The sequence below is a fragment of the Malaclemys terrapin genome, chromosome 13 (assembly GCF_027887155.1).
Source record: "Malaclemys terrapin pileata isolate rMalTer1 chromosome 13, rMalTer1.hap1, whole genome shotgun sequence".
Lineage (NCBI taxonomy): Eukaryota > Metazoa > Chordata > Testudines > Emydidae > Malaclemys > Malaclemys terrapin.
The window spans coordinates 33,466,552-33,538,421 of NC_071517.1; the positions used below are offsets into that span (position 1 = coordinate 33,466,552).

The 71,870-nt window shown below is 44.6% G+C and overlaps 4 protein-coding genes and 1 pseudogene across 4 annotated transcripts; 2 read left to right on the forward strand and 3 right to left on the reverse strand.

Annotated features, from left to right (window-relative positions):
• Positions 1–8,607: 8,607 nt before the first annotated feature.
• Positions 8,608–9,555, forward strand: LOC128847949 (olfactory receptor 14I1-like). The gene has a single exon (XM_054047673.1). The coding sequence runs from the start codon at positions 8,617–8,619 to the stop codon at positions 9,553–9,555; it is 939 nt and encodes a 312-aa protein (XP_053903648.1). The 5' UTR covers positions 8,608–8,616.
• Positions 9,556–23,637: 14,082 nt separating this feature from the next.
• Positions 23,638–26,242, reverse strand: LOC128848177 (olfactory receptor 14A16-like; annotated as a pseudogene).
• Positions 26,243–36,790: 10,548 nt separating this feature from the next.
• LOC128847950 (olfactory receptor 14I1-like) lies at positions 36,791–38,365 on the forward strand. Its single transcript, XM_054047674.1, has 2 exons — positions 36,791–37,712; positions 38,331–38,365. Exons 1-2 carry the CDS (start codon positions 36,791–36,793, stop codon positions 38,363–38,365), a joined length of 957 nt encoding a protein of 318 aa, XP_053903649.1.
• Positions 38,366–60,534: 22,169 nt separating this feature from the next.
• Positions 60,535–61,086, reverse strand: LOC128847952 (olfactory receptor 14A16-like). The gene has a single exon (XM_054047677.1). It carries the CDS (start codon positions 61,084–61,086, stop codon positions 60,535–60,537), a length of 552 nt encoding a protein of 183 aa, XP_053903652.1.
• Positions 61,087–69,540: 8,454 nt separating this feature from the next.
• On the reverse strand, positions 69,541–70,503 carry LOC128848179 (olfactory receptor 14A16-like). The gene has a single exon (XM_054047991.1). It carries the CDS (start codon positions 70,495–70,497, stop codon positions 69,541–69,543), a length of 957 nt encoding a protein of 318 aa, XP_053903966.1. The 5' UTR covers positions 70,498–70,503.
• Between the last annotated feature and the right edge of the window lie 1,367 nt (positions 70,504–71,870).

Sequence of the window (71,870 nt, forward strand, 5' to 3'; positions counted from 1 at the left end):
GATGTGGATAATATACTGTGATGCATAAATGCAATGGTTATATAGACTATGTCAGAATATGTACATTAATTGATGTGTGTACACACACAAATGTGCATGTGTATCCTTCTGCACAAACCACTGTTCTCTTCTGCCTGGTTTCAGACATTCTGAAATTTGCTCCTTTTTACACTTTGTAGAACAGGTTTTCTTCAGCTCACGCAATAACCAGTACTTCCAAAGCCACAATAGTGTTGGCACCTGACAATCAGAAAGTCTGGGATTTCCAGAGGAAGCAAAGGGAAATAAGCCCCCAAATCACAGTTGGATGTGGGTGGGTGCCTAACTCCCTTAATCTCCTTTGAAAATCTCAGCCAGACTTCATATTTGGTCAAGGATTAGTTCCAATATTAGAGCCTCAGCTATGCAGTGTAATGATATTTCAGACTGAGAAGAGGGACTCAGTTCAAACACGTCTTCACAGCTGCTTTATCCTCCCTCCAACCTTGAATACTTGGTTATGCACAATTTTTTTTCTGAGTGTTCTGCTTTTTCGGGAGGGGCTCTCTGCAGATAAAGTTGGGGGAACTATGGGAGAGGAGCATTTTATTTTGGAACCATGCCAAAAGTCTTCAAACACAGTTGGACAATAAGGGCCCCAATGATAGAAGTCCCTTCTCAAACTTCCTGCCTCTAACTTCACAGGAATTTTTTCAGGCTCAGTGTTGTGAAATCCTGAGTGACGCTGGGGAAGAAGAAAGGCCCAGTCAATGAGATCGTTAATAAATCCAGTTAAGATTGCAGGCGATCTTCATCATTCTGTTGAGATCTGTTGAAGTTATTCAAAGTGACCTAAAGAAATTAGGCACTGATCTGCCAATGGGAGTTGGGTGCCAAACTTCCGTAGATTGTTCTGAAAATGGCAGCCTAAATCATGCCTACATTCTGCAGCACAACTTTTCTGAAGACCCCCTTCACCTCTTTGTTCCTCTGATTGTAGATGATAGGGTTGAAAGTTTATGCTAGGCCCCCTTTTCCCTGTGTTCATATTGTTAAGGACTCAGCTCCTTCCCAGGGGTACATTTGCTGGGCTCAGATGCCCCAAATGCCCTAGCAAAAGTCCCTGTGTCCATTGCAATCACTTGGGCTTCTCTGATTTGTTAGAAGAAATGCTGGCCAGACCATATGGATCATGAGTTCTAGGGTTAATTCTTGGGTCTGCTGCAGACCCACTAGATGAAATTGGCCCCATTCACTTCTCTCAGAGTGCTTCACTCTGTGCATTGTCCTGTTATAAGAAGTACTGATGAGAGAAATCTGGGACACCAAACCTTCCACCTCCTAAGCCTACATCACCAGTCGATCCTCTACTTTCCAGACATTTCCTAGCTGAACAGTGCTTAAAGCAATTGCTCAGGCGCCCGATCTCCTCCCTTTGAAGTCAAGGGGTATTAGGTCACATCTCATCTTTCATGACTTGAAATTGTTCCCAGGATACTTGTTGTTAGGACCTTCAGTAGTTTCCTGATAGGTGACACTGTCATATGGCCGTGCCAACAGTAGAGCTGGTTATGGGCTAGAGACACCTCTGCCTACTCTCTGGTCTCTCTGAAAGCACCCACCTCAGGTGTTGAGCCGCTTGCCCTCATCAGTCTCAGGGAAGAATCTCACACTCCTTCCACTCTCAGACCAGGACCTAGGTACTCTATCCCGCATATATCCCACATACGAACTGTTTATCACCCTGCAGGTCCAATTGGGCTTCAGGCACCAGTGACTAGTGACATTGACCAATACTCACCTGAAAAAAAGTATGTTTTAAGCAATTGGAATGAACATTTAAAAATAGATTTCAAAGCAACAAACAACCCACACAAATCTAATCAAAGGGCTTCAGCTGGTTGCCTGCAGGTGTCAGGTAGGACTTTTTTCCCCAATGCACAGTTGGTTTGATGGATTCTGTTTCTCTCCTCCCCTTCATTTGAAGCATCAGATTTTGGCCTCAGCAGGAGCTGGGGCACTGGATGGGGTGGGCCACTGCTTTGAGGTGGCCCACAGAATCCTTTTTTCTAGATGCCTGGCTGGTGCGTCTGGCTCACATGCTCCAAGCACTATTTATCACCTAATTTGGGGTGGAGAAGGAATCTCCCTAGCTCGTATTCTCAGGGATCTTGGGGATTTTGCAGACAGTCCTGTTGCTTTTCCTCTTACCTCTTTAATGCAGTTGTGATTTCTAGTCCCTTCTCCAGAAATTAGCCCCTTCCAATTGTCATCAATGCACTGCTCTTTGTGGCGTTGCAAGAGCTACTAATGTGGCCACGCCAGTGCATTTGCTGCTAACAGTATAAACACGGGGCAGCGTTTTCCCTGCTGCGGTCTCTGAGGGCTGGTTTAACTCCCAGCACTCTACATCTGCAAGTGTAGCCATGCCTTTAATTGCTGCAACCACCTGTGTTTGCTCTTCCCCACACAGATGCCTTTGTCCCAGGTAGCTCCTAGTTAACAATAAGAAAGATCTAACCCACAACACTAAGATTGTAGCGCAAGGATTTTTTTTTCTTGAAAAATATCCTCCCTACCACTTACCCCAGGGAACAATTTATATCCTTGGCCCTCAGGCTCTAATAATTGTGGAACCACAGCATAGAACAAGGCAGCCAGCAGGTCCGGATACAATGAGACTATTGAGCTGGGCCCCATGTGGGTGTACATCATGGGGCTCATAGGAGTAGGGCCCAAACTGGGATGTTGGGGTCAAGAGTCAGTCGTGGCTCAAAGTCCCATCTTCCTCACAGTTCTAGAGAGGGATAATGGAGTCCTGGGTTCTAGGTCCATAACCTGTCTCCATGGAAGAGAAGACCAATTTCTAAGCTCTTCCCCATTGACAATTCTGTGGCTCCCCAGTTCCCACCACTGCAAATTTCTGAAAGGAGCCATAGACAGACAAGACCTTCATTGCAAGTGAAACCCACTTGCCAGTGTGTGTAGAGCATCCCCCTCTGTGCTCCATCTGTGCAGAATATGAACCTGGTACAAGGAGTACTAAAAGGCGTTGTCCCTTCAGCTTAAGCTGGAACAGCTCATGTTAAAAACTAACAGAGACACTTTCAGTGTCAAGGAAACACACAGATCCTCTGCACATGGCGATCCTGGCTCCCAGCCCTGAGCTCAGCCCATGAAGTCCCCCTGCCTCTCAGTCTTTGGTCTCACTTGAGTTTCATGAAACAGCAGAAACTCCCAGAGAAGTTAACTTTTGCCTTTGAGCCTCTGCTTCTGAGCATGAACAGGGCTCTGGGGAGTGACTCACCAACCATCCTTAGAGAACAGACATGGATAAATCTTCTAGCCACAGCACCAGCTCTTTTCTGCCAGAGACACCCAGAGTCAGCCATGCAGCTCATAGGCAGCGAGCAAGAGGTCTGCATTTATTGATATTCAGTCTCAGTGAGAACAATAAAAGGGCTCTTCAGTAACTGAGCATTTGGCATCCAGATACTACAGTGATTGTGGCATTAGCTGTAGACAGACAGAGAGATTAGACAGAAGTTTCAATGATGTAATTCCTTCTGCGACCAGCAGTATTCTGAACTTGGAAAACAAACACAACATCAGCTGGGCAAAAGCCACACTTCTCAGCACAGTAAGTTGACTGCTGTCATTAAATCCCTGAGGTTTTTAAGGGGTTGAATTTTCCATAAACATGTGAAAGAAAATGTCACATTTTACTGTGAATTAAATCAGCCTGGTATAACTAATTTCATTGTACCCAGGGGCAAACTCATTTTGATAATTTGTATCTATTTTACATAATGGGAAAGGTGGGATCTGAATGAAGAGCTTGGTCCCAGTTTCTGCACTGCCAGTGTCTTGCTCTGTGACTTTGGGCAAGTGACTTAACTTCCATGTCCCTCCATTCCCCAGTTTGTAGAATGGGTGTAAATCACGAACAAGCACAGGGAGTTCAGTGGGATTGGGCTGGTGTCAGTGAGGTCAGATTCAGGCCTTTAGTCTCTCTCAGACATTTGGGGCCAGATTTTTAAAAGTATTTAGGCACCTAGTGGGATTGTGATACCTAAAACCCATTGAAATCATTGGATGTTAGGCACCTCTATGCTTTTTAAAATCCCATTCTTCACCTTATACCTTTAAAAACCTGGCCTTCATTTTTAATCCACTGCATGGTCCAGTGGAAGGAAGAACTTAGCTCCAGTTAGAGCTGGTCAGGAATTTGTCAGTGAAATGTTTTTTGGTCAGAAAATGCAGATTGTCAAAACCAAAGAGTTTTTCCAAAATGTATCAGTTCCAATGCAACTTTCATCGGGAAATTTTTCAGGTCCATGGTGGAATTTCTGCTCAGAATAAGAGAGCAATCCACCCCAGAATTGCCCAGTGGTTAAAGCTCTCACCTAGGATGTGAGAGAACCAACTTCACGTCTCTCCTCTCAATCAGGCAGATCAGGAACACAAAGGCTATGTTTCCACAGCTATAAAAGCCCCATGGAATGGCCGTGGCTGGCAGCTGCAGGTTTTTTATCGCTGTGTAGACATATCCAAACTGCCCACATCCCAGGTGAGTGCTGCAGCCATCAGTGATTGGCTGTTTCCCAGCAAGTGGGTAAATGGGTCTCTCTCTTTTCTTTTTTTGTGAAAAAAACAAAAGGTATCATTTTCATTGCACATCAAAACAAAATCAAATGTTTGGAATTCTCTTTTTCCAGCCAGCCCTAGCTCTGCCATGTCAAGATGTTGTCTAACTACAGGCACATCACTTCATGTCTTTGTGCCTCACTATCCACAGAGTCATAGATTCCAAGGCCAGAAGGGAACATTGTGATTATCTAGGGTGACCTCTTGTATAACACAGGCAATAGAACTTCCCTAAAATAATTCCTAGAGCAGATTTTTTTAAAACAGCCAATCTTGATTTAAAAATTGTCAGTGACGGGGAATCCACCACGACCCTTGATAAATTGTTCCAATAGTTAATTACTTTCACTCTCTAAAATGTTCACCTTATTTCCAGTCTGAATTTTTCTGTCTTCAGCTTCCAGACATTGAATTGTGTTATACCTTTCTCTGCTAGATTGCAGAGCCCATTATTAAATATTTGTTCCCCATGTAGATACTTAGAGACTGTAATCAAGTCAACCCTTAAGCTTCTCTTTGTTTAGATAAATAGATTGAGCTCTTTGAATTTATCTCTGTAAGGCATGTTTTCTAATCCTATAATCATTCTTGTGGGCCTTCCAGAACCTTCTTCAATTTATCAACATTCTCCTTTAATTGTGGCACCAAAACCTGATACAGTATTCTAGCACTAGTCACACCAGTGCCAAGAGTCACTCAAGAGTTCTAAAGGAACACAAATATGAAATTCCAGAACTACTAACCATGGTATATATCCTATTGCATAAATCAGCCTCTGTACAAGATAACCGGGGGATGGTTAATGTAATGCCATTTTTTAAAAAAAGGCTCCAGAGGTGATCCTAGCAATAAAAGGCCAGTGAGCCTTACCTCAGTACCAGGAAATTTGGTTGAAATTGTGGTAAAGAACAGAATGATCAGACACATAAATGAACACATTACATTGGGGAAGAGTCAACATGGCTTTTGTAAAGGGAAATCATGTCTGATCAATCTATTATATTTCTTTGAGTGTGTCAACAAATATGTGGACAAGGGTGATCCAGTCCATATAGTGTACTTGGACTTTCAGAAAGTCTTTGACAAGGTCCCTCACCAAAGGCTATTAAGCTACATAGGCAGACATGGTATAAGAAGGAAGGTCCTCTCATGGATCAGTTAAAAGATAGGAAATAAAGGGTAGGAATAAAAGGTCAGATTTCACAGTAGAGTGAGGTAAATAGAGGGGTCACCCCAATGATTTGTACTGGGAGCAGTGCTGTTCAACATATTCATAGATGATCCAAAAAAAGGCATAAGCAGTTATGTGGCAAAGTTTGCAGATAGTCCAAAATTACTCAAGATCGTTAAATCCAAAGCAGACTCTGAAGAGTTACAAAGGGAACTCACAAAACTTGGTGACCAGTCAGCTTAACTTCAGTATCAGAAAATATAATGAAGCAGATAATAAAGCAATCAATTTGCAAACATCTAGACGATAATAAGGTAATAAGTAACAGTCAGCATGAATTTGTCAAGAACAAATAGTGTCGAACCAACCCGATAGCTTTCTTTGATAGGGTAACAAGCCTTATGGATGGGGGTAAGTGGTAGATGTTCTATATCTTGACTTTAGTTAGGCTTTTGATACTATCTCCCATGATTGTCTCATAAACAAACTATGGAAATTCAACCTAGATGGAGCAACTATAAGGTGGGTGCATAATTGGTTGGAAAACTGTTCCCAGAGAGTAATTATCAGTGGTTCACAGTCATGGTGGAAGGGGATATCGGGTGGGGTCCACTGGGATCAGTTCTGGGTCCCGTTCTGTTCAATATCTTCATCAATGATTTAGATAATGGCATAGAGAGTACACATAAAGTTTGCAGATGATACCACACTGGGAGGGGTTGCAAGTGCTTTGGGGGATAGGATTATAATTTAAAATGATCTGGACAAACTGGAAAAATGGTCTGAAGTAAATAGGATGAAATTCAATAAGGACAAATGCAAAGTATTCCTCTTGGGAAAGAACAATCACTTGCACACATACAAAATGGGAAATGACTGCTTAGGAAGTAGTACTGCGGAAAGGGATCTGTGAGTCATAGTGGATCATAAGCTAAATATGAGTCAACGGTGTAACATTGTTGCAAAAAATGCAAACCTCATTCTGGGATGTATTAGCAGGAGTTCTGCAAGCAAGACACGAAAAGTAATTTTTCCGCTCTACTCCGCGCTGATTAGGCCTCAGCTGGCATTTTGTGTCCAGTTCTAGGCGCCACATTTCAGGAAAGATGTGGAAAAATTGGAGAAAGTCCAGCAAATAGCAACAAATATTATTAAAGGTCTAGAAATCATGACCTGTAAATATTGATTGAAAATATTGGGTTTGTTTAGTCTGGAGAAGAGAAGATTGAGAGGGGACATGATAGTTTTCAAGTACATAAAAGGTTGTTACAAGTAGGAGGGAGAAAATTTTTTGTTCTTAACCTCTGATGATAGGACAAGAAGCAATGGGCTTAAATTGCAGCAAGGGCGGTTTAGTTTGGATATTAGGAAAAACTTCCTAACTCTCAGGGTAATTAAGCACTGGAATAAATTGCCTAGAGAGGTTGTGGAATCTCCATCATTGGAGATTTTTAAGAGCAGGTTAGACAAACACCTGTCAGGGATGGTCTAGATAACACATAAATGCAGGTGACAGGACTGGATGACCTCTCAAGGTCCCCTCCAATCCTATGATTCTATGATTTTGGCAAGAAAATGGCAGATTAAATTAAAGGTTAACAAATGCAAAGTAATGCACACTGGAAAACATAATCCCAACTATTCATACAAAATGAGGTCTAAATTAGCTGTTACCATTCAAAAAAAAAAAAAAAAATCTTAAAGTCATTGTGGAGAGTTCTCTGAAAACATTTCCTCAATGTGCAGCAGGAGACAAAAACACAAACAGAATGTTAGGAACCATTAGGAAAGGGATGGATAATAGTGTGGAGAAGGGAGTATTGAACCCAGGCTTTCTAGATTTTGAGGGAGATCTTTAACCACTGAGCTAAACATTATGTGGGGAACCCTATCTACCTTTGTACTGGGTGGGTTCAGGTATGCCATGAGAGCACCTACTGGATTGGGCACTGTAGGTGAGATAGGCATAGGAACACCTATTTTGAGGTCCTACTGGGTCTGAGGCATAAACCTGGATGCCAAGACTGAGGCAACTTCTCGGCCTGCTCACCAGCAGGTTTTTAGATGCCCAGAGAACTTTACCAGTGGAAAGTAGGGCACCTAGGCCCAGATGTTTAAAGGTATTTAGGTGCCTAATGGGATTTTCAAATGCACCTGGTAGCCTAACACCCATTGAAATCAATGAATTTTACACACCTAGAGACTTTTGAAAATCCGACCCGGTGCCTAAATTCATTTAACAATCTGGCCCCTGGCCCCGATGGACTGTAGTCATCTACGGGGTAAGGTAGCAGATGAGTGCGGGTTTTGTGATTTCCAGTGGGGCACAAATACTGGACTGAACTGCCTAAAATGGCATTTAGGGGCCTAAGACTCTTTGTGAGTCAAGGCCTTAAGAACATAAGACTGGCCATACTAGGTCAGACCAATTGTCCATCTTGCTCAGTCTCCTGTCGTCCGATTGTGGCCTATGCCGGGTGCTTCAAAGGGAATGAACAGAACAGCAATCATCAGATGATCCATCCCCTGTCATCCACTCCCAGCTTCTTAGTCAGTAAAATAACCAGAGAGGGCTTAAAATAAACACAAGCAGTAGGTCTGTTGAATAAGAAGCTGCCAATAAGTAGAGCCCCATGAACCTGCATTGTAAACATTGTAATTACATGGTGATGGTGAAGAAAGGGAAGGATCTTGTTATTTTCCTGAGCTGCCATATGTGTCCTGCAGAGTAATAAAACCATTCTCCATCTATCTTTTGATTCTCCTTCTATTACCATTGCCCATTTGTCTTCCCTCTGCAGTGTACATCTACAGAAGAAATGTCCAACCAAACCATCGTGACTGAGTTCCTTCTCCTGGGATTCTCTGATGTGTGGGAACAGCAGATTTTACACTTCCTGGGGTTTCTAGTGATTTACCTGGCAGCCCTGGTTGGGAATCTTCTCATCATCACCGTCATAGCCCTCGACCAGCACCTTCACACCCCCATGTACTTTTTCCTGGGCAACTTATCCTTCCTAGACCTCTGCTATATCTCAGTCACGGTCCCCAAGTCCATGGCTGACTCCCTAACCAACAACAGACTCATCTCTTTCTCTGGATGTGTCACCCAAGTCTTTCTAGTTATAACTTTTACAGCAGCAGAGCTGGCCTTTCTCACGGTGATGGCGTATGACCGCTACATTGCAATCTGCCGCCCTCTGCATTACAAGGTGACTATGAACAGAGGTGCTTGTGCCCAGTTGGCAGCTGGTTCATGGATCAGCAGCATGATGTGCTCTCTATTACACACTGCTAATACCTTTAGGTTACATTTCTGCAGGTCCAATGTTATCGCTCAGTTTTTCTGTGATATCCCACAGTTGCTAAAGATCTCTTGCTCTGATACACACGCTAATGCAATAGTCATGATTGGTCTTGGATCACTTCTAGATGTGGTCTGCTTTGTATTGATAATTGTGTCCTACATTCACATCTTCTCCACGGTGATGAGAATCCCCTCTGAGCAGGGCAGGTACAAAGCCTTCTCCACCTGCATCCCACACCTGGTTGTTTTTTGTTTATTTATGAGTACAGCATCATTTACGTACATGAGGCCCAGATCGATGTCTTCAACATCTCTAGATCTGATGGCTGCTGTGTTCTATTGTGTGGTGCCACCACTAATGAATCCCATCATTTACAGTCTAAGAAACAAAGAGATAAAAGAGTCTCTATGGAAAATAATAGGCAGGATATTTTTTTCTCAAAAGAAATGAACTCCTCATACTGAACTCTTACTGTCCACCTGGAATAAAGTATTCCCACCCTCCACCTTATGTAATGGTTCAGGCTGACTTTGTTTGAGGACCAGCTTATGTTCATGTTAGGATCAGAACCTCATAGACTCATAGACTCATAGACTTTAAGGTCAGAAGGGACCATTATGATCATCTAGTCTGACCTCCCGCATGATGCAGGCCACAAAAACTGACCCACCCACTCCTGGAATAATTCTCTCCCTTGACTCAGCTGTTGATGTCCCCAAATCATGATTTAGGGACTTCAAGTCACAGAGAATCCTCCAGCAAGCGACCCCTGCCCCAGGCTGCAGAGGAAGGTGAAAAACCTACAGGGCCTCTGCCAATCTACCCTGGAGGAAAATTCCTTCCCGACCCCAAATATGGCGATCAGCTGAACCCCGAGCATGCGAGAAAGATTCTCCAGCCAGACCCTCCGGAAAAAAGTTCTCTGTAGTAACTTTTAATATCCCATCATTGACCATTATTACTAATTACTAGCGATGGCACGTTATTAACCTATTGACTAAAATCACGTTATCCCATCAAACCATCCCCTTCATAAACTTATCAAGCTTAATCTTAAAGCCAGAGAGGTCTTTCACCCCCACTGTTTCCCTCGGAAGGCTGTTCCAGAACTTCACCCCTCTGATGGTTAGAAACCTTCGTCTAATTTCAAGCCTAAACTTCCCGACGGCCAGTTTATATCCATTTGTTCTCGTGTACACATTAGTACTGAGCTGAAATAATTCCTCTCCCTCCCTGGTATTTATCCCTCTGATTTATTTAAAGAGAGCAATCATATTCCCCCTCAGCCTTCTTTTGGAAAAGGTAAACAAACCGAGCTCCTCGAGTCACCTTTCATACGACAGATTTTCCATTCCTCGGATCATCCTAGTGGCTCTTCTCTGTACCCGTTCCAGTTTGTATTCATCCTTTTTAAACGTGGGAGACCAGAACTGCACACAGTACTCCAAATGAGCTCTCACCAGTGCCTTGTATAACGGAACCAGCACCTCCTTATCCCTACTAGATATACCTCACCTAATGCATCCCAGGACCGCATTAGCTTTTTTCATGGCCACGTCACATTGCCGACTCATAGTCATCCTGCGATCAACCAGGACTCCGAGGTCCTTCTCCTCTTCCGTTACTTCCAACCGATGTATCCCCAGCTTATAACTAAAATTCTTGTTAGTCATCCCTAAATGCATAACCTTATACTTCTCACTATTAAATTTCATCCTATTACTATTACTCCAGTTTACAAGGTCATCCAAATCTCCCTGAAGGATATCCCGATCCTTCTCCGAATTGGCAATACTTCCCAACTTTGTATCATCCGCAAACTTTATCGGCCCACTCCTACATTTGGTTCCAAGGTCAGTAATAAATAGATTAAATAAAATCAGACCCAAAACTGAACCCTGAGGAACTCCACTGGTAACCTCCCTCCAACCTGACAGTTCACCTTTCAGTATGACCTGCTGCAGTCTCCCCTTTAACCGGTTCTTTATCCACCTCTGGATTTTCATATCGATCCCCATTTTTTCCAATTTAACCAATAATTCCTCATGCGGTACTGTATCAAACGCTTTACTGAAATCTAGGTATATTAGATCCACCGCATTTCCTTTATCTAAAAAATCTGTTACTTTCTCAAAGAAGGAGATCGGGTTGGTTTGGCATGATCTACCTTTTGTAAAACCGTGTTGTAATTTGTCCCAATTGCCATTGACCTTAAGGTCCTTAACTACTTTCTCCTTCAAAATTTTTTCCAAGACCTTGCATATTACAGATGTTATACTAACAGGCCTGTAGTTACCCGGGTCACTTTTTTTCCCCTTCTTGAAAATAGGAACCACATTAGCTATTCTCCAGTCCAACGGTACCACCCCCGAGTTTACAGATTCATTAAAAATTATCGCTAACAGGCTTGCAATTTCTCGCGCCAGTTCCTTTAATATTCTCGGATGAAGATCATCCGGTCCGCCCGATTTAGTCCCGTTAAGCTGTTCAAGTTTGGCTTCTACCTCGGATACAGTAATGTCAACCCCCCATCCTTTATTCCCATCCGTCTCGCTGCCACTATTCCTGAGTCCTTCATTAGCCTCATTAAAGACTGATGCAAAATATTCATTTAGATATTGTGCCATGCCTAGATTATCCTTATTCTCCACTTCATCTACAGTCTTAAGTGGTCCCACTTCTTTTTCCTTTGTTTTCTTCCTATTTATATGGCTATAAAACCTCTTACTATTGGTTTTAATTCCACTCGCAAGGTCCAACTCTACACGGCTTTTGGCCTTTCTCACTCCATCTCTACATGCTCTGACCTCAATAAGGTAGGTTTCTTTGCTGATCCCTCCCATCTTCCACTCCTTGTACGCTTTCTGTTTTTTCTTAATCACCCGTCTGAGACTCTCGCTCATCCAGCTCGATCTAAATCTAATTTCCCTTCCTCGGGATACAGGCCTCCGACAGCTCCTGCAACTTCAACTTGAAATAATCCCAGGCGCCTTCCGCCTTTAGATCCATAAATATGTTAGTCCAATCTACTTCCCTAACTAGTTGCCTTAATTTATTAAACTTAGCCCTTTTGAAATCGTAAACTTTAGTCTCCGATTTAATTTTGTTAATCTTTCCATTTAGTTTAAACCGAATTAGCTCATGATCACTCGAGCCAAGGTTGTCCCCTACAACCATTTCCTCAACGAGGTCCTCACTACTCACCAAAACCAAATCTAAAATGGCATCCCCACTCGTCGGTTCATCAACTACTTGATGAAGGAATTCATCAGCTATCACGTCTAGGAAAATCTGAGCCCTATTATTGTTACTAGCTTTTGTTCCCCAATCTATATCCGGGAAGTTAAAGTCTCCCATTATTACACAGTTCCTATTAGTATTTACTTCCCTAAAAACGTTAAAGAGTTCTCTGTCCATATCCAGGCTAGATCCTGGCAGTCTATAGCACACTCCTAGCACTATCCCAGGGGAGGCTTTAGTAGTTCTTTTACCCAGTGTGAGTATTCCCAGACAGACTCTGTCTTATCCATTCCATCACTTATTATTTCTTTACAGTTTCCTCTCACTGTTGACATACAATGCTACTCCCCCCACCTTTACCTTTGTTCCCCTGACATTTTGCATTTTCTGATTTTGGCTGGGATTTTTTAAAATCTGAGAGAAATTTGGTGAAAAAATTTAAAGCATCTAAATTCCTCAGGAGCCAAAGTCCAATTTTCAAACAAGACTCAGGCACTTCTGAAAATTTTACTCTTAGGTGCTCAAATCCCAATGAGTTTTCAGTAGAATGTGTGAATCTAATTATCTTTTGGCCCCTTTGAAAATCCTAGGAAGAGCTAATTGCAAATTTTCCATTTTCTAGTTTGAAATATCCACTTAAAATGAACTTTTTTATTTCAAAATGTCATTTCCAAATTTAAAAAAAATGTGGTTTTTTAATTTTAAAATGCTAATTCCAAACTTTTTAAAAATTGAAATATTTTGAATGGGCATTTTGATTTAAAATGCCATTTTAATGTTATTTTAAGTCAAACCGGCAATTCATAATGATTATTTTCATTGTTGTTTTGTTGGTCCCAGGATAAGAAAGAGAGAAGGTGGATGAAGTAATATCTTTTATTGGATCAACTTCTTTGGTGGAAGAGACAAGTTTCCAGGCTATCTGAAAAAGAACTGTGTAGCTCGAAAGTTTGTCTCTTCCAGCAACACAAGTAGGTCTAATTCATAATGACATTTTTTCATTTTCAGTTGACATTTCTAAATGAAAGAATTTTTATTGGAACGTCAAAGCATTTCATTTTGGTAAAAAAGAAAAAGAAAAAGAAAAAGAAAACAAATTAGTATTTTTGGTTTTGACATTTCCCAATCAAATTTTTAAGAACTTTTCATTCAGTGAATATTTTTGATGTTTCTATTTTCACCCCATCTAAGACGAAAACAAACATCAAAATACCAGAATTTCTCACAGAATTTTCTGCTTTACAATGAGCTGTAAACCCCAGGCTTTTACTCTAACAACATTTTCACTTTGATTTTACAAGGAGCGGGCTACTGACCTCTCCACACCCCAGGGGAAAGGACTGAGTAGGGAAAAGGGGCCAGTGGGGAGAACCTGGCTGAGGCCTGCACCTCGCCTAATTGATACCCCAGCTCCAGCTCCTCCTCACTGCCCCCCACAGGGGAGGTAGGTGCTTGTTTACCGAGCTCCCCAGCCTATCCATTGAGCAATGAGTCCCTTTTGACTAGGGCTGGGCAGAAAATGTGTTTGTTTTCATAGAAAATTTTGACTTTATGACAAACAACCCTCCCTCTCCAAACTTTCAGCTGAAAATGTAAATTTCTAGTAGGAAATACCACTGCCGTGTCTCATGGGAGTTGCAGTTTGTGTGCCTCAAACTCCCGTTCTCTATGGGACAGGTTCCTTGGCTGGACAACATTTGCACCATGGGATTCCTTCTTCCTAAGTTGCTTTGGTGTATCATGGGAGTCTTCCAGCTGCAATGCCTCATGGGGCGGATGTAGTCTGGCTAGAGATTCCAGCCCATAAAGGAGAATGTGACCACAAGGCAACCAAACTACAGCTCCCATGAGACACTGAAGTGGCATTTTCAAGTAGAGAGATTCACTTTTCACCTGAAAGTTTTCAAACAATGTTGGGCTCTGGGGTGGTGTTTTTCCAGAGATAAGAAACATTTTTTGCAAAAAGATCCATGTGGTTGAAAACTGAATTTTCCATTGAAAAACAGATTTGACAAAAAAATTTCAACCAGTTTTACTTGTGACAGCAGCACAGAGAGACATTGACCAGAAGGTTTGGTGCTCCATTTTCTGCCCTCATCCAGAATAACCATGGGAAGGCATTAGTCCTCTCCCTCTTCCATGCAGCCAGAGGAGATTGTGGATTGTGCAAATAAAACTCACTAGTTTCTTCTCTTGCTGGCGATCAGACAGGAGCCATGGACATTGGAGAATGGATTCTCCTGTCACCCACAAAAGGGGTTCCTGCAGGGCAGGACTGGCACACATTGGCAAGGAACAGGAGGATGTGGAGGAAGTGTATCTAGCCACTATCTCTGCTTCTACGTGTTCTTTTGAAAAATAGACTTCAGGCTGAGGTTTTCAAAGGAGCCTAAGGGATTTAGCCTAGGGATTTAGGCACCCAAAACCGAAAACTCCCACAGTGTTTCAGTGGATTGTGCACTCCTGACTCCTTTAGGCACCTTTGAACATTACAGCTCTCTGCCTCTTGGGCTGCTGATCTGGCTGTTTGACGAAGAAAGAAAACAGAACAGGCAGGGGTGGGGCATGGAAGAAAGCCCTTTGTCCTCAAAAGCAGATCATTCAGTGTTATCAGTGTATAGTCTGCAGCCAATAAAACATCTTGTTTCAGCCCTGAGTGTACAACATGCTGCAAACAATTTCCTCCATAAGCCCACAGAGCCAAATCCATTCCTGGTGTAACTCCCTGGAATTCAGTGGCCTCACACCAGATGAATTTGGCCCAATCTCAAGTGTTTTTCTACTGAATCCTCTGCAATGCCGACTGAGGATAATCACAGCTCTGTGCTCCCAGTGGGCGTTGTGCCCGGGGAATTCTCCACATGGCCTGCGTACTCTACTTCCTATTTACACCTGAATCCCTGGGCTGACGTTACAGCCTTTACACACTCTGCAGAATTTAAACACAGGGACATGAATGGGAAGAGATTGTGCCTGATAAAGTGTCCTGAGGAACGATGACACGTCCTGATATAAACCTCCACTGGATAATGCAGGAGATGAGGAGTCAAATGTGGAAAAGTGTCTAAAGTTTTAGGTATTTAGACACCTAAATATTCAGCTAGGTTCCTACTGGGGTCCTCAGGTGTGCCTAACTCCCATTGATTTCATGATTTCCACTCATCTGAGCTGTCACTAATTATCTTCAACTGGGCAGTCTTCTGAAGGACCAGTCAGACAGCTCGGACCTGTGATGCCCATCTGGACAGTGCAAAGGTGAGTTCAGTCCCCAGAACACATTCATGACCTGCATCTCCACAGAGATTGTGCCAACCAGCAATGGGGACCTTGTCTGCCCATTCAGCTAGTGGTGGGTTTTGTAGTGACAGGGCAGATCCATGACCTCAGACCCTAAAGCTCTTCTTTTGAATGTTGAGGAATTTGGGATCCAGCATGGATTAGAGTCTTGGTTTGGGCCCATCTCTGATTTTCTGTCATGTGGATGCATTCCTGCTCAGGGGAATGTTTCTTCTCTCAGCCCGAGTAAGCCTAGATGTTATACCCCAGCTATACCCCAATCTTCTTCCCACTGGAGTCCATAGGCTCTCCATGAGTTCTGGGTACAGCTGGTTGGGAATTCTCCACTGGAATGATTTTCTAATATCAAATTTCCTTTCACAAAATCAAAATTTTCCATGAGAATATTGAGTTTTTCACTGATCCCTCTGTGCTGAAGGAGACTGCAAGAACTCTGCTTCATTCTGTGTCCAGTTCCAGCTGTCTGAGCATAACAACAAGAGCTTCTTAATGTGCCCCTTCTCTCCAGATTCTCCATGTGGGAAGCTCAGCCCTTAAAGGCACAGTCCCCAATACCCTCAAAAATTTCAAAATTGAAAACTACAATTGATTTTCCATCAGGAAAATTGCAATGATGGCTCCCTGCCAGCCTGGAAGGTGCTTGCCAATGTTCATGTTTACCCTGTAGCCAGAAAGTGAAATTGGCAAGAACCTTCCAGGTGGGCTGCTGGAGGCTGAGCTCCTTGGCTCTCTGCCTACACCCAGCCAGGCAGCCGGGGAGTGTGTGTTTCTGTTACTGAATGGCTGCGTGGCCGTGTGTGTGGGAGTGAGGAGGGCCAACGGGGCTGTATAAAGAACAGGCCACAATGCAGTGTATTCAGCTGTTCTGCTGCAGATGTTCCAGTCCCTGTTGTGGGTCAGGCAGATGACTTCAGCTCAGCTAACAGGGACTGCCCCTGCCCGAGGCAGGTGTGAGCGGTCACAGGGATCAGCACAAGGCAAGAGAAGAGGAGCAGCATAGGGAATGCAAGGGTCCCTGATCCTATATTAACAGGAGGTTTCGGCCCCATAGCTATTCCTGCACAGCAGCAAGAGTGAGATAGAAGAACTAAGAGCCTTCAAAGCATGGTCCAAGCCAGGATCAGGTTTAAGCCCCTGTCTCCTCAGACAACTCCATTCCCTGCCTTTACCCCTCTCTGTTATGTTGCACACTTGTGGGTGAGGCGGCCTGTGGGACTGGTGCTTGCTGTGTGGCAGATACACCAGGGATCGTGAATATGGAGTACAGGCCACATGCACAGGGGAGATCTACAGAAAACGACAGGGACACTCGCTCAATGTGTAGGAAAAATGTGTGTCTTCTCCCCAAGCCTGAGGTTAGCACCTAGGGATCCTGCCTCCAACCACTGAGTTCAGCCCACTTGGCCTTCCTGCTTCTGCGTCTTTTCTCTCCCTTTAATTTTCCAACACTGCAGAAAGGCACAGGGCAAGGAAGCCTGGGTCTGAGCTGGGCAGGGCTCCAGGGGGTGAGTCCTGGAAGCCCTCAGAGAACGGACTTGGATACATCTTCTTCTCCCTGGCAATGAAATGCAAAACCAGCTGCATACAGACCAGCTGCAGAGACCAATGTGTCAGAGTAGCCCCTTGTCCTGTGGTTAAGCCCCCCAGCTGAGGGTGGCTAAAGGTGAAAAGGAGGCTTCCCCTGGCCTGATTCCTTCTGGCAGGAAATGGCTTAAGTTGCCAAAGCCAGCTGACTCCAGGAGAGGGGCATCCCTGCAGCCTGGACTTAGGTGCTGAGCAGCCTGACGACATGGACGCTGACACTACATCCTTTCTCAATGTTGTCACTGCTGATCTTTCCCTCCGCTCCATTCTCAGTGGGGGGTCTAAAGTATCTGACACACCAGGTCCCAGAATCCCAGCTGCAATCCACAAGCTGAAATTGCCCTAGAGCCACGGACCCTGGGAGCTCATCCCAGGAATCCCAGGCTCCCAGCTTTAAGTAGGGAGCTTGGAAGCCCTGACAGCCCTGCCTCGAACCAGGGTTCTGAGGACTCTCAGGCTGCAGACCTGAGAGCTGAGCCCGGGTTAGAAACAGGGCTCCCAGGGCTTTCAGTCTCCCGGCTTCATGGCAGGGAGCCTGGAAGCTCTGACAAGGTAGGCTGCCCCAGAGCCACGTACTCTGGGATACCTGGGTCCCCAGCAGCCCATCTTCATTGCCAGCCTGCCTTTCCTTCACTGAAAGTTCATGGAACCCGAGATGTTTCCATGAATCTCTGGGTTCTATGAATCGGCAATATTGGACAAAAGTCTGTGTCATCAGAAAATTTCTAATCAGCTCTACTTGTTCTTTATCTCTGCCGGAAGCTGGAGTAAGCTCCAGCCTGCATCATTGGAACAGCTGAGCGAATACAGCAAAGTCGTCCCTGTGTGAATAGTAACAGACTATTCATCCTTTCTTTTTCTTACTGCAGACAACACTAAAAAAAAGGCTCATTTGGTGCAGATGCAATGCTGCCTAATGTTTTTAAAATCTTTATTTCACACTGGTTGCTGGCATGTCAGGGAGATTGAATAACCATGAAATGTCAGTTCCCAGCTGGTGTAAATCAATATCGCTCCATAGGAGTCAATGGGCCAGATCTCCAACTGATGTAATTCATCGTCTCTCCATTGGTGTAAATGGGCCAAATTCCTATCTGGTATAAATACGCATCGCTCCTTTGGAGTCAATGTGGTAGATCCCCCAGTTGGGGGGAATCATCCATAGCTCCATTGGAATCAATGGGGCCAGATCCCCATTTGGTGTAAATGAGCTGTAGACCCATTTCAGTCAATGGCACCAGATAAGAACGTAAGAACATAAGAACGGCCGTACTGGGTCAGACCAAAGGGCCATCCTGCCCAGTATCCTGTCTACCGACAGTGGCCAATGCCAGGTGCCCCAGAGGGAGTGAACCTAACAGGTAATGATCAAGTGATCTCTCTCCTGCCATCCATCACCACCCTGTGACAAACAGAGGTTAAGGACACCATTCTTTACCCATCCTGGCTAATAGCCATTAATGGACTTAACCACCATGAATTTATCCAGTTCTCTTTTAAACGCTGTTATAGTCCTCGTCTTCACAACCTCCTCAGGTAAGGAGTTCCACAAGCTGACTGTGCGCTGAGTGAAGAAGAACTTCCTTTTATTTGGTTTAAACCTGCTGCCTATTAATTTCATTCGGTGACCCCTAGTGCTTGTATTATGGGAATAAGTAAATAACTTTTTGTTATCTACTTTCTCCACATCACTCATGACTTTATATACCTCTATCACAGTGGTTCCCAAACTTTAACAGCCCGCGAACCCCTTTCACTAAATTGTGAAATCTTGTGAACCCCCTCCTAAAAATGAATATTTTCAGGGATTTAAGTTTAAATTTCCTCAGTGTGATGGATACCCCAACTGCCGGGCCCCGGAATCTATGAACCTCTGAAAAATATTTTTAATTGAAACTTTTTTTAATGAACATAGAAAAACCAGAAACCAAAAAAGTTTCTGTAAAATGTTTTTTTGGCTTTTGTTTAAAAAAAAATGGTTTGGAATAAAAATAAATTCATTTTTGGTTTTCAAAAATCAGAAAATGTTTCATGAAAACAGTTTTTGAAAATGGACCATTTTTCCATTTCAGTGTTTTGTAAATTTTTCTTGGGGAATTTTGAAAAATGTGAAAAAAATTCAAAACTTTCTGTAAAAAATGCTTGGTATTTTTCACCCACCTCTAATTTCGGGTGAGGTTGTGGCTGGTGGTAACAAGGAGGGCTGTGGTTCTGGCTTTAGATGAGATTTGGCAAATTCCTGGGGCTCGGGCTGGGGTTCAGGCTACCGGCTCCCCCGCTGACGGGGGCAGGGCTCGGGCTGCCAACCCCAACTGCCCGCCCCCGCTCTCCCTGGGGCTCGGGCTGCCAGCCCCGCGCGGAGTGCTGGGGTTCGGGCTACCAGCTCCCCTGCTGACGATGGCAGGGCTCGGGCTGCCAGCCCCAACTGCCCGGCCCCGCTCTCCCTGGGACTCGGGCTGCCAGCCTCACGCAGAGCGCTGTGGTTTGAACTGCCGGTCCCCCGCTGACCTGGGCAGGGCTCTGGGTGCTGGCTGCAACTGCCCACCCCCGCTCTCCCTGGGATTCGGGCTGCCGGCTCCCCCACTGATGGGGGCAGGGCTCGGGCTGCCAACCCCAACTGCCCGGCCCCGCTCTCCCTGGGGCTCAGGCTGCCAGCCCCATGCGGAGTGCTGTGGTTTGAGCTGCCGGCTCCCCCGCTGACGGGGGCAGGGCTTGGACTGCCAGCCCCAACTGCCCGGCCCCGCTCTCCCTGGGGCTCGGGCTGCCAGCCCCGCGCAGAGCGCTGGGGTTCGGGCTGCCAGCTCCCCTGCTGACGGGGTCAGGGCTTGGGCTGCCAGCCCCAACTGCCCAGCCCCACTCTCCCTGGGGCTCAGGGTGTCTGCCCTGCAACCGGGTCCCACCTGCTGTCTCCAATGCCCGGGGTCCTCTGTCCACCATTAGTGAAATTTTTCTGGCGAACCCCCTGTAACGTTCTGCGAACACCCAGGGGTTTGCGAACCCCAGTTGGGGAACCACTGCTCTATCATATCCCCCCTTAGTCTCCTCTTTTCCAAGCTGAAAAGTCCCAGCCTCTTTAATCTCTCCTCATATGAGACCCGTTCCAAACCCCTAATCATTTTAGTTGCCCTTCTCTGAACCTTTTCTAGTGCCAATATATCTTTTTTGATATGAGGAGACCACATCTGTATGCAGTATTCAAGATGTAGGCGTACCATCGATTTATATAAGGGCAATAATATATTCTCCGTCTTATTCTCTATCCCCTTTTTAATTAGTCCTAACATCCTGTTTCCTTTTTTGACCGCCTATGCACACTGCGTGGACGACTTCAGAGAACTATCCACGATGACATCAAGATCTTTTGCCTGATTTGTTATAGCTAAATTAGCCCCCATCATATTGTATGTATAGTTGGAGTTATTTTTTCCAATGTGCATTACTTTACATTTATCCACATTACATTTCATTTGCCATTTTGTTGCCCAATCACTTAGCTTTGTGAGATCTTTATGCAGTTCTTCACAGTCTACTTTGGTCTTAACTATCTTGAGCAGTTTAGTATCATCTGCAAACTTTGCCACCTCACTTTTTACCCTTTTCTCCAGATCGTTTATGAATAAATTGAATAGGATTGGTCCTAGGACTGACCCTTGGGGAACACCACTAGTTACCCCTCTCCATTCTGCGAATTTACCATTAATTCCTACTCTTTGTTCCCTGTCTTTTAACCAGTTCTCAGTCCATGAAAGGACCTTCCCTTTTATCCCATGACAACTTAATTTACGTTAATTCCCCAGCTGGTGTAAATTAGCATAATGCTATGGAGCTATGGCAGTTTACACGAGCTGAATATCTGTACCATGATGCCTAGTTTTATTTTTGTTCCTGAATTTGAGTTTCTCATTGCTTAACCCCATCCCATTCACATAACAATGGAAGAGTCTAAGATCACAAAATCATAGTTCAATAGTCAGAAATCTGAGACCTGTGCACCCAGCTGGTAAACTGGCCGGTGAATGAGGGCATGGTCCTGGAGCTGCAGCCTGCACCTCTGTCCTATGGAGTTAACTTTGTGATTGGCTCAGTCTCTCTGAAGAATCAGGCAGGTGTTGCTGTGTCAGTTTCACTCAAAGCAGTTTAATCCTCAGAGTAATTGGCTCAGACTCTCTGCAGACTCAGGCAGATGTTGCTTTGGGGGTTACACTTGGTTATTGTCTCAGGCTTGGGTTATATTTTCAAACTTTCCATCCCATGGGGATTAGAAAATTACTTCCGTTTACAAAATCAAAGTTGAGATTCTGCTGTAACACCATGACTTCTTGAGCTGGGGCCCTGGACACTGGACAATAGTACTGAAGCGTTAATCTAACCCCAATTGCTTTCCTAATATCACATTTCCATATACACAATTGCTGTAACTTGTGCAGCGATGTTCTGTGAAGTTGAATGGGCAAGGGAGGAGGTCCCCTAAATTGTGTCTGGATGGATAGGTAGTTGGTGTGATCAGGAATGAGAGGGGAAGTTTCCACAAGACACTTTTTCTACTGACATATGGTCCATGATCTGAAAAAAAAAAAGAGTTTGAGAATTTCTGGACAGAAAAGTCTGTCCAAGTGAGTCACTTTTCAAGATTGGAACCAAATAAAAGCAACATTTGCAAAAGTGACTCAAAATAATTATTACAAATATTGTCTTTAATATTAAAGAGACAACAAATACTAACACTCAATGTGCAGTGGCAGTCAAAACGGCTAACAGGATTTTAGGAACCATTAGGAAAGGGAGAGAGAATAAAACAGCAAATATCATAATGTCACTATATAAATCCATGGTACGCCCACACCTTCAATTCCGTATCTAATTCTGTTCACCCCATCTCAAAAAAGATATATTAGAACTGGAAAAGGTACAAAGAACAGCAACAAAAATGATTAGAGGTATGGAACATCTTCCATACAAGGAGGGATTAAAAAGACTGGGACTGTTCAGCTTAGAAAAGAGGCGATTAAGGGGGGATATGAGAGATATCTATAAAATCATTAATAGTAGGGGGAAACTGAATAGGAAAGTATTATTTACCCCTGCACATAACACAAAAACCAGGGGTCACCCAATTAAATTAATATGCAGCAGATTTAAAACAAGCAAAATGAAGTACTTCTTCACACAACACATAGTCAACATGTGGAACTCATTGCCAGGGGATGTTGTGGTGGCCAAAATGGTCAGGGAAGTGAACCCATGCACTGGGTCTCCATAAACCTCCAACTGCCAGAAGCTGGGATTGGACGACAGGGGGTAGATCACTCGAAATTGCCCTGATGTGTTAATTCCCTCTGATGCATCTGGCATTGGCCACTGTTGGAAGACAAAACACTGGGCTAGATGGACCATTGGTCTGCCCCAGTATGGCTGTTCTTATGTTCTGATGTGTATCTTGCTCATATGCTCAGGGTCTAACTGTTTGCTAGATTTGGGGTTGGGAAGGAATTTTCTCCCAGGTAGGATTGGCAGGGATGTTGGGTGCTTTTCACCTTCCTCTGCAGCATGGCAATTCTCTGCTATTGCAGAGACCTGGGGTATTGGTGGCACCTTGGTCACCCCTGTTCTCTGCCTGTGGCACACAATGGTTTAATCTCCCAAAGACTGAAATGCTGAGTTTAAAAAAGTCATTTGGCTCAATGCAGGGGTATGTGGGTGAAGATTAGTGGGCTATGACATACAGGAGGTCAAAGTGGATTATCTACCTGTCCATTCTGGACTTAAAATCTATGAAGCTGTGAACACTGGATCATTGCTTTCAGAGACGACTTAAGGTCACCTGGGGCCCTGGGCCGGAGCAAGTGGGGGGAGGGGACAAGTAGTTGAGAGACAACAAAAATTGATGGCTTCAGTCTCTAGTCTTGATGCATCTCCATGATGGTGACAAGCACCTTTCCCAGGAGGGGCAGCTCTCTGGAAAGCAGCACAACAGGCTGCCATTGAGCCAGGCCAGACTTGTGCTGTCACCGTGCCAATATTTCTACAGATACTACAACAGAGTTCATAGTTTGACACCATCATACCCCACTCTGTCACACAAGCAAACAATTAACCACAAGCCATGGCACCCCAAGCAGAGTTTATGCCCCCAAAAAGGAGAAGACACAGAGAACCCATGAAGTCCACTAGGGACTTGATTATGGCTACTCCTTTGAGGTGGAGGGTGCTCAGAGAGTGTGGTGATGGGTGGCAGTACAAAAAACATGATAGGTAAAGTCTGATCTTATTTACACTGGTTTAAATGTACAGTAACTCCATTGACTTGAGTGGGGTTTGTTTGCATTTTTACCAGTCTAAACACACCTTTCTGCATAAGTAGATTGCAAAGCATGTTCTCATGGGTATTATAATGTTGTCAGAGGATTACATTTATAAAGAAACATGGAATGAAATCACAACCAAAGGGAAAAAATGGACAGTTATTGCTTGTAAATAACCTCCACGCTATCAGTTTCCTCAATGCAGCTTTGATCTCCTTGTTCCTCATGCTGTAGATGATCGGATCCATCACTGCTGGTAGCACAGAATAGACAACAGCCACCACAAGATCCAGACCTGAGGTTGAGCTGGAGGTGGGATGACTGTAGGCAAAGGTGGCAGTGCAAAAGAACAAGGACACCGCGGTGAGGTGAGGGAGGCAGGTGGAGAAGGCTTTATGCCGGCCTTGCTCAGCGGGGATTCTCAGCACTGTTTTGAAGATTTGAACATATGACACAATTATAAAAACAAAGCATAAAGCATAAGCCTAAATACACACTAAAGGCAATAGCTACAGTTTCACTGAGGTACAAGTCAGAGCAGGCGAGCTTGAGGAGCTGGGGGATTTCACAGAAAAACTGATCCACCATGTTGCTTCCACAGAAGGATATTGCAAACGTGATCCCAGTGTGGAGCGCAGAGTAGAGAAAAACACTGATCCAGACACCAGCTGCCATTTGGACACAAGCTCTCCTGTTCATCACTCTCTCATAGTGCAGGGGTTGGCAGATGGCGACGTATCGGTCGTACGCCATGACGGTCAATAAAACAAGATCTGCTGAAACAAAAAAGACAAAGAGAAAAACTTGGGCAACACATCCAGAATAAGAAATTGACCTGATGTTCATGAGGGAATTGGCCATGGATTTGGGGACGGTGACAGAGATGAAGCCAATGTCTAGGATGGACAAATTCATCAGGAAGAAGTACATGGGGGTGTGCAGATGGTGGTTGAGGAGAACAACTGTGATGATGAGAAGGTTCCACATCAGGGCTGCCAGGTAAATCACTAGAAACACCATGAAATGTAAAATCCACAGCTCCCGAACATCAGAGAATCCCAGGAGCAGGAACTCGATCACGGTGGTGCAGTTGGACATTTTCTTTCTCAGGACATCGTGTGATGTCTGTGGAGGGAAGGAGAAGGGCAATGGTCAGGATTAGAGTGACAGAGGAATTGATCCTGATTCTCTCTCTGTAATATTTTATAATGTGAATGTCAAAGGTGCACAGCACTCGTCACTTCCATTGACGAGGAGTCACGAGTGCTCCTCACCCATCACCCAGAGCACTAATCAGGTGCATTATCACACAGTGAAAACTGGATTATTTCACTTAAAGTCAATGGCGCTGCATCAGTTTACACCATCTGAGGATCTGGCCCTAGATAAAATGCAGTATGAAGGATGGGACAAAGTACAATCCAAATCCAACAATTCTAGCCAAGATGGTTCCCTATTGTGACGAACAACAAGCTCACAACTTGGGCATGAAACTAACATGACGACACAGCCTGATTCCCACTTTCCAGAGAAATATGACATTGATTCACCCAGCTTCCTATGTGTCAGCTCGTCTGTGATGATTCCTCCACATAGACGGCTTTCTACCTATTTACAGATTGATTCATGGAACCAATTCTAGCTGCACTTCCATCTCTGTGTGATGATGGGCTAGGAGCGTCGCTCAGTTACTGCTAGGTTGTACTGTTTCCCTTTGTGACTTTGTGTCTGTGCTATGCAGGTCAGTGGCAGTCACAAGACTTAGATTGTGTTCTTGGTTCTGCCATTGACCTGCTGGGTGACCTTGGGCCAGTCACTTCCCCTCCCTGTGCCTCTGTTTCCCCTCCCCCCTTTCTCTGCCTTGTCCTTTAGGACTGGAAGCTTTTAGGGGGGTGGTCTGTGTCTTAATGTGTGTATGTTCTGGGCACCTCTCAACAGCACTGCCATTTAGGTGGCAGCAATGTAGGACAGCAGATATGGTGCTAGAGCAGAAGATCTGGGTTCTAATCTCATTGACCTTCTCTCTGTCCTTGGGCAGTGTCAAGATAGAAAGGTTTTGTCTGGGGGCTTCAACTCTCGCAGTGCTTAAAATATATTCTGTGGGCTATCAACTTTGCTTTATTCAGTTTAACCATCCTGGAGCTATTCCTTTGAAACAGTTGCAATAGAGCAAATGGGTTTGAAATTGTGGTATTAGTGAAAAATCTTAATTTTTCCCACCTTGGTGCAAAGCTGTTTCCCTTTCCAGGTAGACAGACATTTTCTGCTTTAATTATTTCAAAGGCAAATTGGGTTTTCAACTGAACACATTTTCATGGAAAGTCTCTGCTATCCTCAATATATTTTTTTTCCAAGGACAGCAGAGGCTATTTTTTTTTTCAGTTTTCAACAGCTTTTAGTTAAAATTGTTTTCTTCTCAGTTGCCACAATGAAACAAATGTTTGAGTTTTCACAATTTTTATGTACAGTCCATTTTTGCTGCTGAAAAATAAACAAATAAAAAAGTCTGACTGGTGCTAGGTATTTGATTAAATAGATAGTAAAACTCTTCGAGAGTTCCAATTGTCATGCATATTTATGTTCTCACATGTGCCTTGTATATCAATACCCTAACATATTTAACTGAAATAGGAAACTTACTGTGCTGGTCTTTGTGGATTTTTTCCCAACTTGTGATGCATTTGATCCTCCTCTGTTAGAGAGATAATGTTCAAATAATCCTATCTGTCTATCATGCCCCCATCACTATATTATCCAGAAGCTGTTTCCTGAGTTGCCGGTCTCTCTGCAGTTCATAGCACACAGCGGACTCCACAGATGCGTGCTCCTTGCTTCCCTCCTTGGACAGGCTTGGCTGAGAGGTGATGTACTAAATGGGATTGGAGACTGAAAACCCCTCTCTGCTCTAGAGCTGATCCTGGTTTGTGCAGGCACCAGATATGGTCACAATGTAGGATGTCTCTGTTCTGGGGCTAAATTGCTGAATCCTGTCTCCAGGGCTGTGAGCCCAGCTCTGATCTCACCTCTGGAGCAAAGTACCTTTCCTAGATGAACCTAACCTCAGGGAAACAGCAGCACCCTCCCTGGATCTCATGCAATGGCAGCATTCCTGAAAGGACCCTTGGCTAAAAATAAGACAGGGCTAGGACTCAAAGGGTTCCCCAAAGGGGTTGCAGAATAAAATATATATTTATAGTACAGACATGTGACCTACAATCACTAAGAGCCTAGTGGCACCTAGTGGCCTGAAATATCCTGTTCCTTCATTAATTCCACATAATTACCTCTGGGTGAGCAGAGATTGGGTTTTTTTTGGTTCCCCCTCCCTTTTTTCCTGCATTGCATCAGCAGCTCTTGGAGTACAGCCACCAGGGGAACCCACAGCTCGGGTTGACTGGGCTGATTGAAGTAGGTCATTAAGAGGTACCCAAAGCAAACACTAAAAACTAAGAACCATGTCCACACGCATGTACCTGGGGCTATTTTTGCCAACTGGGGATCTGGCCCTTTGATTTCAATGGAGCAATGGCTGATTTACACCAGCTGGGGATCTAGTCTGTTACACAGTTTCAAATCCATATTCTTTGCCTGTGAGATTTTAAACCAAAGACGAGACAAAAGTTCTGAACCCGTCTCCATTTTCTTAGTTCTTTGTTCCATGGGATTAATTACAAGTGTAACTTTTTATGTTAAGGAGAGATTCATTCCCACTAGGGACAGAACTTTGGAGGAATTCAGTGTTTCTAAGATTTTCTATGTCTGAGCTTTCACTTCGATTAGGATGAATGGCCCAACTTTCTTTCTTTCTTTCTTTCTTTCTTTCTTTCTTTCTTTCTTTCTTTCTTTCTTTCTTTCTTTCTTTCTTTCTTTCTTTCTCAGCAATTACATTTTTTTCTTATCGAATTCAACAATGCAACATTGAATTCCTCCAAAGTTCTGTCACAGCAAGAGATTTTTAGCAGGTATGGGGTACCGGAAAGACTTGGGGCTACCCTCCCACTCCCTCTGGAGGTGGGGCGGGGCTGTGCTCTGCTCCTTAAAGGAGCAGAATGCAGCTAGGGAGGACATTCATTATTTAAATGGCTTTAACAGCACAATACACATGCTAACAAACAAAGGCTTTGTTTAAGTTTGTTATCATAGGTTTTGTGCTGTTACATTGATCAGGACTTCTCAAGAGGGGAGGGATGCGGGGGACGGAAGGTGTTTAAACAGTGTTTTTGATTCTGTTTCTCCCCATTGGTCTGAATTACTCATGACATCCATACTGCATCACATTAAGTCCAAATCATCAGAGGAATGCCTCTGCTTGCACTGACCAGAGGATGATTGGATTCTGATGTCAGCCCAGTTCTGCAGCCTTACAGGAATCAGGTGTTGTCTGCAGTGTACCTAGAATTCTTCTTTGCAGCCAAACTAGTCTAACATACATTTTGTTAACTGGAACTGGAGCAGCAAAACAAAGAAAACAAATGCCTCAATTTCTAGCTTTGTGGGTGAGAGAACTATAAGTGAAGATTATAATGCCAGACACTGATGGCCTTAAACCAGCTTCCTCAGGAATCTGCCAAGAACTTTGCTGAAAATACGTTCCTCATCTTAGCAACAGAGCTAAGACTTATCATACATCTGTCCACCTTTATTTGAATGAATGAAGCTCCTTCTGATCTGACAGCTCAGGCATTGTCAGTTCCATCCAGAACAATTTACAAACTTGGAACCTAATCCTGTAAACCCACAATCATTTTATCAATCCCATTGAAGACAATGGGACTATTTGCATGACTATGGACCACTTTTATGGACGGGTAAGAGTTTCAGGTGTCTGTTCTGTTCCTATAAAGAAAGTTGAATCCCCCATTGAAATGCAATGTTTGGGTACAATACCATAAAGCAGTTTAGGATACAGTTCTACTTAAAATTTGTCTTTTAATAAGTCCTACATATGCTGAAATGGCTTCTCACCCAACTCACATATTCCATATAAACAGAGTGAAATACTACATATGTGGGGGGAAAGTGAATAGTTAAGCATGTTGATGTTTATATATACAGAGTGGGTTTTGGAAGAGACGGGAAGAGCATCGGTGCCCTAGGTTTGGGGGGGGGGAGGAGTCACATGGGGAGGTCGCATGTCCCCCTTGTTTCCCTCCCATGAGTGTAGTACTGGCAAGAAATGATTTCTGCTTGTACCACTGGCTATAACTCAGGAAATGCCTTGGTCAAATGACCCCAGATTTGGATCACTAACACTACCCTGCGACACCTTGAGGCACACCAAACTTCAAAGCAATCTGAGTGACTGTTCGGCTTTTAGAGCACTTACACGGTTTAAGCTTTAAAGCATATAAAATGGCTGGAATGGAAACCCTCTGGCTGTTTTTCCATATTGGTGCGTGCACACTGTAAAAAGTGAACATTTTCTTAAATTCAGTTTGGGTCCCCTGAAGACAGAGTGAATAAACTCGACAAACTGAGACATTTTTGACCCTCATCACATCAATAGTTTGAGCTCTAGCATTGCACAAAAAATCCCACCTAGAAAACCCCTTTTTATCTCTGCAACCCCTAGCTCAAATGCCTTTTTGAAAAAAAAATCTATTTTTTCATGGCTTATATTTCCATAATCCCTTGCTCAAATGACCAATAATTCAGTTTACTAATCCTACCCAGCACTCTCCAGAAGCACCCCAATTTTCAAAGGAATCTGACTAAGCATGTCAATGTTAGTCCTTAGAAAGTCAATTTTTAAATGGTATCACAACACAACTTTAGTTATACTAGCACTGCTGCGTTATATAATATTTATCAGTTTGTTTACTGGCTGAGTACCAATCTCTCAGATTTCTGTCTATAAACCATGATCTCAGAATATTCCATAAGCATTGAAACGGGATTGTGCTATTAAACAATGAGAACACTGATAGAGGAATAAGCATCAAACTAGGCACCACAGTACAGATATTCACCTCATGTAAACTGGCACAGCTCCAAAGCATTATGCCAATTTACACCAGCTGGGGATCTGGCACTTCATATTTGTTCAATCTCCCTGACATACCCACAACCACTGGGAATTAAATATTTTTTAAATGTCATGCAGCTTTGCACCTGAATGCAGTAAGAAAAAAAAATAATTGCTGAGAAAGAAAGAAAGAAAGAAAGAAAGAAAGAAAGAAAGAAAGAAAGAAAGAAAGAAAGAAAGAAAGTTGGGCCATTCATCCTAATAGAAGTGAAAGCTCAGATATAGAAAATCTTAGCTCATTAGGCTGTTGGTGCAAAGCTGCATGACATTTAAAAAATATTTAATTCACATTGGTTGTTTCAAATCCACATTCTTTGCCTGTGAGATGAGCCACTGGCTCCTCTCAATGGAGGCGGGCCCTTGGGGAATCGACCCTTCTCTCCCACGGGCACAGATTATTGGAGAGGGGGAGGGAATTGTCCTGTACGCTCCCTTCACCCCAGAGAACTGCAGACATGGGCAGGGATTCTGAACCCCTGAATGATGAACAGCACGTCAGGAAGGAGACAGGTCAGCAGTGGCTGACCACCTATCACTGCAACCTCTGATCTAGTGAGACAATTACAGTACATAACCCAAAGGACATGGACAGAATCCTGAGAGCAGCAAAAGCCCTTCTACAGCTCTAAAATCAGGGAGTCCCATACTCCCCCAGGTCACTGAGTCTCAGCCCCATGGGGAGGGGAAGGAGCTCATTTTTACAGAACTTCCACTTATCGATGGACCATGACCTGCCTCCTTTTACCACGGCATGTCAGCTTTAGTCTGACCTCCTGCACATTGCAGGCCACCCACCCACTCCTGTAATAGACCCCTAGCCTCTGGCTGAGTTTCTGAAGTCCTCAAATCATGATTTAAATACTTCAAGTTACAGAGGATCCACCATTTACACTAGTTTAAACCTGCAAGTGACCTGTGCCCCATGCTGCAGACGAAGGAGAAACCCCCCAGGGTCTCTGCCAATCTGACCTGGGGAAAAATTCCTTCTCCACCTCAAATATGGCAATCAATTAGACCCTGAGTATGTGGGAAACACTCACCAGCCTGACACCTGGGAAAAAATTCTCTGCAGTAACTCAGAGCCCTCCCCATCTAGTGTCCCATCACCAGCCATTGAAGATATTTGCTCCTAGCAGTCACAGATCAGCTACATGCCACTGTAGGCAGTTTCATCATACCATCCCCTCCAGTCGTTTATCAAGCGCAGTATTGAAGCCAGTTAGGTTTTTTGCCCCCACTGCTCCCCTGAAAGGCTGTTCCAGAACTTCACTCCTCCTCTGATGGTTAGAAACATTCACCTAATTTTGAGCCTAAATTTGTTGATGGCCAGTTTATATCCATTTTAGGTTGGATATTAGGAAAAACTTTTTCACTAGGAGGGTGGTGAAGCACTGGAATGGGTTACCTAGGGAGGTGGTGGAATCTCCTTCCTTAGAGGTTTTTAAGGTCAGGCTTGACAAAGCCCTGGCTGGAATGATTTAGTTGGGAATTGGTCCTGCTTTGAGCAGGGGGTTGGACTAGATGACCTCCTGAGGTCCCTTCCAACCCTGATATTCTATGATTCTATGATTTATTCTTGTGTCCACATTAGTGCTTAACTTAAAGAACTCCTCTCCGTCCCTGGTATGTATCCCTCTGATGTGTTTATGGAAAGCAATCATATATCCCCTCAGCCTTCTTTTGGTTAGACTAAACAAGCCAAGTTCTTTGAATCTCCCCTCATAAAGTTGATTTCCCATTCCTCGGATCATCCTAGTAGCCCTTCTTTGCACCTGTTCCAGTTTGAGTTCATCTTTCTTAAACATGGGAGACCAGAATTGCACACAGTATTCCAGATGAGATTTCACCATTATCAGTGAGATGTGAGTCCAGCCAAAGATATCCCTCAGCTCTAAGGGTATTTCATTGCAGCAAATGGAGAAGGTTTAATGTCTGAAGAGAGAATATTCTTAAAAGCCAAATGCAGGTGAGACAATGAAAATCAGCTGGCCCAGTTCTTCTCTCAGCCCTGTTCAGAAAATGGGGCTGAGCTGGGGTAGCTGGCAGGAGAATGTCACTCAGTGTTTATTTTTTCACATTAATTTTGTATTTGGTGGCTGGCCTGGGAAATGAACTTTTTCCATCTGTGCCTCTGATTATAAGCCCTGCAGAGCTCCAGGGCACTTACCCAAAATGCCCTTAGGAGAACATAATTCAGTAAATTCCCTTGGCAAAGCTTCAGATGCACACAGGCTTGATATTCGGTAGGCCTCCTCTGTAAGCAGCTAGATCAGGTCTCAAACTATTTGCATACCCAGTAGTGTTTCTGCAGCTCTGGCAGGGTGGGAAGAACCTATTTTAATCTAGATGCGGTATGAACTTTACCCACAGCTCTTAATAAGCTCGGAAAGCCCTTTGTTGTAAGTCATTGTCCCCTCCATGTTGCCAGATAGTATCAGCTCCCACTGATGGTCTCAGAAAAAAAAAGTCACAGGGTTAACTGGGATGTCCATGCATTTCAGCACAAGAGATTTTTACCACACCGTAAGGATCAGAGGACATCTTAACTCAGGAGACACCAACTCACCCCTACAGGTATGCTTACTAATGTGTAACTGACCAAGGACTGGGTTCTGAGCTCAGTGGCATCAGTGTGAGCTCTGATTGTGTTCTCCCAGATCTCTTTCCATTCTGAAGCATCCTGGAATCTGGTCAGGGCTGGGAGTTTGTCCCTTGCCCACAGGGGGCTACGTATTCTGATGTATTTCTGAGGGTTGGGGACAGGAGGGATGGGCAGGACATATTTTTATTTATTTGTTTGTTTGTTTTTTCATGGAAAATTTTGACAAGAATGAAGAGAGACAAAGTGGGTGAGGTAATATCTTTTATTGGACCAACTTCTGTGGGTGAAAGAGACAAGCTTTCAAGCTGCACAGAGCTCTTCTTCATGTCTCTGAATAAGCTCGAAAGCTTGTTGCTTTCACCAACAGAAGTTAGTCCAATAACAGATATTACCTCACCCACCTTGTCTCTCTAATATCCTGGGACCACCATGGCTACAACAACACTAAAAAGGCAAGGATGGAAACATTTTTATTTCTGTCAAATTTTTCGGTGGAAAATTTTGATTTTTGTAGGAAAAAACAAAAACATTTGGTGTTGGGGGTTTTCAGTTTTCTGACAACAAATGTTTGAAGAAAAGCCGACACTTTTAGTGAAAATATTAATTTAACAGAAAACCCAGTTTTCCGCTGGAAATGAGTTTCAATGGAAAACTGTTGATCAGCTTCAGGAAAAATTGCGGGAGCTGACAGAGCTGGTGCCAGGTGCATCTGGGCAGCAACATGTCTCTTGCTGCTTGTGCAATGGCTGAAGCAGGGAAGCAGCTATGAAGAAGTAGCTGCCATGTCTCTCTCTTCCTCCCACCCCCTGCCCTGCTGCTGCAGCTATAATGGGAGAACACTATGAGAGGAGGCTTAATAATAGAAACATGCCATTTCTTCCAGGCAGAGACTCCAGAACAATAACACCTAGTTCTTACTTAGCACTTTTCATCAGTAGAATTCAAAGCACTTCACAACCTTTAAAGTATTTATCCTCCCAGCACTGCTGTATGATAGGGATGTGCTATTTGTCCCCATTTTAGAGATGGGAAACTGAAGCCCAGAAAGGCTAAATGATTAAAAGTTGGGTCAATAGAGGTAATATACTTAGTCATCTGTAAGGCATTTCATTTGGTATCGCATGACATTTTACTTAAAAAAACCTAGATTAATATAAAATTAACATGGCACACGTTAAATAGATTAAAAACTGGCTAACTGATGGATTGCAAAATGTAATGTTACACGAGGAATCATCATAGAGCATGTGTGTTTCTAGTGGAATCCCACAGAGATCAGTTCTTTGCCCTACGCTATTGAACATTTTTATCAGTGACCTGGAAGAAAATATAAAATCATCATTGATAAAAAGCTTGCAGATGACACAAAAATTGGGGCAGTGACAAATAATGAAGAGGATCAGTCAACTGATTCAGAGAGATTTGGATCATTTGGTAACCTGGGCTTAAGCAAACAATGTGTGTTTTAATACAGCTAAATATAAGTGTATACATCCAGGAACAAAGAACATAGGCCATACTTCCAGAGTTACTGCAGAGAGTTCTTTCCCAGGTGTCAGGCTGGTGGGTCTTGCCCACATGCACAGGGTCTAATTGATCACCATATTCAGGGTTGGATAGGAATTTTTCCCTGGTTCAGATTGGCAGACACCCTGGGATTTTTTTTTTTTTTTTTTTTTGCCTTCCTCTGCAGCATGAGCCACGGGTCACTTGCAGGTTTAAACTAGTGTAAAAGGTGGATTCTCTATAACTTGAAGTCTATAAATCAAGATTTCAGGACTTCAGTAACTCAACCAGAGGTTAAGGGTCTATTACAGGAGTGGGTAGGTGAGATTCTGTGGCCTGCAATGTGCAGGAGGTCAGACTGTATGTGGAGATGTTGGCAAACCAGTAAAGTGCTTGAAAACAGTATTGCTTATTGCTAAAAGCAGCCTCAGCTTGACCAAGGCAGGAGAGGAGGGGGTTTTGGTGCTGCAGAAAGGGCAGCTTGACCCCACGTCCTTCCTGATATGAATTGTGTTGAAGTTGCTGATAGTTGCATTTTAGAAGAGCAGGATGTGCCCGCAGGAATGTGTCTAACAGGGTCTCAAGGCTGCAAACTCTGGGAAAAAAACACACCTGGTTAATCAATAATCAGAAGAAAACCTCTTGCTTGACCATTGAAACTGTTTGCTTTACAAGTTTTCTTTAGGGGCATGTCATTGTGTTACTAATGTATAAAATTAGGGGGGAAAGTTTGAGGTAGTGGGACTCTTTGGGACTGGTCTGGACTCTCCCTCTGGATACATCTTGTGTTCCCCACCAGCTGCCGCTGTGCCACTCGAGAGCCACACTCAGCTTTGGCAATTATCGAGAGTTCGGGGTGTTTTACTAACCCGTTGCGGATGTGTGTAAGTGCTTGAGACTAAGTAAAGTTTAGCTTTAAGTGAAGGCACTCTTGTGTTGTCCTGCTTGTGCCAGACAATAACGTTCGGACGGCCGTGTCTCCCCTGATTTATTTCTTGACACCACCTTGCACAGAGTAAAAGTTACCAAGAGCTTTGGGTTGAAAGAATCCCTGGTGGTCCCTTCTGACCTTAGTCTATGAGGCTCTGAAAAAGATTTGGGGGCCATGGTGGATAATCAGCAGTGCGATGCTGTGGCCAATCCTTTGATGTGTAAACAGAGGAATCTTGAGCAGGAGTGAGAGGTTATTTTACCTCTGCACTGCTCACTGGTGCAACCGCTGCTGGAATCCTGTGTCCAGTTCTGGTGCCCACAGTTCAGGAAAGATGTTGATAAACTGAAGAGGGTTCAGAGAAGAGTCATGAGAAGGATTAATGATTGGAAATTTTGCCTTATAGTGATAGACTCAGGGAGCTCAATCTATTTAGTTTAACAAAGAGAAGGTTAAGCAGGAACTTGGTCACGGTCTATAAGTACTTACATGGGGAACAGATACTTAATAATAGGCTCTTCAATCTAGCAGAGAAAGGTATAACATGATCCAATGGCTGGACATTGAAGCTAGACAAAACCTGACTGGAAATAGGGTGTAAATTTTTAACAGGGAGAGTAATTAACCATTGGAACAATTTACCAAGGGTTCTGGTGAATTCTACATCACTTGACAATTTTAAAACCAAGACTGGATTTTTTTTTTCCCAAAAGGTCTCATGCAGGAATTATTTTCATGCAGTTCTCTAGCCTGTGTTATGCAGGAGGTTGGAGTATATGATCACAATTGTCCCTTCTGGCCTTGCAATATATGACTTGCCCAAGGTCACACACGCAGTCAGTTGCAGGGGAGGGAAATTGAATTCAGGTCTTCCAAGCCCCCAGTAAGCACCCTAACTACCAACCATTCTTCCTGGCCATGTGGGCTATTACATTACATGTGTGCGGTATTGTGTGACAAACACCAGCCCCACACATGCTCAATCAAGCATAAGAATTGCTCAGATTCCTGAATGGTGTTTTTAATAACAAATAGCTGTTTAACTTGACCAGAATCAAAAGGTGCCAAAGTGAGTGTTGGGCGGAAGCACATGTAGATCTCCCTGGACCCTGCATACCTCAGAGCTGAATCTGGCCAGTGAGTTGATTCACCTCTAAATTAGAGTGTGGAGAACTGTGTCTTTCCCAGCTTGTACCTTCCCTTGAACAATCTGCTTCGGACCATGGCTGGAGACCAGACATACCATGTCTCTGATCCACGATGGCAAGTCCCATGTTCCTCTTAAACTGCAAACAGTAGAGACAGAAGCGAAACTATTTGGCCATCATTCAGCCCTAGCACAAGTAAGGTGATCTCCTTTGGCTTCAGTGGGACTGCATCCACTTCTTCTATGGGTGCAGCAGCCCCCCGTATTCCATGTAACTATGGAAAAACTTCTGCTAGAGTTCCAGTGTTTAGTCCAGATTACATTTAAACAACCCAGGGAACAGTCTGCTATTACGCAGTATACAGGGAATAAGCCAGAGGCTCATGCAGCTAATGCATTCATTGAGATTGTCATCCTAAATGTTCCCTTTCTGAATTCCATTTTGATAAGGGGCTGGTACTACACAGGGGTCACTGAGGGCAGGGTGTGAAGGGGACAGGGCTGCATAGGGGTAACTGAGGCAGAGTGTGAGTGGGATGGGTCCGTAGAGGGGTCAGTGAAGGCAGGGCGTGAAGGGAAGGGGGCTGTGCAAGAGTCATGGTGTCAGAATTAAGAAATGCTGTGACGGAGAAATGATATTTATACTGCATATAGAAATTATAAAGCTCATTTCTGGGTCTTTCATCTTGAAAGGTAAAGGCTGATTCTGCCATAAATGAAGGTGTGAGTTCAAGACAGTGGGTTTGCCAAGGGTTAATTAATATGGATGACTGATTCCGAATAGCAAATACGTTTGAAAAAATAGTTGGCTGTGATGGACTCATCATTCAGACACAGAGGCAACATTGATCTACGTTAATGACTGCCGGAAAACTATTTCCATATCTCTAACAGTAAGACAATGATATTTAGGGAGATACACAGTCACTTTCACCTTTCAAAGTCCAATATTATTATTTTTTCCTGCAGAGCAATAACTTTAATCATCTTTATTTCTCTCTTCTTCCTTTCATAACCCCTGTCCCTCTGTAGAGAGTCTCCCAGGCAGGAAATGTCCAACCAAACCACGAGGTCTGAGTTCCTTCTCCGTGGATTCTCTGACGTTCGAGAGCTGCAGATTTTACATTTCACAGTGTTTTTAGTCATTTACCTGGCAGCCCTGATGGGGAATCTTCTCATCGTCACAGTCATAACCCTCAACCGCCACCTTCACACCCCCATGTACTTCTTCCTGAGCAACTTATCCATCCTAGACCTCTGCTACATCTCAGTCACCGTCCCTAAATCAATGGCCAACTCCCTAACCAACACCAGACGGATCTCTTTCTCTGGATGTGTCACCCAAGTCTTTTTGTTTGTGTGCTTTGCTGCTGCAGAGTTGGCCTTCCTCACGGTGATGGCATATGACCGCTATGTAGCCATCTGCCTTCCTCTGCGTTACAGAGAAATCATGAACAGAAGTGCATGTGTCCAGATGGCAGCTGGTTGCTGGGTCAGCAGCACAATCTATTCATTCTTTCTTACTGTTGATACCTTCAGGCTGCACTTCTGTGAGTCCAGTGTGATCGGTCAGTTCTTCTGTGACATCCCACAGCTGCTAAAGGTCTCCTGTACTAATATACATGACCATGAAATTTTGCTTCTTGTCTGTTGCTCAGTCTTTGGCTCCATGTTCATTATTTCCATATTTGTGTCCTACATTCACATTTTCTCCACTGTGCTGAGAATCCCCTCTGCACATGGCAGGTACAAAGCCCTCTCCACCTGCCTGCCCCACCTGATAGTGTTTTCTTTATTTATGAGCACCATCATGTTCACCTACATGAGGCCAAAATCAATGTCCTCACTGTATCTGGACCTGCTGGCTGCTGTGTTCTATTCCGTGATGCCACCACTATTGAATCCCATGATTTACAGCCTCAGAAACAAGGCAATAAAACATGCTTTGTGGGAAATGACAGGAAGGATATTTTGCATGAAGAAAAATTAATCCCTCTCCCTTTGCTCCTAGAAATTGTCCAGATAACACACATGATGGAATAAAGCCATTCCCATGTTTCACCATGACTGATTGACCATTTCAGACTCTTATAGATTACAAGACTGTAAGGGACTATTATGATTATCTAATCTGACCTGTTGCATAACACAGGACAGAGAATTTCCCCCAGTGATTCCTGCATCTAGCCGATATTTTGTGGTTAAGGTAGAACATATATATTTATTTTAGAAAGACATCTTTGTTAATCTGTATCTCTACATGTGATTTAGGAGCTGTGTGTGTTGGTCTAAGAGAAGGGATCAGACAGTTCCAACACCTTCCCCCACAAACTAGATACAGTCACAAAACCAGTGATCACAAGCCATTAAAGCTGAATGGGTCCGACCATCCAGAGAATGGCACACGCAAGATGGGGCATAGATGGCCTGGCTGGATATTCCAGACTTCTGAGGCAGAAGGAAGCTTCCACACCATTGAGCAATACCGTACATGGGTCCAGATGCACAGGGAGGATGGGGACTTTCAAAACCCCCAGATTTCACTGGAAGAGGGAGACCGAATTACAGTGAGAATATGAGACCAGGCTGAGTCTCAGAAGCTTCTTGGCTTCCTAGGAGCATGTGAATTGGTTCATGTCTTCTCCTGTAACTCAAGAGGGACCCATCGCACTCAGCTTGCAAAGAACGGTACGTTTAGATGGGACTAAATATATTGTCATAGTTCCATAGAGTTTAAGGCCAGAAGGGACCATTAGATCATCTAGTCTGACCTCCTGTTTGACACAGGACATAAAATTTCACCCAGCTACCCATGTATTGAGCCTGATAACATGGGTAGGACTAAAACATTTCAGTCCTCAGCAGATGGACCTGTTGTGAGCCAGTGATGGTGTAGGAATTTTTGCAATGTTTTTAGGAATTCCTTGGATGCCTCAGTTTCCCCTATGTGCTGCATTGTTACCCAGTGCGGGGGAAAGAGTTGGCTGCTGGAAGAAGTCAGGGCTCTCATCTGGGATCTGACCAAGGAGAGATGGAGAGAGACAAAGAGCTTGAACAATAGGGTTCACTACAGCTTGTCAGGGCTCTGGGCTAACCTAACAAGAAGGGACTTGGACCATGTTTTAACCTTCAGTTCTCTATGCTAACGTAAGGACTTCTTATGCTGCATTCCAGACCCTACTTTGTTGACAATGCTGTTTGAGTGACACTGCAAATGCTTGGTGAGGTGCATTAATCTCTGAAGAGTGGACAAGTCTCTACCAAGAGCCTGTCTCAGCTGGACTCGCTGAACAGAGCTCATGGTGCAAAGCAGGAGGGCTGAAGCCCCAGAGGTTCATTCAAGGAGGTGGTGAGGTTTAGCCTATGCAGGAAGAGTGAGACTCCTCAGGGGTCAGGCACACTGAAGAGGTTCCTCCTAGAGACTGTTCCCAAGCTGGGGGTGCAGCACTGATCCTGTGGCTCTGTGACAGAGCTACAGGTGGAGAACAGGAGAGGCTGAGGTGCCACCAATGCCTGAGGCCACTGCAACGGCAGAGAATTGATTAGGTGTGAAGTACCCGGATGATCCCAGCAGGTGACCCGGGCCCCATGCTGCTGAGGAAAGTGAAAATCCCCAAGGTCCCTGACAATCCAAGCTAGGGAGATTCCTTCCTCACCCCAAATCAGGTGATCAATAGGGCTTGAAGCATGTGAGCCAGACCCACCAGCCAACCATCTAGAAAAACGATTCTCTGGGCAACCTCAGAGCACTGGTCCACCACATCCAGTGCCCCAGCTCCAGCTTCAGAAGAAGGTGTGTGTGTGTGTGTGTGTGTGTGTGTGTGTGTGTGTGTGTGTGTTGGGAGCTGGGGGGGATGGACAGAATCCATCAGACCAATAGTGCATTGGGGGGAAAGTCCTATTTGACCACTGTAGCTCAGCAGCTGAAGCTGTTTGATTACACTGGTCTACAATTTTTGAGAAGTCGTCTGCTTCAGAGATAAAATGTGCTATTTATTATGTATTTTGATGTGCTGAATTCAAATATGACAATTAAAACAACTGATTGGCTACTGTTTCTAAGGTATTTAAGTTTTTACATTTTATGTCTATGTATATTGTGTAGATAGTAGAGTTTTAATCATAAATTGTAAACCTAGGTCTTTTCATGTGTTTATGGTTGCTTTACATGATAATATTTCACCTGTCCTGTTTATGTAACACTTTAAAAATCAGCAAAAGGGTTATATAAATAAAATTGATTATGAAACAAAAGGCAAAAAACTATTATGTACATAGCTTAGTCCTATTCAGTGTCTACTCGGCGCTTCTTGGCTTGTCTCTTGTATTCATTAAATGGAGCATCTCTTGTCACTGTCCAGCAATAGTCTGCAAGCATTGATGGGCTCCATTTGCCCTGATAGTGTTTCTCCATTGTTGCAATGTCCTGGTGAAATCGCTCGCCGTGCTCGTCGCTCACTGCTCCGCAGTTCGGTGGAAAAAAATCTAGATGAGAGTGCAAAAAATGTATCTTTAGTGACATGTTGCAACCAAGGCTTTTGTATGCCTTGAGAAGGTTTTCCACCAACAACCTACAGTTGTCTGCCTTGTTGTTTCCGAGAAAATTTATTGCCACTAACTGGAAGGCTTTCCATGCCGTCTTTTCCTTGCCACGCAGTGCATGGTCAAATGCATCATCTCAAAGAAGTTCACGAATCTGAGAACCAACAAAGACACCTTCCTTTATCTTAGCTTCACTTAACCTTGGAAATTTTCCACTGAGGTACTTGAAAGCTGCTTGTGTTTTGTCAATGGCCTTGACAAAGTTCTTCATCAGACCCAGCTTGATGTGTAAGGGTGGTAACAAAATCTTCCTTGATTCAACAAGTGGTGGATGCTGAACACTTTTCCTCCCAGGCTCCAATGACTGTGGGAGTGGCCAATCTTTCTTGATGTAGTGGGAATCTCTTGCACGACTATCCCATTCGCAGAGAAAACAGCAGTACTTTGTGTATCCAGTCTGCAGACCAAGCAAGAGAGCAACAACCTTCAAATCGCCACAAAGCTGCCACTGATGTTGGTCATAGTTTATGCACCTCAAAAGTTGTTTCATGTTGTCATAGGTTTCCTTCATATGGACTGCATGACCAACTGGAATTGATGGCAAAACATTGCCATTATGCAGTAAAACAGCTGTAAGACTCGTCTTCGATGAATCAATGAACAGTCTCCACTCATCTGGATCGTGAATGATGTTGAGGCCTGCCATCACAGCATCGATGTTGTTGCAGGCTACAAGATCACCTTCCATGAAGAAGAATGGGACAAGATCCTTTTGATGGTCACGGAACATGGAAACCCTAACATTACCTGCCAGGAGATTCCACTGCTGTAGTCTGGAGCCCAACAGCTCTGCCTTACTCTTGGGTAGTTCCAAATCCCTGACAAGGTCATTCAGTTCACCTTGTGTTATGAGGTGTGGTTCAGAGGAGGAGGATGGGAGAAAATGTGGGTCCTATGACATTGATGGTTCAGGACCAGAAGTTTCATCCTTTCCTCTTCCTCATCTGACTCAAGTGAGAATGATTCTGGTGCATCAGGAACCGGCAGTCCTTCTCCGTGGGGTACTGGGCATATAGCTGATGGAATGTTTGGATAATGCACAGTCCACTTTTTCTTCTTTGACACACCTTTCCCAACTGGAGGCACCATGCAGAAGTAACAATTGCTGGTATGATCTGTTGGCTTTCTCCAAATCATTGGCACTGCAAAAGGCATAGATTTCCTTTTCCTGTTCAAACACCAGCGAAGATTTATTGCACAAGTGTTGCAGCATATGTGTGGGGCCCACCTCTTGTCCTGATCTCCAATTTTGCAGCCAAAATAAAGGTGATAGACTTTCTTAACCATAGTGGTTATACTGAGCTTTTGTGATGCAAAAGTCACTTCACCACAAACATAGCACAAGTTATCTGCACTGTTCACACAAGTGCGAGGCATCTCTGCTCACTTTGGCTAAACAGAAATGTGTCCCTTTGCAAAATCAAACACTGACAAATAAGAGAGCACGACACTGTATGATTTCTAGAGCTGATCTAGGACAATTTGTTCAGCAGAGTGATGTAAGCTTCGTTATGATTGCATCATCCATGACTTCTAGGAATAACATGATGCAATTCATATCATGTATGACGCAATACCAGCTTCAGATTGCATCATTCATTGTTTTGCCTAAAAAGCAAGTACTGTCCAAACCCAGTCATAGATTTATTCATAGATCCAGTCAAAGATGTATTTTAGTCATTTCTGGTTTAAATTGAGATCCCTTCCCCTTATAACTCACTTATCCTCCGCCATTCCCAAGTCAAGGGTCGTATATACTGACCCAATAGCATATCTTGAAAACTAGAGCCAATCAACAATTTTAAGCATCATTTTCATTCTCAGTGACCCAGAATTAGAGTAGTGTTCAGAAGCTGCCTACTTTCCGACCCCTGTGAAAAGGGTGGGTGACGTTTCTCAAGATCCTGTGCAAAAAACCAGAGCACATACCCCCAGCCAATCCATATTAGCTAATTGGCTCCTTTGGGAGATTCAGCAAAGACCCAGGATCAGCCCTGACTCAGAGAGACCATCTCACAGCACGAGAGGGCAACTCAGTTCCCAGCTCCCATTAAGTCATTGACTTCTTTGTGGAAATTGCACCAACCAGCAGATGGGAGCAATTGTGGCAAACATGGCAGGGGCGAGGTTTCTAGAGATGGACCAGAGCCAGAACCCAACAACACAAGCCCTTCTTACCTGAATGGCTCAGGTTGGGTCCATTTCTGGATGTTTCATTCAAGAATATCCATCTTCATTCTGCTGAACTATTCCCAGTTTTTATAAAGAAGGAAGTGATGAGTTATGCTCCCATTGGAAGCATTGGTCGTGGGGGGGTGGTCATTATATTAAAAATTCAAAAAAAATTGGCAGAAGGGAAATCCCCTATTCTGCCCAGCTCTTGCCAAAACAGATTATTTTTACCCTCCTTCTTTGTGTGTTTTGACAATAAACTTTTTGAGAAGTGAGGCCTGATCAAGCTCTTCTAAGCTTCAGAAGAAGTTCAGAGCATCATGGAAAGCCACCAGTCCCGTTCCTCTCTGCATTGTCACAGTAGCATTCAGATGTGGGACAGGGTTCCAAAGAGGAACAGGAGAGCTTGTGTCCAAATGGCAGCCAGTGCCTGGGTCAGTGGGATTCTCTGCACACTGGGAACACCTTTGCAATATCCTTTTCCAGAGGCATGGTGGTGGATCAGTTCTTCTGTGAAATCCCCCAGCTACTCAAGCTCACCTGCTCTGACACATACCTTGGTGAATCTGGGATTATTCCATTTGATGTGTGGTTAGCCCTAAGTTGTCTCGTCTTTATAACTGTGTCAGACCTTGACCATAATGCTGAGAATCCCCTCTGAGCAAAGGCCAGCATAAAGGGTTTTCCTCCTGCCTTCCTCACCTCATCATGGTCACCTTGTTTCTTCTCACTGCCACCTTTGCCTCCAGCTCTCCTTCAGGACTGGATCTCAGGGCAGTTGTTCTCTGTTCTATTCTGTTGTGCCCCCCATGCTGAATCCAATCATCTATAGCAAGAGGAATAAGGAGCTCAAAGTTGTGTGGAGAAAACTGACGGCGTAGACATTACCCACCAAGAATAAAATGTCCAGCTTTCTCCCATGACCACAGTTTCATTCTGTGTTTCTTTATAAATGTAATCAATTTATGTCAAAATTGTTTCTATAAGAACACAGTGTGCAATCTGTTTATAGAGTAGTAAAGCTCCAGACTTACTCCACTGAACTCCATTGAGTTACTGTAGGTTACAGTGGTGTAAATAAAATAAGAATCTATCTATCTATCTACTGAAACTAGTTAAAATGGGAAACTGAATCACAAGTCCACCTAATTTTGGCATAATCGATTTTCACTTTTATTTATAAATTTTCAGACCAAATTATTGTCACTTTTATCTTATCAGCCTATATATTTATGTCAGACAATAAACTGATAAGATGGAACAGGTAGGGGCTCAAGTTACCGATTCTGGGGATATCGGAAGCTCTCCTACACTTCATGATAGTTGTCTCAGTCTCCAGCCTCTGGTCTGGCCCTTCAGTCTCATTCCTTCTGCTCCAGTATTTCTACAACTTGGACTCTCATTCACATGGTTTTTATACCTTTTCATATTACTTATTCATTAACTACCCTCCGATCAATGTTACACATTGTATCTTACATAACCCATACAATGTGTGTGCAAACTTCAGTTGACACAACTTTTGCTGTCCTACACTACTTTCATGCCATTATATTTATGTCAACTCACTCCTGTTTTTCCCAGTACAGGGACTTCTAGCATAACATTTATTATACTAATTAACTTCCTTTTATCTAAATCTTCCAACACAATAACAAAATATCATTGTGACCCTAAGCACCAGTTTATTCACATCCTAACACACTACTGCAATGGTTTTTGTACAAAATATTCTTTGTGAGGTATCATTTGAAAACTAATGCCACACTGGTCAATAATACCACCTCAAACCAGGTGTGGCCCAGATTCAATGGTCTATTCATTTGGACCAGAGATTACAACAGGAAGAGATAATTTGCATAATAGCAACCACCAAGGGGGAGAAACCATCTGGAAGCCTTATCCTCCAGACCTCATGGCTGCTTTACTAAGCATGAACTAAAACATTTGATCTGGGGTACCCTTCAGCAGAATCTATTTCAAAGGTTTGCTGGACTATAGAAGAGAGGGACAAAGAGCCCCATGTTGTCTTTCACCCAAGAAGACAAAGGAACCGAGCACTGCGGACTTAGTGGGAGAGCCTGCCCAAGGGACTGATCAGCCACTGTGCAGCAAGGAAGTGGTAAGAATCTTATTTTGAACCAAGCCTGTAGTTTCATTAAGTCTTAGTCATTAGAAAGTGTTTTTCATTTTTATTTGCTTTTTTGGTAACCATTTCTGACTTTATCCCTTATGCTTGAACTCACCAGAAACCTCTCTCTTTTCGTTAATAAACATGTTTAATTGCAGTGATTATTAATTCCTGTTTAAGCAACAAGCTGCTGTGCTTTTGTCTCTTTAAGGCAGCAATGGAGCTTATTGTTACTTCTCTGAATGTTTCAGGAGAGGACTGGACATTTCAGGGCAGATGGCTTTGGGGAAATTCGGGCCTGGGGTGTCTTGGATCACTTGGTTAATAGTAATCAAGGCCGGTGGAGACCACAGTGTGGCTGTGACGTAACAAGCAGGCTGCTGGAGTGAGAGTTGCTGAAGCAAGTGTGCTTAACACAGAGACACTCAGTTCATGCTTGTATGCTGGCTGGGAGCATCCAGACAGAGATGTACAGCAGCAGAATATTTGAAGGCACTCAGAATTATAGGACAAGCAGCGGCACAATCTTTCACTGGTCTGGGTTGCACCCCAAAACGTGACAATCACCTTTGTCCTGTCAGCTGTAACCATTATCGAAACATACCTATGTAAGAGAAAGAGATTAGTAAAACAACACTCATGACAGGCAAATGATAGGCCAAGGTCTTGGCATAAGTATTACCCCATCCAAACTCATTTACTATCCATAATTATAAACTATTAAATTTACTAACAAACCCCTTATTTTTACTATTCAACAATTCTTCATCTTTATATTTCAGTATCATAATTCAGCATGTGTGTATCATTCATACCATCCTAATTTATTCATTAACCTTTAAATTTTATTTGAATAAGAAAGTTATAGGGACAATGATCTTTAATGTCAACATTTCTTATCTTCTCCAAAAATGGGTTTTTGGGGGACTTTTGCTCAAAGTTCTAACATTAGGCTTGTCAATTATTAAACGGCCTTCTCAGTAATTTTGCCCATTGCATCTTGAGGAGTGATCTTTCAGACACTACTTACCTACCTACATTAGGGCTTTATACTGCCAACATCACCACACTATCTGAGCATATCACACATAAATTCAGTAGCTATAGTTAAATACCAAGTGGATTTCATAAAGTATCTGCCTCTTCTTCTACTTTGGGATAAAAAATGTGCTTGGGATTGTAGGCCTTGCTGGAGCTCTAGGCATAACTAGCAGTATGAACCAAAGGCTAGGAACCAGACTAGGTCTGGTCTTGGCAGAATAGTAGCTTACCCAGTGTCAGCTAACCAAGTAAGCGCATTCCTGACCAGAGAGGATAGTACAAAAATACACAGATCTGTCAAGTAACTATGTAAATGCATCCCTAGGAGATGGTGCAAGAACACACTGACCCCTCGTAAAGATAAGGAGGGAATGACAGGATAATGGATAAAGATGTTGTGTTCAATCTAGCAGGTACGAGGATTAGGGTGGTAACTAACAACATCTGGAGTGTAATACATAACTTGTTTGTATCAATGTATAAAAAGAGAAGTCATAGGAGGGGCATCTCTGTTCTGCTCTAGGGGGACAGGATCCTGGTGTCCTGACTGAACCAGTACCATTGTCACAGGCATACATGTGTTAGTGCACCTGTAGCTCCTACGGGCACTAATACCGCGCTTTGTCGAGCACCTTCACCACTGAACCAAGCCTGTGGTTTTCCTTATGAATAATATCGAGGTCTGCTGAATCAGCACGCTGCACTCTCTGCTGGTGCAGCTAACACAGGAGCTCCAAGAGCAGCTGCACTAGCCGCATTAACACTCTGCAGCACTTACAACATTGGTGACCCCGACCGCTGATTTGGTAAGCAGCGAGCTGCCCACTTTATGGTTCACAACCTAAGATGGCAGAAAACTCCGAGTGATGGAATTCCTTCATGTCACACCCTCCCCTCCCCCAGAAATCCTCACAGAGTTTGATACGGTTTGGATGCAGTAGGTAATGTGTAGTTGTCGTCTATGTGAGGTCAAAAAAGAAAGTGGGGATACATGGACTGGAATCTCTAAGACTAGGGCAGAGACTGTAGCCTTGAAGAAGAAGAATAAGAGTAAGAAATGTAGAATATTGCAAACTGTGGGTATGGCCATTAGATGGCTATGACAACACGCCACAAAATTGTCAGGGCAAGTAAAAAAAAAATAGAAGAAGCAACAGAAGCAATAGAGCACTGGAAAGCACAAGCTCAACTGGCAGGGTAGCAAGCAGTCCAGAGAGATGATATGTTGCAGAAAGCACAGGAACAGAATAGAAAATTGGAGAATCTGCAAAAAAGAGAAGTGCCGTCCCCGGTTATAAAACTTGGTGGGTACAACAGGCTTCAGGAATTTATATAGTGCCTGAAGGATGGGGACAGAAATGGGAAAAGGTGGCCCTAGAGAAATTAAAAGATGGAACATGGGATGACTGAATTGGTGTTGGAAAGGGGACACTGGGAATGACCCAGACCAAGAGCCACCAAGCAGTCCATGGGCAGGGGCCACTGCATTGCAACCACCACTGTAAGATGAAGGCCAGGTTCTGGTAAAACCTAAACCGAGACCTAGACTGGTGCCTGTTAGAACAGGAGAAGTGAGTGCACAGGAGGGAGGAGGAGCAAACAGTAAATCAGATGGAGGAGAAAACGGAACAGTTAACAGAGTACATTAGGTAACAGGGCCACAACTCTCTTGGATCAGGTCTCCCTCCCTTCCTAGGTTGATCTTCCCCCACACACACCTCTACTCACTTTTGCCCTCTCTTTGTTCTAAAGGTTATAGTTATTACAGAAATCTCCATTACAGAAAGAAATGGAGCAACTGAAAAAAAAAAAAGAAAGAAAAAAAGAAATTGTCAAAATACTTAAGGTGGTAACATTACTTTAAATAAGCCCAGTAAATTAATTATTTTAACCCTTCAGGAATGCAACAGCTTGAAATTCTCTTAACTTTCTTTAAGGTATGGTTTCCAAACAACAGAAATGCTAGCTCTGCTTCTAATCCTAGCCACTGACTAATATTTGAAACATGGATTTTCCTTATTTTCATATAGTAGAGTTTTTAAAATAAAAGTGATATGAGGTAATGGAAACTGCATTAATTAACTACATTAATATAAAAAAAGTGGGCAAATAATTTTATAGGAATTTTTATCAATTCCTATTAAAAGTTTTAAATTAAAAGGTAATGACTTGCTTATTTAACTCTTTCATTTACCAGTCTGTTTTCTAAAATGCATTGCCTTAATAACTTTAAGCTCTTAATGCCTTATCTTTTAAAGTTATAAATACAATTCTGGCACCATTCGTCTTTAATTGTAAGCTTGTCATGTATGTTGTCCTGTGTTGTCGTATGTGTCACATGACTACTTTTTTTGTTTTGTTTTTATTTTGTTGCAACAAAAGCCAATTTTATACTTTTTTTAATATAAGTAGTACCACACTATTTTAATATTATGTTGGCTTATAACTATCATAATACCAATTAATTAATTTTTTTGAAAAGTTCAAAAAGGCCTCAGTTATAAATATGTGTACATATATTTCTGTCTGAACAACTAATGCAATTGCAAAAAAAAAAGATTATCATTTATTAATCACAGGGGTTTTTTTATTCAAAATAAAAATTATAGGGGAAAAACCTCCACATTAATGCAAAGGGATATGAGAGTCTTTGCTTGATTGTCTGACTGGTGGGTCTTGCTCACATGCTCAGGGTCTAACTGGTCACTAGATTCAAGATGGGAAGACATTTTCCCCCAGATCAGATTGGCGGGTATGCTGGGGATTTTTCGCCTTCCTCTGTAGCATGGGGCAGAGATCACCTGCTGGGATGATATGGGCACATCTCACCTAATCAATTCCCTGCCACTCCAGAGGCCTCAAGATTGGTGGCATCTCGGGCTCTGCTGTTCTCTGCCAATGGCTCATAACAGTGTAGTCTCCTGAGGACTGAAATCCTGAGTTTCACTAAAGTCATTGGGCTCAATATAGGGGTATCTGGGTGACGTTTAATGGCCTGTGATATACAGGTAGTTCATAGAATCATAGAATAATAGAATATCAGAGTTGGAAGGGACCTCAAGAGGTCATCTAGTCCAACCCCCTGCTCAAAGTAGGACCAATTCCCAGCTAAATCATCCCAGCCAGGGCTTTGTCAAGCCGGGTCTTAAAAACCTCCAAGGAAGGAGACTCCACCACCTCCCTAGGTAACGCATTCCAGTGTTTCACCACCCTCCTAGTGAAATAGTTTTTCCTGATATCCAACCTGGACCTCCCACACTGCAACTTGAGACCATTGCTCCTTGTTCTGTCATCTACCACCACTGAGAACAGCCGAGCTCCATCCTCTTTGGAACCTCCCTTCAGGTAGTTGAAGGCTGCTATCAAATCCCCCCTCATTCTTCTCTTCTGGAGACTAAACAATCCCAGTTCCCTCAGCCTCTCCTCATAAGTCATGTGCTCCAGACCCCTAATCATTTTTGTTGCCCTCCGCTGAACTCTTTCCAATTTTTCCACATCCTTCTTGTAGTGTGGGGCCCAAAACTGGACACAGTATTCCAGATGAGGCCTCACCAATGTCGAATAAAGGGGAACGATCACGTTCCTCGATCTGCTGGCAATACCCTACTTATATAGCCCAAAATGCCGTTAGCCTTCTTGGCAACAAGAGCACACTGTTGACTCATATCCAGCTTCTCGTCCACTGTGACCCCTAGGTCCTTTTCTGCAGAACTGCTACCTAGCCATTCGGTCCCTAGTCTGTAGCAGTGCATGGGATTCTTCCGTCCTAAGTGCAGGACTCTGCACTTGTCCTTGTTGAACCTCATCAGGTTTTTTTCGGCCCAATCCTCTAATTTGTCTAAGTCCCTCTGTATCCGATCCCTACCCTCTAGTGTATCTACCATGCCTCCTAGTTTAGTGTCATCTGCAAACTTGCTGAGAGTGCAGTCCACACCATCCTCCAGATCATTAATAAAGATATTAAAGAAAACCGGCCCCAGGACTGACCCTTGGGGCACTCCACTTGAAACCGGCTGCCAATTAGACATGGAGCCATTGATCACTACCCGTTGAGCCCGACGATCTAGCCAGATTTCTATCCACCTTACAGTCCATTCATCCAGCCCATACTTCTTTAACTTGGCGGCAAGAATACTGTGGGAGACCGTATCAAAAGCTTTGCTAAAGTCAAGGAATAACACATCCACTGCTTTCCCCTCATCCACAGAGCCAGTTATCTCATCATAGAAGGCAATTAGGTTAGTCAGGCACGACTTCCCCTTCGTGAATCCATGCTGACTGTTCCTGATCACTTTCCTCTCCTCTAAATGTTTCATAATTGATTCCTTGAGGACCTGCTCCATGATTTTTTCAGGGACTGAGGTGAGGCTGACTGGCCTGTAGTTCCCCGGATCCTCCTTCTTCCCTTTTTTAAAGATGGGCACTACATTAGCCTTTTTCCAGTCATCTGGGACCTCCCCCGATCGCCATGAGTTTTCAAAAATAATGGCTAATGGCTCTGCAATCTCACCCGCCAACTCCTTTAGCACTCTCGGATGCAGCGTATCCGACCCCATGGACTTGTGCACGTCCAGTTTTTCTAAATAGTCCCGAACCACTTATTTCTCAACAGAGGGTTGGTCACCTTCTCCCCATGCTGTACTGCCCAGTGCAGCAATCTGGGAGCTGACCTTTGTGCGTGAAGACAGAGGCAAAAAAATCATTGAGTACATTAGCTTTTTCCACATCCTCGGTCACTAGGTTGCCTCCCTCATTCAGTAAGGGGCCCACACTTTGCTTGATTTTCTTCTTGTTGCTAACATACCTGAAGAAACCCTTCTTGTTACTCTTAACATCTCTTGCTAACTGCAACTCCAAGTGTGATTTGGCCTTCCTGATTTCACTCCTGCATGCCTGAGCAATATTTTTATACACCTCCCTGGTCATTTGTCCAATCTTCCACATCTTGTAAGCTTCTTTTTTGCATTTAAGATCAGCAAGGATTTCACTGTTTAGCCAAGCTGGTCGCCTGCCATATTTACTATTCTTTCTACACATCGGGATGGTTTGTTCCTGCAACCTCAATAAGGATTCTTTAAAATACAGCCAGCTCTCCTGGACCCCTTTGCCCTTCATGTTATTCTCCCAGGGGATCCTGCCCATCTGTTCCCTGAGGGAGTCAAAGTCTGCTTTTCTGAAGTCCAGGGTCCGTATTCTGCTGCTCTCCTTTCTTCCTTGTGTCAGGATCCTGAACTCGACCATCTCATGGTCACTGCCTCCCAGGTTCCCATCCACTTTTGCTTCCCCTACTAGTTCTTCCCTGTTTGTGAGTAGTAGGTCAAGAAAAGCCCTTAGTTGGTTCCTCCAGCACTTGCACCAGGAAATTGTCCCCTACACTTTCCAAAAATTTCCTGGATTGCCTGTGCACCGCTGTATTGCTCTCCCAGCAGATATCAGGGTGATTAAAGTCTCCCATGAGAACCAGGGCCTGCGATCTAGCAACTCCTGCTAGTTGCCAGAAGAAAGCCTCGTCCACCTCATCCCCCTGGTCTGGTGGTCTATAGCAGACTCCAACCACGACATCACCCTTGTTGCTCACACTTCTCAACTTTATCCAGAGACTCTCAGGTTTTTCTGCAGTTTCATACCGGAGCTCTGAGCAGTCATACTCCTTTCTTACATGCAACGCAACTCCCCCACCTTTTCTGCCCTGCCTGTCCTTCCTGAACAGTTTATATCCATCCATGACAGTACTCCAGTCATGTGAGTTATCCCACCAAGTCTCTGTTATTCCAATCACAACATAGTTCCCTGACTGTGCCAGGACTTCCAGTTCTCCCTGCTTGTTTCCCAGGCTTCTTGCATTTGTGTATAGGCACTTAAGATAACTCATCGATCGTCCCTCTTTCTCAGCATGAGACAGGAGTCCTCCCCTCTTGTGCTCTCCTGCTTGTGCTTCCTCCCAGGATACCATTTCCCCACTTACCTCAGGGCTTTGGTCTCCTTCCCCCGGTGAACCTAGTTTAAAGCCCTCCTCACTAGGTTAGCCAGCCTGCTGGCGAAGATGCTCTTCCCTCTCTTCGTTAGGTGGAGCCCGTCTCTGCCTAGTACTCCTTCTTCTTGGAACACCATCCCATGGTCGAAGAATCCAAAGCCTTCTCTCCGACACCACCTGCGTAGCCATTCATTGACTTTCATGATTCGACGGTCTCTACCCCGGCCTTTTCCTTGCACAGGGAGGATGGATGAGAACACCACTTGCACCTCAAACTTCTTTATCCTTCTTCCCAGAGCCACGTAGCCTGCAGTGATCCACTCAAGGTCATTCTTGGCAGTATCATTGGTGCCCACGTGGAGAAGCAGGAAGGGGTAGCGATCCGAGGCCTTGATGAGTCTCGGCAGTCTCTCCATCACATCGTGTATCTTAGCTCCTGGCAAGCAGCAGACCTCTTGGTTTTCCCGGTCGGGGCGGCAGATAGATGACTCAGTCCCCCTGAGGAGGGAGTCCCCGACCACCACCACCCTCCTCCTCCTCTTGGGAGTGGTGGTCGTGGAACCCCCACCCCTAGGAAAGTGCATCTTTTGCCTTCCAATCGGTGGAGTCTCCTTCTGCTCCCTTCCCTCAGATGGGTCATCTAGTCCACTCTCCGCATGGAGACGATTGCTCACCTGTATCTCCATTGCTGGTGCATGGATGCTCCTCTTTCTCCTTCTGGAGGTCACATGCTGCCAAACTTCTTCACCATCCTTCTGTCCCTGCTGCGCCTGCTCTGAATCTTCAGAACATTGTGGCCGTAGAAGCATCTCCTGACGTCTGTCCAGGAAATCTTCATTTTCCCCTATGCAACGCAGAGTCGACACTCGTTTCTCCAGGCCTCGAACCTTCTCTTCCAATATGGAGACCAGCTTGCACTTTGTACAGACAAAGTCACTTCTGTCCTGCGGAAGAAAGACAAACATGGCACAACCTGTGCAGGTGACAACAGCTGATCGCTCACCTTCCATATCACCGTCCTCTTAGGAGCTTCCTCAACTGTTGCAGGAACTACTCGGAGAAACCTGCAGATGAAAGCCTCAGTGCGCTCTCCCCACGCGACCTCCCAGGCAAACTCCCGCTGTTAGCCTCTGCTGTTCGCCGCTCAGCTGGTTCGCTGCTGACTGCCCTTATATACCAGTCAGGCCCACTCAAGGCCCACCTGGAACAAAGCACTCCCAATTCACACTTTTCAAACAGTTGGACTGTAAGATGTCATGGTGTCTGTTCTGGTCCTAAATGCTGCAAAACTATGAACACTATGAAGCATTCCTTTAAATTGTCCGCAAAAATCTTTATTAGAAAATATATCTATTTGACTTGCAAAGCCAAGGACTCAAAAGTTGAAAAATGCCTGATTTGTTTTTGCCTGCATCCATACTGTCCACTGAGTGAGGCAAGGCTCCCGGTGAATCGTCCTTCCAATGACTAAATATTCATGCAGTGGAACAGCTTCAACAGCTTTAACGGTCAGGATTAGAGTGACTGAGGCTATGTCTACACTAGGAGAGTAGTTCGATTTTACTTAAATCGAATTTTTGGAATCGATATTGCAAAGTCGAACGTGTGTGTCCACACTAAGGACAGTAATTCGACTTTGTGAGTCCACAGTAACGGGGAAAGCGTCGACATTGGAAGCGGTGCACTGTGGGCAGCTATCCCACAGTTCCCGCAGTCCCCGCTGTCCATTGGAATTCTGGGTGGAGCCGCAAATGCCTTCTGGGTAAAAAAAATGTGTCCAGGGTGCTTTTGGGTAACTGTCGTCATCCGTCCATCACTCCCGCCCTCCCTCCATGAAAGCGCCTGCGGGAAATCAGTTCGCACACTTTTCTAGTCAGTGACAGCGCGGACGCCACAGCACTGCGAGCATGGAGCATGCTGCGACCATCGCTGCAGTTGTGGCCGCTCTCAACGCCTCGCAGCTTATCATACACCTTTCCCTGAGGCAGATGCAGATAAGTCAGGCGAGGAGGCTACGGCACCGGGGTGAGGGCCTGAAGTCTGAGAGTAGCACAGACCTCTCAGAAAGCATGGGACCCAGCACCGAGGACATCACGGTGGCAATGGGTCATGTTGATGCCGTGGAACGGCGATTCTGGGCACGGGAAACAAGCACTGAGTGGTGGGAACGCATAGTGCTGCAGGTCTGGGTTGAATCCCAGTGGCTGCGAAACTTTCGCATGCGGAAGGGAACTTTCCTTGAACTTTGTGAGTTGCTGTCCCCTGCCCTGAAGCGCAATGACACCCGGATGCGAGCAGCCCTGACTGTCCAGAAGCGAGTGGCCATAGCCCTCTGGAAGCTTGCAATGCCAGACAGCTACTGGTCAGTCGCGAACCAGTTTGGGGTGGGCAAATCTACCGTGGGGGTTGTTGTGATGCAAGTAGCCAAGGCAATTGTTGATGTACTGCTGTCAAAGCTAGTGACCCTGGGAAACGTGGAGGCGATCATAGATGGCTTTGCAGCGATGGGATTCCCAAACTGCGGTGGGGCCATAGATGGAACTCACATCCCTATCCTGGCACCGGACCACCAGGCCAGCCAGTACATTAACAGAAAGGGCTACTTTTCCATGGTGCTGCAAGCACTGGTGGACCACAGGGGACGTTTTACCAACATCTACGTCGGATGGCCAGGCAAGGTTCATGACGCTCGTGTTTTCAGGAACTCTGGTCTGTTTAGACGGCTGCAGCAAGGTATTTACTTCCCGGACCACAAAATAACTGTTGGGGATGTGGAGATGCCTATAGTCATCCTCGGGGACCCAGCCTACCCGCTAATGCCCTGGCTCATGAAGCCCTATACTGGCGCCCTGGACAGTGAAAAAGAACTCTTCAACTACCGGCTGAGCAAGTGCAGAATGGTGGTGGAGTGTGCTTTTGGCCGTCTCAAGGGGAGATGGAGAAGCTTGCTGACTCGCTGTGATCTCAGCGAAACCAATATCCCCATTGTTATAGCAGCTTGCTGTGTGCTCCACAATCTCTGTGAGAGCAAGGGGGAGACCTTTATGGCAGGGTGGGAGGTTGAGGCAAATTTCCTGGCTGCTGATTACGCCCAGCCAGACAGCCGGGCGATTAGAAGAGACCAGCGGGACGCGCTGTGCATCCGGGAGGCTTTGAAAGCTAGGTTCCTGAGTGAGCAGGGTAACCTGTGACTTTAAAGTTTGTGTACAGAGAAGCCGAACCTGCCCCCGTTTCTTTACCCAGTTAATGTTGACTATCCTCTCTAGTTACATACCCCCTTCACCCCCCTTCCAACACGCGTTTCGAAATAAAATCAGTTCTACTTTGTTAATGAACACCGTTTTCTTTACTACTGTTTTCGCGGGAATTTTTTAAAACTGGGACGCAGATTGTGGTGCGGAGCAGGTGTAGTGTAGTGATGCAAATGAAGCTTCTAAACTCAAGGATTGACAGGCTCCACTGTGGTGGGCTGGTTCTTTCAACGGAGCCTGTCACCCCTCCTGATCGGGACTGTGTGTATGGGGGCGCTATGTGACTTTGTGGCAGGGGGAGGACGGTTACAGATCTCCTGCTGCGTGGCTCTGTGATCCTGCATAAGGACCGCCGCTTAAGATCTGTAACTGCCCTCCCCCGCCACAAAGTCACAGAGCAACCCACCCCCCACCACAGAACATGAAAACCACCTCCCAGACTGACCAGGGCAACTAGTCACTGCACTGTGTATGTGCCCTGCTGCTGTACCTGCCCCCGCCTATGTACCCTGCCAAAGGTGACTGTCCTGTCCAATTACCAACCCCCTTTCCCCTCCTCCTCCAAAAGAACATGATGGAAACAGTAGTTAACAGAAACGTATTTTTTATTATCAACTACACATGGAACTGGGAGGTGAAACTTGGACGGGGGCTTGTGTCAGGCGGGAAGGAAAGAACTTTTCAAATTTTGGGGAATGAGAGCCTTCTGCTACTCGAGCTCTCTGCAGGGGTGGAGTGAGAGTTAGCACGGACTCTGCCGCCTCTCCTTCTTTGCACTTTGGGTGAGGTGGGTATGGGACTTGGTGGCGGGGTTGGGCGGCGGGGCTCTGTCCTCCTGCCTCCGTTCCTGCAGAACATCCACAAGGCGCCGGAGCGTGTCTGTTTGCTCCCTCAGTAGTCCAAGCAGCGTTTGAGTCGCCTGCTGGTCTTCCTGCCGCCACCTGTCCTCCCGATCCATGTTTGCTTGGTGCATTTGGGTCAAGTTCTCCCACCACTGGGTCTGCTGTGCTGCCTAGGCTTGGGAACAGGCCATAAGCTCCGAGAACATCTCCTCCCGTGTCCTCTTCTTCCTATGCCTAATCCGCGCTAGCCTCTGGGAGTGTGATGCCAGGTTAGGTTGTGAGACAGTCGCAGATGGGGCTGTGGAAATGGGAAAAAGGGAGTGAATTCCTCAGAAAGATAAATGTTGTTGTGAACAAAGAACATAGTCTTTCTCTGTGAACAAGACCATGCACAGCACCTATCATATGCGCACTCAGCACAAGGTCGAATTCTCGGCCTTCGCATTCAGTGCCTGGGGTCTTGCACAGCACATTTGAGAAGCGGGGCAACACAACGGAATTTCTGTTGCAATCAGACATGGTAAGCCGTAGACTTGTGGCAGTTTAAAACTTTTATATTACCACTGGCCTCATTTCACATTTAAAGCAATGTCAGTCCCTGCTGCCAGCAATCCGGCAAGCTGGAACTCTGCCCCTGTCCCACCCCCTCGCGGCTGTCCCTGGGAACGATCCCTTTCGGCTGCCCCTCTCCCGCCTCCACCGCGTGGCTGCAAACCAGCGGTTACAGTTCTGTAAAGGAACGGGAAAGCAGTCCCAACACTAACATTCCCCTACATAATTCAAAGCAGGTCACCATGGGCGACATCACCCTGATGAGGATCTCTGACAGCGAGAGAGAGAGAATGCTCCGGGAAAGCCTCCAAAGACCAGGGCCGTATGCCGCCCTGCTGTGCAGAGCAATGATTCCCGAGTACTTGATAGTCTCGTGGCGCGGCAACGTGTCGTACTTCGGAGGACCCAATAAGGCCACTCTCCCCAGGAACCTCATGCAACGGCTTTCCAATTACCTCCAGGAGAGCTTCCTCGAGATGTCACAGGAGGATTTCTGCTCTATCCCCGGACATATAGACCGCATTTTACTCTAGCTGCAGTAGCATTGACTAAACAGTAGAGCGGCTTGGGCAGGACAATCATGCAAAACCGGACATTGCTAGATTTTTTTTCAGTAGTTGCACTGCCCATGACTGAACCGTTAAGCGCCTAGGGCAAACTAATCATGAGAAACCCATTTTTTTAATTGTTAATATTCCTGTTCTGTTAAAAATAAATGTTTAGATGTTTACAACACTTACTGGCTGATCCTTCCCCAGATTCTGTGTCCGGGGTAACGGCTGGGGACGGTTGGTAGGGGATCTCTGTAAGGGTGATGAAGAGATCCTGGCTGTCAGGGAAATCAGCGTTGTGAGCGCTGTCGACTGCCTCGTCCTCCTCATCTCCTTCCTCATCTTCCCCGTCCGCTAACATGTCCGAGGAACCGGCCGTGGACAATATCCCATCCTCAGAGTCCATGGTCAGTGGTGGGGTAGTGGTGGCGGCCGCACCTAGGATGGAATGCAGTGCCTCGTAGAAACGGGATGTCTGGGGATGGGATCCGGAGCGTCCGTTTGCCTCTTTGGTCTTCTGGTAGTCTTGTCTCAGTTCCTTGATTTTCACGCGGCACTGCGTTGCATCCCGGCTGTATCCTCTCTCTGACATGTCTTTAGAGATCTTCTCGTAGATCTTTGCATTCTGTTTCTTGGAGCGCAGCTTGGAAAGCACGGACTCATCTCCCCACACAGCGATGAGATCCAAGACTTCCCGATCAGTCCATGCTGGGGCCCTCTTTCTATTCTGAGATTGCACGGCCATCACTGCTGGAGAGCTCTGCATCGTTGCCAGTGCTGCTGAGCTCGCCACGATGTCCAGACAGGAAATGAGATTCAAACTGGCCAGACAGGAAAAGAAATTCAAATTCAAATTTTCCCGGGGCTTTTCCTGTGTGGCTGGTCAGAGCATCCGAGCTCGTACTGCTGTCCAGAGCGTCAACAGAGTGGTGCACTGTGGGATAGCTCCCGGAGCTATTAGCGTCGATTTCCATCCACACCTAGCCTAATTCGACATGGCCATGTCGAATTTAGCGCTACTCCCCTCGTCGGGGAGGAGTACAGAAGTTGAATTAAAGAGACCTCTATGTCGAACTAAATAGCTTCGCGGTTTGGACGGGTGCAGGGTTAATTCGATGTAACGGCGCTAACTTCGACATAAACGCCTAGTGTAGACCAGCCTGAGAGAATGACCCTGATTCCCCTCTTCATAATATCTCATGAGGTGAATGTCAAGGGAGCATAAGAACTTGCCACTTCTATTGACCAGGAGTGGTGTGTGCGCCTAAGAGTGGATAAATAACTCACAATGAATTCTTAATTAGGGCCTGTCTCACATTTTTTTTCTCCATGCAAGTACTGTGAACCTTCTCTTTGTTAAGATAAGTATTGATATATTGTTTGTTTGTTTTGTTTTGTTTTGTTTTGTTTTGTTTTGTTTTGTTTTGTGGAAAATTTGGTTTTCAGCTAAACAAATTTTTTCTCAGAATCTTTTCTTGAAAAAATTAATTATTCTTGGAAAACTGAACACAAACAAAAATTGGTTTTCAGCTTAAAATTTGCATTTTACAGCTGAATTTTTCCCTGCCAAAAAGTGAAAAATAAATACATAAATAAAAGTTATATTTTGGGGTTCTGATGAAAATTCAAAGTTTTGCAGAGGGGAATAATAATTCTGACCATCCATAGATATTTAATTAAGTTGATACTAAAAGTCTAAAACAGTTCAAATTGTCATTTCACATTTATGTTCTTAAATATCCCCTGAATATTAGTCCTCAAAAATATATTTAATTGAAATAGCAAATTTACTGTGCTGGTCTGTGGAATTTGTCTCAACTTGTGACTCATTTGATTCTCAACCATAAGGATTGTTTAGTCTATCTACCTGTCATGCGCCCATCATTGTATTAACCCACAGTCATTTCTATGAGTTCAATGCAGTTATTCTGATTTACACGGGCTGGGATCTGGCCCACTCTCTCCAATGGAGCTGTGTCAGTTTACACAAGCTGGGGAATCTGTCCCATTACCCAGTTTCAATTCCATATTCTGTGCCTGTGAATCTGCACTGAAGACAAGTCACAAGTTCCTAACCTGTCTGCACTTTCTTAGTCCTTTGCCTTTGAGATTAATTAGAAGTGTAACTTTTAATGGTTTCAGAGTGATTTATTCCCACTGGGGACAGAACTTTGGAGAAATTCACTGTAGCTAAGATTTTCTGTATCTGATCTTCAACTTCTATTGGGATGAATGGCCCAACTTTCTTTCTTTCTTTCTTTCTTTCTTTCTTTCTTTCTTTCTTTCTTTCTTTCTTTCTTTCTTTCTTTCTTTCTCGGTAATTGCATTTTTTTCTTATCTCAGACAATGGCTCATCAAGCGGCAGGTACAATGCTGCATGACATTTTTAAAATGGTTAATTCACACGGGTTGTAGGTATGTCAGAGAGACTAAAAGGATTTGAAGGGCCAGATTCCCATCTGGTGTATATCACCCATAATTTTACTGAAGTCAATGGGGCTTGATCCCCAGTTGGTGTAAATTGACATAGTGCTAAAGAGCTATGCCATTTTGCATGAGCTGTGTATCTGTGCATTGATGCTTAATTTTATGTTTGTTCTGTAGCTGAGATTCTCATTGCTTAACATCACCCTCCCAGACTCTCTACTGATTCAAGCTGGAGTCATTGTGTTGGTTACACTCAGGGCAGACCTCTGCTTTCAGAGCTATTGGCGCTGACTCTTTGCAGACTTAGACGGGCATTGTTGCATTGGTTCACTCAGGGCAACTCCCCCCTCTCAGAGTGATTGGCTCAGGTTCTCTGCAGACACAGGTGGACATTGCTTTGTTGGTTATGCTTGTCTATTTTCTGGAGATTGGCCTATAGTGTTTAAACCTTCCAAATGTTTTCCTAATATAACCTTTCCGTACCCACAATTGTTGTAGCTTATGCCGACATATTATGTGAACATGAATGGGCAAGGGACATGGTCTCCATAACTGTGCCTGGGTGTTGAGGCAGTTGGTGTGATCATAAATGAGAGGGAAAGTGTTCACAAGATAATCTCCCTATTGATGTGGCCCGTGAGCTGGAAAAAACAATTGTGATGCACACTTCCCAAAGTCTTCAGCTGGTATTTTCAAAGGGTCCTCATTTTCAAAGCTGCCCAGCTACTGTGGACTGTCAGATATCCAGTGAATGGAATAACCTTTAACTTATACCCAGCTGGGAGCAAATTGATCTGTGTGAACTAGAGGTAAGAGGGTCCCTATCTCAGCTGAGGTGGGAGCAGCCCTACACTTTCAACCCCCCAAACTCCTGCTTTTGAAAATCCTACAAGACACTTACATACATTTAAAAATCTGGCCCTTCGGTGTCCTAAAATCACCGGCATTCACAAAGCCTGAGTTAGGGGCCCAGAAGTCCTCAGAGCCCTGGCTCAAGACGGCTTCTCAGCATTCCCAGGCTCCCTGCTTCTGAGCCACAGTTAGAGATGGGGATCCCAGGGCTTTCAGTCTCCCGGCTCTGTGGTAGGGAGGCTGAAAGCCCTGGCATGGCAGGGCTGCCCTGGAGCCATGGACCCTGAGAGACTGGGCTCCCCAGCTTGGCAGGTAGGTAGGGCTCGGTGGCCAACCTGCTTTTGCTTCACTGAAAGTTCATGGAACTCAAAAGTTCCTGAGTTCTATGACTCTTTGAGTTCTATGAATTAGCATGTTCCTTGTTCCTTATGCTGTAGATGATCGGATTCATCACTGACGGCAGCACGGAATAGAGAACAGCCACCACAAGGTCCAGACCTGATGGAGAGCTGGAGATGGGTTTCATGTAGGCAAAGGTAGCAGTGGAAAGAAACATGAAAATTACAATGAAGTGAGGAAGGCAGGTGGAGAAGGCTTTATGTCGGCCCTGTTTAGAGGGGATTCTCAACACTGTGATCAAGATCTGAACATATGTCACAATTATAAAAACAAAGCAACTTAGGGTTAAACACACACCAAATACAATAACCCCAACTTCACTGAGGTACGAGTTAGAGCAGGCGAGCTTGAGTAGCTGGGGGATTTCACAGAAGAACTGATCCACCATGTTGCCTCCACAGAAGGTTATTGCAAAGGTGTTCCCGGTGTGCAATGAAGAATAGAGAATTACACTGATCCAGGCACTGGCTGCCATTTGGACACAAGCTCTCCTGTTCATTATAGTCTCATAGTGCAGTGGTTTGCAGATGGCGACGTATCGATCGTATGCCATGATGGTGAGTAAGATGAAGTCGGCTTCATTAACTCCACGTAATCACCTCTAGGGGAGCAGAGATGTTTTTCTCCTGCATTGCACCAGCAGCACTTGGGATGCAGCCACCAGAGGAACCCACAGCTCAGGCTGCCCTGGCTGCTTGAAGTTTGTCACTAAGAGACAAACACTAAAAACTAAGGACCAGGTCCTGAGCTGGTGTAAATTGATACACTTTCACTGACTTCAGAGTAGCGAGGGCTATTTACACCACTTGGGGATCTGACTTCCATGGAGCTACATCCATTTATACCAGCTGGGGATCTGGCCCATGACGCAGTTTCCAACCCATATTCTTTGCATGTGAAACTGAACCAAAGAAGAGTTAAACATTCATAACCAGTCTGCTCTTTCCTAGCTCTTTGTCCATTGGGATTAGTTACAAGTATACCTTGTAAGAGTGACAGAGCGATTCATTCCCACATTAATGCCATTAACACCTCTCTGTTTGAACTGGGGTAAGTCAGCTTGGAAGCCTCAGCCCATGTTTGTAGCCCTCTCCATTCCTAACTGTACAACACTGGAATGGGTCACTTCATTTCCTTCTCTACCTACATTTCCATCCATACAAATATCCTTTGCTTGATGTGTCCACCTCTCTATGGAATGCGGAAAAAATGAAACAAAAAACTGTGAAGTGAAGGAATTTCCATCGAGAAATTTGCTCTAATAAACACATGGTGCGCACCTCTACGATCAAACCCTGTAACTGCTGAAGTCAGCGGGAGCATTGCTAGTGACTGCAGTGGGATCAGGACTGGGCCTTCCCTGCTATGTAAGAGCTGAGGGTTGTGTGGCTGAAAGAAGAAGACTATTTCTATCAGAAAATTGCAAATTAATTTGAGATGGGCCCAGCTCAGAAATTGGGATCCTTGCTTCCCCAAAGCTCAGGCAAAGGGGCTTAGGATCTGAGGTTCTGGTTCCGGACTAAGGCCCATCCCTATAGAACCCATCTTTACTTTGAATGGCAACAATTGGCCCCTTTGATAGCTATCACAGTCTCCATGGAGAGACCATATAGTGAACGGGACTGGGAGCCCAATCTACCCTTTCCCATTTTGAGATGATCTCTTCAGGTCTGGGCTGGTCCATGGTCTCTGCTTAGGCTGCTCACGGGGGATTAACAGGTTCTAGTTTGGATGGATGAGATGTTTGGTGGGTGCTTTCATGACATGTCCCTCCTTGGAGGCACAAAACCAATTTTTCACAGAGGTCAGAAAGGGAGGACACTGGGACACTGCTCACTGAGGCTGGGTTGAATAGGTGACCTAGACATGAAGGCAGCTGCTTCATCTGTTATCTCCCAAGCCAGCATGTCCCATCCTGCACTGAGATGGCTATAGCATTCATGAGGACATGGGGTGTGAACTGAGACCTCTCCTTTCATACGTCCAGTGCTGGCAGCTAAGACCAGGGACTGTCCTGCTCTCTAAAGATGCCTTATCAGGAAACAGAGAGACAAGGTGGGTGAGGTAATATCTTTTATTGACCCAATTTCTGTTGGTGAGAAAGACAAGCTTCGAGCTGCACAGAGTTCTTTCTCAGGTGTGGGAAAGGAACTCAGAGTGTCACAACTAAATACAAAGTAGAACAAATAGTTTGGCATAAGTAGTTGGCACATATTCAAGGGACCATCTAAGGTGAATTGTCCCGTTAACACCCCGGTAGTCATAGGAAAAAATAACAGGGTAGTGAGTAGAAAACAGCTCAACAGAATGGGCACAATGTATCCCGGGTACTAATTGCTGATTTCCATGGAGAGGCACCAGGAATGGGCTTGACCCTCTGGAGAGACCTGTAACTCACACTGCACCATCCTTTGCAATTAGGGCAGAACCAAGGGGGTGTGGATGCTGCAGAATCTGGAACAATACAGTGGACACTTGCTCCAGGATGTGAGCTATGACAAGGATTTTCAGAGTGGTTTCAGGGAAACAGGTGCCCAGTGCCCATTGTCTGAACAATGGGAGTTAGATGCTTAACTCTCTTAGGGCTGGTCCACACTAAGCCCCCAGTTCGAACTAAGATACGCAACTTCAGCTACGTGAATAACGTAGCTGAAGTCGAAGTATCTTAGTTCAAATTTAAAGGTACTTACCGCGGGTCCACACACAGCAGGCAGGCTCCCTCGTCGACTCCGCCTACTCCTCTCGCGGAGCAGGATTACCGGCGTCGACGGCGAGCACTTCCGGGATTGATTTATCGCGTCTAGACAAGACGCGATAAATCGATCTCAGAAGATGGATTGCTTGCCGCTGAATCAGCAGGTAAGTATAGACATACCCTTAGATTCCTCTGAATATCTCAGGCTTAATATACAGACATTTCTGTCATACTCTCATCTTCTATTTTTCTTAGCATCACCCTACCCCTAAGTGGTCTGATGATTAGCGCAAGGGTCTGAAGTCTGACATTTTTCAACGGAACACACAGAAGCCCAGGTGGCAGCTGTACAATCTTCCCCCACTTAACATTCCCTGGAAATGTGCCTCTACCCTGCCCTGGAGGGACCCTTTCTGTAGATGAAAGCACATTCCCTTCTCCATATCTCTGATGTCTTCATAGTAGTGGACCACAAGGGTGCAAATTATTGCCAGTAATGTTGATATTAGTGTGATGGGGAGATGTCCTCTGGGAACTGGACAAAGATCCCCAGTGCATTTCATACAGGCCACCAGAAAGACATCAGAAAGTACTAACTTCTCTCTATTTATAGCGGTAAGTAAGCTTGGAAGCCTAGGGCCATGTTTGAAGGCCTCTTCTAAGCTTGGAAAAATAGATAGGCCATAGGCACATCATGAAGGTCAAGAGACGTGGGCTGTAGCATGAGAAGACAATTCCGTTGTCAATGAATCACCAATTGTTTGCTCATGTGCCTCAGCAGATTCCAGTGACACTGCAAAGTAAATTACGAGATGAGAGAAGAGACTCTGTACAGTGTTTTAATGAGGCCTAACTTCTGGAGTGTTACTGCTGTGTATGCAGGAGTTTGCCCTGATAGGCAACAAATGGACATTGGTATTTACTGAAATAGAGCGTTACATTACAAGATACAAAACTTGTGAGCCACACCTTTATGTAGGTCTCCCAGAAGCTTGAGTGAGCTCCTGCCCCCTGTCATTTGAAGAACTGAATGAAGACAGCAAAACGTATTTGTGTGAATAGTAATTTTAATTTTAAAATACATTTGATTCAGGTGAGTTCACGGCCCCTTTGTGGTTACAGTCCATGAATATTCCCGCAATGCAGCCATGAATGTTCAAGGACACAGTGAACTTGAAGCAATTGGGATGGGATTTTCAAAGGGCCCAAGGCAGCTGGGTGCTGAGCTCCCACTGGAAATCGATAGGAGCTGCATGTCTAATTAACATAGGCCCAGTTGAGAATCTCAATCATATGCCCAAATCCCCAAAAGCACTTAAGCATGACTTTAACTTTAAGTCTTCAATGGGACGACTCAGCTGTTTAAAGGTAAGCACTTGCTTAAGTGTTTTGCTAGATCGGTGCCTTAGTTCAGAATATTCAAAGGAGATAAGTTTTAGCTACATAATCATTGAGTGTTCGGACAAGAAGCTATAACGATTTAGATCAACTGAGAATTTGACCCCTCTTTTTTAAGAAACCTGTGTAACCCTTCTGCCAGTTGGAGTTGGCAGGAACAAGGGCCGGGTTCAATATCTAGAGGTTCCTTTTCAACAATACAACATAAAACTGGCTTGAGCCCTCAACTAGTAACCTGGGACAATTACACATCACCTGTTGGGCGCCTCTAGAGGCAACACTTCCCCTCTCACAAGCACAGAGTCTGAGTATAGAAAAGAACCTTTTAATAAAAAGGGGGAAAGTAACCCGGCATTAACTTGGGAAAACACCACAAGCAGGATTCATAACATGAACCAAGAGCAAAACACCCACCCCAGAGTACGTTGGGCAGTGTCCTTTTGCCTCAGGTTCTTAAGTCCAGCAACCAAAAGTTCCTTTAACAGGCCCTTCCCTTCACCGTACCCCACTCACAGCTGTTGTTGTTGGTCAGTGAAGACCCAGAGTTCAGAGGTGCATTTGTGGAGTTCACTGCCCACCCTGGTGGGCGGAAAGAAAGGACCCTTGCTCTGGCCACTGTCTGGGCACTCACTCTGGCCTCTGCCGCTCTGCTCTGCCAGCCATCCTGCACCCTCTGAGATGTCTTGAGGTCCTGCCACATAACACAGCTCTCAGTGATTTCAGCTGTTACTGGGGCAGCCTCGTGCATCAGAGACACTGTCCTAAAGCAAGTCTAATGCTTCGACCTGGTTATTAGTGGTTTCAGCTCTATTGGTCTGCAACAAGACTCTCAATTGAGTCTTAATCAGCTCTGTTATTACACAGTGGAGAGAGGAAGGGTCAAATGGTGTCCAAGCCCCTTAGGCAGTGCCCACACCAGGTACCTTCCCCCACACTCTCTCAACTCTACTGGGCTTTGGCACCCATGTCCCCTGCTTAGCAAGTGCAGTTTAGTTGAGGGTGAGTTCCTCAATCCGGGTATGCCAAGCACAGTTCTGCTGCCCTTGATTCACACAAGAAGGATACACAACCCTTTATTAGCCCTGCCCCAATAACAAACTGACTTGTGATCCAACACCAGCCAAAAGTCATCCCCATCATGCTGTGCACCGAGGCAGAGTGGGAGTGTGTGACAGTGTTCCCCGGGGTGCAACCTGGGACTGTGGGACTGCTTTGGCTTCTGAACTCACTAGGCCAGGGTGTCTCTCACAATGCTCTGCTAGTGACTAGTAGCAAACCCCTCCAGGTGCTATTACCACTCAGTCCAGCAGCATGTGAAGCCCCAAACCCAGCTAGATTGCATGAATGCTCCCAGAGCCAATCAGGAATCACAAAGAAAGGCACCAGCCAGATCCCCCCAGCTCCCAGCCTTTTACCTCAGGAATATACCATCTTGCACTGCTCAAGATTCTTTCTTGCGCAATGTAAGTTTATTAATTAATTCACCACTTACTTCAAGGGAAAGTAAACATGCACCAGCCTTTGTAACCTGAGCAGATTCACCAAACACTTCAGACAAACTCACCAGTAAGAATAAACATAAAAATAAGTTTATTGACTACAGAAGATACAATTTAAGTGATTATAAGTGATAGGCAAAAAGTCAGATAAGTTACCAAAAGAAAATAAAACCTAAGCACGCAACTCTCGACCTTATTAGACTTAGACAATATCTAGTTTAAGCAGTTTTTTTCACCCCACTGGATATTGCAGGTTGGTTACAGTCTTGGATACACAGGCCTTTCCTTGTTAGGCCTGGGGACCAGTCTCCTCAACTTCAGAGTTCCTGTTGCCCTATATATCACAGCCCCTAGGATCTCCACCAGGGTTTTCTGATTCCAGCCCAGAATCTGTGTAATCAGTGGACGAAGATTACAAAGGGATTTAGGCACCTAAAAATGGAGACAGGCACCTAGTGAGATTAATCAAAGCTCCTAAGTAAGCCAGGTGGCTAAATCCCATGGGCATTCAATGGGAGTCAGGCACCATTGCAGCATCTAACTTTTAGGCACTTAGAAAATCACCATGATTCACAAAGCCGGTGTTCGGAGCCCAGGCTCCCTGTTCAGTGAATGGGGAGAGGTAAACACCTAATGGGATCCACAGTTGCCAGCATGCGGTGTGGAGGTGCCTAACCTAACCAATGGGAGATGATGACAGGATGGGTGGGTGCTAAGTCCCTCCCCCTCACAAAGATTGTTGCCTATGTCGAGCTGGTGGGTGACGCCTATCCCTGTTTGTGATCCATAACTCCTTGAGTCAGGCACCTATGGTGTTGTGTGACAAGGAGAGGGCCCTCCTGTTTAACTTTTAGCCAGGGTTAGGGTACTTACCTGGCATGGGGAACAACCCCAGTTCAAGTCCCCCCTCTGCCCGAGGAGGAGAAGGGATTTGAAGGGGGATCTATCACCTCTTGGCTGAGTGTCCAACCCACTGGGCTATGGAATATTCCAATGTGGGGCGCCCTCAACCTCTCCCGTTCAAACTGTTCCACTTTGGATTAAATAATTAAAGAATCGTTCGGTCAGAGAGGGAGAGAGAGAACATGAGAATTACCCTGTAGCCTGCTGGTCTTAGCACTCACCTGGGAGACCCAGTGTCCAGTCCAACTGCTCCAATAACTCTTTAATTATTTATCCAGAGTGGAACAGCTTCAGCTGGAGTGACTGTGAGAGCCTCACATCAGAATACCCCTAACACTGATGACATGGACATGGCACTGCATCCTTTCCCCGTGTGTCAATGTTGATCTCTGTCTCTCTCTCTACTTCATTCATCGGTGTGGTGCCTAAAGTCACTTACATGTCAGGTCCAGAATCCTAATTATTAAAAGAATCCAGAAGGGGAGACTAATTCCAATGCACCAATTGCAGGGCTTTATTTGACTGGGAAAAGAGAGAAATGGAGACAGTGTCAGAGTCTGGCACCAGTTTGGTCTAAGCATTAAGCCCTATCCATAACTCTAACCCACATTCAACAGGGATTTAAGCATGAGATTAAGTTTAAACTTTCAATGGGGCCACTCATATGATTAAAGTTAAGAACATGCTGAAGTGGCTGTGGAATCAGGACCATTGTACAGAATATTCAAAGGAAATGAGTTTTAAATTCATAACATGAGTGTTTGGAGCAGATCCTCAGCTGGTGTAAATTCTCAGAGATCTATTGACTTCAATGGAGCTATGACAATTTAACTCAGCTGAGGATTGGCCTAAGGATCCCGACTGTGATACTTCCATTTGTTCAGAGAAGCAACCAGAGCATGTTAAAAATGTATCCAGTCAAAACAACTCAAAGTTCAAACACTAAGTGCATTAGGATGTGCTGTTTATAAATGAGCGATGGACAAAGATATAGTCATAAAAAATCTTTGCTAAATAATGTTTAATAAGGAGTTCTTAGAGAAAATCATGATCTGGATATAGACAATCATTAACAGGAAAAGAAGCACAATAACTTGCACAATAATTTCCATAGATTATTCATTATCTAGCTAGCAAATATAATTCACAATCAAATAGAAATCTATCATTATGACTAAATGAGGTTGTGTGTTAGGACAAGGAATGGTCCTGTCTGTCTCTCTCTCTATTTAATCACATACTCTGCTTTTCTTTGTCATATATGTAGTGTACACAACCATGCACAAAGATGATATTCTAATACTAATAACAGGCCGACTTCTGAGATCCTTTCTCAGCTTGGATGTGAGTAGATCTACACCGGATGGCGTATGGAACACCAGATCAGTGCATATGATGGCACTTTTCCACTTACACCAGGGCCAGAACAAAATGACCCCAGACAAGAAACTTACACCAGTGTTCATGTCACTACTGAGTGCTGCCCAGAGACTTTGGGCCAGAACTTCATCAATATTAAACTGGTGATGTCAATGGATCTACTCTGCATTGGTGCTGGTCTAGCTGAGTTGGGAAATCTGGCCCTTACATCTCTGTCACACTCACTTTCACCAGGGTGCTGTCAGCCAAATCTGGATCCTTGTGTATATAGGCTATTGGTCAAATCCTGATCTCCTTGAAATGAGGGGCTAAACTCCAGTCATTTCCATGGAATCCAAATTTGGCCTCATTATTCCGAGTCAGATTTTTTTTAGGAAACTCTGGAAAAAGTTTTTTTTTAAAACAGCCTTTCCACAATAGCAAGAATGACACAGTTTTAACATATTCATTTAGGTTAAAATAATAAAAAGATGCCTAACATATCGTTAATAATACAATAAAATCCCAACAGTATACACATAATCATTTCAGTAGGAACTAAGCCATGCAGAAACCTCTTTTGCACTCTTTTATCATTGTGGGGAGCAAACCTTCAGTTTGCTCAGAGAATCCCATCAAAGAGATGACATATGGACAGTCCCAAGAGAGGACAAACATTGAAAATCCTGTCTCCCCAAACACTCACTATCTCCTCAGGCCTTTCCACTTCCAAAACCTACTAAAACAAAGACAAAAACCAATCCACCAAACAACCAGTTAATCAAAAATAAACTAAAAATCTGACAAACAAACAAAAAACACAAATAACAAATCCACTGATACCTGAGTTTTTATCCCAAAATATAAGAAGGGCCAGAGACCTCACTAGCGACTTTGCTGTGGCTACTGATTTTATAGGCAAGGGTCTCAGATAGTATGGTGATTGGTAGCAGTATACGATAGATAGATTCCAATCTTATTTACATTGGTGTAAACCTATAGAAACTCCTTTTTTTCTTGAGTCATGTTTGTCTGTATTTTGACTAGTGTCAATACCCAATTCTGCATAAACAGATTGCACAGTATTTTCTCATGGAGGCAATAATGACATCAGATGATTATATTTATAAAGAAACACAGAATGGAATCATTATCAGTGGAGAAATATAGACATTTTATTCTTGTTGAATAACCTCCAACCTATCAGTTCACTCAGTGCACTTTTCATTTCCTTGTTTCTCATGCTGTAGATGATCGGATTCATCATTGGTGGCAACACAGAATAGAGAACAGCCACCATGAGATTCAGACCTGAGGATGAGCTGGAGATGGGTTTCAGGTAGGCAAAGGCAGCAGTACAAAAGAGCAAGGAGACCACAATGAGGTGAGGGAGGCAGGTGGAGAAGGCTTTATGCCGGCCCTGCTCAGAGGGGATTCTCAGCACTGCTTTGAAGATCTGAACATATGACACAATTATGAAAACAAAGCAGCTTGACGCTAAGCACATACTAAAGATAAGAAACCCAACTTCAATGAGGTATGAGTCAGAGCAGGCGAGCTTGAGGAACTGGGGGATTTCACAGAAGAACTGATCCACCATGTTGCCTCCACAGAAGGATATTGCAAACGTGTTCCCAGTGTGCAGTGCAGAATTGAGACTGCCATAGATCCAGGCACTGGCTGCCATTTGGACACAAGCTCTCCTGTTCATCACCATCTCATAGTGCAGTGGTTGGCAGATGGCGACGTATCGGTCGTACGCCATGAGGGTCAGTATGGCAAAATCTGCTGAAGCAAAGAAGAAGACGAGAAATATTTGAGCGACACAACCAGAATACGAAATCGATCTGGTGTTCATGAGGGAATTGGCCATGGATTTAGGGATGGTGACAGAGATGGAGCCGAGGTCTAGGATGAACAGATTCATCAGGAAGAAGTACATGGGGGTGTGAAGGTGGTGGTCAAGGACTATGGCTGTGATGATGAGAATGTTCCCCAGCAGGGATATCAGGTAAAGCACTAGAAATACCACAAAGTGTAAAATCTGCAGCTCACGAACATCAGAGAATCCCAGGAGAAGGAATTCGGTCACGGCAGTTTGGTTGGACATTTTCTTCCTCAATACATCATGTGATGGCTGTGGAGGGAATGAGAAGGATAATGGTCAGGATGAGAGCGACAGAGGGAATGTCCCTGATCCCCCTTTCCCTAATATCTCATTATATGAACGTCAAAGGTGCACAGAACTCATCACTTACAATGAGTAGGTGTTAGTGCTCCTTGCCTCTGACAATCAATAAGTCACATTATCACACTACTGTAAATTTGGTCAGCTCCTTTAAAGTCAATGGAGCTTCATCACTTTATCCCATTTGAGGATTCTGCCCATGGGGTGGCTTGATAAAATGCAATATGAAGGATGGAATAAAGCACACTCCAAATCCAACAATTCTTGTAAAGAAGGTCCCTCTTGCGACCATCAACAAGTTCAAAACTTGGGTATAAAACTGAAACTAAAATTCTAACAGCTTGATTCCCCCTTTGCAGGGCAATATGATGTAGACTCAACCACAATCGTGAATAGCAGCTCATCTGTAATTTTTCTACCCCAAGCTCTATGCCTAGACGGCCGACTCCCTGCTCCCAAATTGATTTATGGCACCAACTCCCAGCAGCACTTCTGCCTGCATCTAACAATGGACTGGTAGTAAACGTTGTATCATTTACTCTCTGCTATGTGGTGCACTGGCTGTCAGGACACCTGGGCTCTGTTCTTGTCTCTGCCAGTGACCTGCTCTGTGACCTTGGACCCGTCATTTACCCTCTTTCTGCCTCTGTTTCAAACCCCCGCCCCTTCTCTGCCGTGTCTACTAGGACTGTAAGGGCTTTCGGAGAGGAGCTCTGGGGCAAATTTTTAAAGGTATTGAGGCACCTAGTGGGATTCTCAACAGCATCAGGGCCCCAACACCCCTTGGAATCAATGAGTTGTGAGCTCCTAGGTGCTTCTGAAAAGCTCACCAGGCACCTAAATACCTTTGGAAATGTAGCCCCATGTCTTACTCTGTTTCTCTTCTGCACACCCATTTACACCATTTATACTCAGCCAGCTGCAGTTTGGAGCTAGGCCAGGAGGTCTGGGTTCTACTCCCTGTGAGATCCTGTATGTCCTTGAATGGTGGCAGGCTAGACAGGCTTTGGCTGCTTGGTTCAACTCTAACCCAGGGTTTAAAGGGGCTCTTCTCTATAAAATATCCTGTGCGCTGCCAACTTTACTGTTTATTCAGTTGTTACCACCTCACAACTATCCCTTTGAAAGAGAAATCATACAGATGTAATAGAATAAATGGGTTTCAAATCAGGCTCTTATCAGGCAATATTAATGTTCCCCAATTCATTTAAAGTTTAAGGCTGGTTGTAAATTTTCAGCTGTGTTCTTTTTAATGGAGATTGGTTTTTCAGCTGAACAACAACAAATCTGAGAAT

Excerpts from the sequence above, each read along its gene's own strand:
- LOC128847949 (XM_054047673.1), top strand. The coding sequence starts at position 8,617 with ATGTCCAACCAAACCATCGTGACTGAGTTCCTTCTCCTGGGATTCTCT.
- LOC128847950 (XM_054047674.1), top strand. The coding sequence starts at position 36,791 with ATGTCCAACCAAACCACGAGGTCTGAGTTCCTTCTCCGTGGATTCTCT. Across the intron at positions 37,713-38,330 it reads AATGACAGGAAGGATATTTT|TCTCAGAAGCTTCTTGGCTT; the intron begins GCATGAAGAAAA and ends GACCAGGCTGAG.
- LOC128847952 (XM_054047677.1), bottom strand. The coding sequence starts at position 61,086 with ATGGCATACGATCGATACGTCGCCATCTGCAAACCACTGCACTATGAG.
- LOC128848179 (XM_054047991.1), bottom strand. The coding sequence starts at position 70,497 with ATGTCCAACCAAACTGCCGTGACCGAATTCCTTCTCCTGGGATTCTCT.